Source organism: Bidens hawaiensis, unplaced genomic scaffold, assembly GCF_021521415.1.
Source record: "Bidens hawaiensis isolate Kalapana, Puna unplaced genomic scaffold, B.hawaiensis_p1.1 tig00017043_1, whole genome shotgun sequence".
In the NCBI taxonomy this organism is placed as follows: Eukaryota; Viridiplantae; Streptophyta; class Magnoliopsida; order Asterales; family Asteraceae; genus Bidens; species Bidens hawaiensis.
This window is the reverse complement of record NW_027492580.1, coordinates 266,763-338,851: the sequence shown is the minus strand read 5'-3', so window position 1 is coordinate 338,851 and position 72,089 is coordinate 266,763. Positions and strand designations below refer to the sequence as shown.

The 72,089-nt window shown below is 33.2% G+C and overlaps 6 protein-coding genes across 6 annotated transcripts in view; 3 read left to right on the top strand and 3 right to left on the bottom strand.

Moving 5' to 3' along the window:
- The first annotated feature begins 15,741 nt into the window (after positions 1-15,741).
- On the top strand, positions 15,742-20,181 carry LOC143552873 (WAT1-related protein At1g43650-like). The gene is made up of 7 exons (XM_077042987.1): positions 15,742-15,992; positions 16,070-16,132; positions 16,251-16,367; positions 16,576-16,822; positions 16,896-17,054; positions 18,703-18,854; positions 19,966-20,181. Exons 1-7 carry the CDS (start codon positions 15,793-15,795, stop codon positions 20,105-20,107), a joined length of 1,080 nt encoding a protein of 359 aa, XP_076899102.1. The 5' UTR covers positions 15,742-15,792; the 3' UTR covers positions 20,108-20,181.
- Positions 20,182-32,822: 12,641 nt separating this feature from the next.
- On the bottom strand, positions 32,823-34,502 carry LOC143552872 (pentatricopeptide repeat-containing protein At5g56310-like). The gene has a single exon (XM_077042986.1). It carries the CDS (start codon positions 34,461-34,463, stop codon positions 32,823-32,825), a length of 1,641 nt encoding a protein of 546 aa, XP_076899101.1. The 5' UTR covers positions 34,464-34,502.
- A 1,006-nt stretch (positions 34,503-35,508) lies between these two features.
- Positions 35,509-37,049, top strand: LOC143552871 (uncharacterized). Its single transcript, XM_077042985.1, has 2 exons — positions 35,509-35,801; positions 36,439-37,049. The coding sequence occupies exons 1-2, from the start codon at positions 35,657-35,659 to the stop codon at positions 36,993-36,995; spliced, it is 702 nt and encodes a 233-aa protein (XP_076899100.1). The 5' UTR covers positions 35,509-35,656; the 3' UTR covers positions 36,996-37,049.
- A 69-nt stretch (positions 37,050-37,118) lies between these two features.
- Positions 37,119-41,157, bottom strand: LOC143552870 (uncharacterized). Its single transcript, XM_077042983.1, has 4 exons — positions 40,938-41,157; positions 40,125-40,237; positions 38,220-38,660; positions 37,119-37,424 (listed from the first exon to the last, which is right to left on the bottom strand). The coding sequence occupies exons 1-4, from the start codon at positions 41,092-41,094 to the stop codon at positions 37,359-37,361; spliced, it is 777 nt and encodes a 258-aa protein (XP_076899098.1). The 5' UTR covers positions 41,095-41,157; the 3' UTR covers positions 37,119-37,358.
- A 7,863-nt stretch (positions 41,158-49,020) lies between these two features.
- Positions 49,021-50,308, bottom strand: LOC143552869 (citrate-binding protein-like). The gene is made up of 2 exons (XM_077042982.1): positions 49,880-50,308; positions 49,021-49,507 (listed from the first exon to the last, which is right to left on the bottom strand). Exons 1-2 carry the CDS (start codon positions 50,147-50,149, stop codon positions 49,127-49,129), a joined length of 651 nt encoding a protein of 216 aa, XP_076899097.1. The 5' UTR covers positions 50,150-50,308; the 3' UTR covers positions 49,021-49,126.
- Positions 50,309-64,826: 14,518 nt separating this feature from the next.
- The window catches only part of LOC143552891 (cellulose synthase A catalytic subunit 5 [UDP-forming]-like), an 8,665-nt gene continuing 1,402 nt past the window's right edge, over positions 64,827-72,089 (top strand). The window contains exons 1-13 of the mRNA XM_077043006.1: positions 64,827-65,133; positions 66,647-66,842; positions 66,922-67,127; positions 67,301-67,409; positions 67,503-67,680; positions 68,609-68,875; positions 69,369-69,714; positions 70,216-70,353; positions 70,459-70,584; positions 70,683-70,895; positions 70,982-71,267; positions 71,362-71,558; positions 71,905-72,089. The exon at positions 71,905-72,089 is cut by the window's right edge and continues 166 nt beyond it. Of these exons, the coding sequence (XP_076899121.1) occupies positions 65,053-65,133; positions 66,647-66,842; positions 66,922-67,127; positions 67,301-67,409; positions 67,503-67,680; positions 68,609-68,875; positions 69,369-69,714; positions 70,216-70,353; positions 70,459-70,584; positions 70,683-70,895; positions 70,982-71,267; positions 71,362-71,558; positions 71,905-72,089 (2,528 nt within the window). The 5' untranslated portion in view covers positions 64,827-65,052. The remainder of the gene's footprint in view (positions 65,134-66,646; positions 66,843-66,921; positions 67,128-67,300; positions 67,410-67,502; positions 67,681-68,608; positions 68,876-69,368; positions 69,715-70,215; positions 70,354-70,458; positions 70,585-70,682; positions 70,896-70,981; positions 71,268-71,361; positions 71,559-71,904) is intronic.

Sequence of the window (72,089 nt, the reverse complement as noted above, 5' to 3'; positions counted from 1 at the left end):
TCATAATCTTATTTGGACAAAGTTCAAAATTTGACTTCCTTTGTGCTTTACTATGTTGATATTGAAGGGGTTTGAAATATACTAGCTTCCTCCCATTTGAATATATCAGATATATCTATACAATGTCATGAGTTATTTAAACTTCTTAAATGATAATATATGGAGTATTTGTTAACAAGTTCAAGGATTGTAGGTTTCCGAGTGGATTTAACAGCTTGTATCGGTTCAATCCGTGTTAATGGTGAGCAGAAATCACCACTAACACTCGGATCTCAAATCGAGTGTAGCAAAACCGAAGCGAAATAGACGAAAAGATGAAGTAGGTGAAATGTGTAAAAGCTGTCTATGGGCTATAAATAAATAGTGTACATATATGGCACTCTACGCCCCTTTAAGGTTTTCATTAAAAGGCTCACCAAAATGATATCAGGCCCGTACATAGATTAAAGGAAAGTTATATCGAACAAAACATTACATAGACGAACTATTTAATGCATGAGTTTTATTGAATATAGCCTTACAAGGATAACTCTTTCGATTACAATGGTAGCTCCCGCGCTCCCTAGTTCTACAAGTTAGGGTTTTATACTCAACGAGTTATTTCGGACCAATAAGTGCATAAAGCAAACTATCTTCATGACATGAATTAGGAATAAGCAAAAGATACCAAAACAAGAAAGAAAATGAAAACCAATCAACTGAACTGAACTATAGAGTGGAAAAAGAATACACTTATTGATAAATCTCGTTGCATAGTGTCATCAAAATTAGTCTATAGAATAAACAAATCGACTCAAAAGTGAAAAAAGGCACCCTTAACCATAGATCTAGTTGCATGGTGTAACATCCTGGGCAAATTCCACATCGACCGTGGATAGAAGAGATTCTTTGTTCATAAGTAAATGTCTCACCTCTTAAAATCAATGTGTTTTGAGCTTAATGCTAGTGGATGAGATCAGAGCTCCACAGTTAAGTGTGCTCGGATGGAAGTAGTACTAGGATGGTGACTTCCAAGGAAGTCTTGATCACCTGGGCAATCAAAAACAAATCAGTGAACTCTTCGTGGGCAAAGCGGACAATATTGATAGTACAAGGGAGCGGATGATGCACATTATCAATGACAAATGATTAACGAAGGTTGCAGTAAAATGACTACGTTGTTCAATGTTCATTATACTGCATATATGTTCGTGAGAAGGTGTCATACATGCTAGACTGGATGATACTTGTGATCACAGTTCTTTTTTTTTCTTCACATAATTGGCAGTTTTCATATTGTTCATCCTCACATGACTCAACCACCTTAGTGGTATGCTTGTATAGTATAGCTAACGACTAAGAAGTAAGACATGAGCTTTACCTTGAGATGAATTCATTGGCATATCTGAAATAGTTTTATTCGACTGAAATTCAAATGTAGATTCCGTTCGAATCATGTTGCTTTGATATAGATCAAGATTGATAAACGATAACTAACGAACAATATATGGATATCGACTTGAATTATAACCAGAAACTAACTCAAAACTTATCACAATAACATTTTGTTGATACACAAAGTGCCACTAAAATAATAAATTAGTGGCACTAAAACTAAGTGACACTAAAAATGTGTTATAAGCAAATATGGCATACACCAATTGCCATTAAAAACCTAAATTAGTGGCATAAAAGCCAAATGTCATTAAAAATGTGTGCCAATAAACGACATTTTATTTGTAGTGCCTTGGTGGATCTATTTGGTTGTGATAACTACATTTATTTATGTCCAACTATATGACATAAACATCCAACCACATTAGTTATGGCCAACTACCATATAGCCTTTTAATCTTATACACCATAATGAGATACTTAGGCTCGGACTCGACAGATCCAACTCAGTTAATTACCAACAATAGAAGGGCTTGAAGTATAATAGACTTCCTCTTTCTTTAAATATTTAAGAAATATTTTATGAAATATGTAATTCAGCTAGTATTTAACAAGCATGATACATGTAATTCAACTTTACAAACTTTTTTATACTTTTATATTTACTATCTTACTGAAGTCAATTCTCAGCATCATGGCATAAAATAGTGTGGCACAACCATGAAGATGAGTTGAGATTACGATGTTTCGATGTAGGCCAACGAACAATCTACTACATTACCGCTTAGTTACCTTATCAAGTAGTTACGCTTGATTGGCATTTTCGGTAATAAATTTACTAAATTAGTTGCTAAATTTGCTATCATTTTTTTATAGCAAATTTTAGTTACAATTGCTTAATTTTCTAGTAGTGTAAAGAGTGCTAGAGATATGATAAAACAACATTAACTTTAGAACTTATTATTCATATCAATCTCCTAGTTTAACTAATTTATATCTTGTTGGGCTAAGACCATGGGTTGGGCCACATTGGTTTAATATATATTTAACACACTTTATTATATATTAAGTAACAATCAAAGTATCAAACGCAAACTATGCTTTGTGCAAAGAGAAAATTTTCTTCTTTTTTTTTTTGCTAAAGCCCCAATTACTTTGTGCAAAGAGAAAATTTTAACTTGTAATAGTCATAAACAACTCATATAAATATTAGTATATATATATATAGTTACGTTTCTTTAAATGTTAAAAGTGTACGTATTGTTACGGTTAAAACTTTAATCATAGTATTTATTCTAAACAGTTTAAGATTAAGAGGATCGTCAGTGTCACTATATATAACCAAGTCTGATGAGATAAATACAAAAATCACATAAGTACACGCGTTTATTGTTTTAATGTGATATATACAATGATTATGTAAGTTTATATTAGAAAAAAAATGTTAAAGTTAATATTTGTAAAACCAAAAAAAAAGGACAGAAGTAATTGCAATTTTGCTTTTAGTTATCATATTGACACCTTTGTCGTTAAAGTTTTGGAACCATAAATTATTTAAACTGGAACGAACGTGGTTAAAGTTAGCAAGAAAGGGATATTTTGATGCACATGCAACACGTGGCTTTTTTCCCCATGATAGTGGGGATCAAACATCGGTATCACCTTATATACATATACATGGTTTCTTTTTTTCAAACGACAACTTTTAATAAACGGCACCTACCAAGACGTTATAGCCAAACAATCACATGCAAACAAGATTAGAAATAAAAATCACACCAATCGGTCCATTTCAAAATTAAAAAAAAATCTAATTTTTTATCGAAAGGAAGCCTAATGACTTGAAGTCTTCTACCATTTCCGACCTCGTTACTCTTTTGTCTTCAAAGATCGTCTCATTTTGTGCCTTCCACACACACCAACAAACCGTTATTATGATCTGGTGTAATATATTCTTCTTATTTATGCTTAATGGGCTCGATTTATCTAGCTCTAGGAGATTTGTACCATAAACGCATAAATGGGTGGTATCTTGCACCATGAGCTTAGGATTCTCCAAATATGGTTAACATTTTGACAATAAAAATATGATATGTGGTTCCTGTGACTTTCAGTTGGCCTAGCTAGAACAAGATTCCGATGTTGCAAGCCAACTGATGTAGTGATCCGATTTATCTCCGCTTTCCACACAAACACGTTAACTTTCTTCGGTATCCAATTATTCCATACCATTACAAACAGGGTTGTTGGTCTACTAGCATTATACATAGCCCTAAATCCAACTCCAATCATCTTTTCTATCCGACAGGGTCACGTTTTAAAGTAAATTCGAAAGATTCAACATTTCGCCCTATCGATTCAATTACATTCAAAGGTCTTCATCTACATTTCCATGTCCATGATTGAAGGTTAACAAAACAATCAAACACTAGACAATTCTTTTTGCAAATGTTAGCAGATAAATTAGGAAACATATCTTTGAGTGGAACTAGGCCTAGCCATACATCAAGTTTCCAATGCTAAGATTAGAAACCGGAAGCTTGTTCTCCAATTTTGCTATTGCATTCCATACACTTGTGATATTTTTGAATGCGTTAATATCAGCCACGTTCTCATTCATTCATGTATAGATAAAATAACTTTTCTCCATAGCGCATGTAACTTAGTTCTAAAATACCATCACCATTTAGATAGAAGGGCTATATTCAATGGCAAAGCTTGGACTAAGACACCGCTGGGGGACTCAAAATGTATACATAATTTCACAAACAAAGGGGGGCGAGCTTAAATTTTCGGCCGAAAACGGCTAAATTTACACTAAATATAAAAAATTTCAGCCGAAAATGGCTACATTTTACACCACGTATAAAAAATCTCGGGCGAAAACGGCTAAATTTACACTACGTATAAAAATTTTCGGGCGAAACCGGCTAAACTTACACTACATATAAAAAATTTCCGACAAAAATGAGTAAATTTACACTACTGCGTAAAAAACAGGGGTAAATTAAAAATCCCGAGTTATGTCTCTTAGATTTCTAAGACATAGAGGGAATCTTAAATAATAGAAGATCATACTCGTTATTTTCTGTTAAAATTGTCATGATCAAAGATTTGAAGTACCACCAAAATAGCTAATTAATCTGAAACTATTGAATACAACATTCCGAACTATAAAACCTACAGTTCCAAGTGTATTGATTGTTTTGTATTTTGCTTTGGCTTTTTCGGTCGTATTGATAACTTTGAATTCTAGATCTATATTATATTTGAGAAACGTAACTTGATACTAAACCGACCACTTTGATCGCTCTTAAGGTCGATAATATTTTAGAAAACATTGTTCCTAACTTTTAAAAAGTTCTCTTGTAATTTGCATGCGCTTAAACTGATTTCCTCGTGTTTATGTGTTGCTCATTTGTAATGACATATATGAATAAAGGTTAAATAATATTCTTTTCCAACGCGTCACTTTGTTTAATTTCGGTTTTATTTTAGGAAAAGAAGAATGAACGATCATTTTCTAGTCCCGACTTAATAAAAATAGGAAAAGGATTATTCAATACACTGTGTCTAAATGTAGTCAAAGTTGAAAAAGAAAAAAAAGAAGAAAAAAGCCATGGCTTGCTATATTATGCACATGCTACTAGTAGTAACCACCATAACTATGTATATATTGTTTTTTCTTTTATAATTTGTCATATAAATAAACGTGGCAAATGTTAAGCTTAAGCTTAGATTCAAGAGATTGTCAAATTTGGTTATCTAAAGCATGCATATACAAATCGACGTACTTTACTTGGAATGAGGCTGCCCCAACTTTTTTGAAATTAAGCCTAAAATGAAATGAGGACGTTTTTTTTCAATTTTTATTGTTACAAATCAAAACAATTAACTACGAAAATGTTTATCTTTTCAAAAAACTTAAAGGTCATTTTCATCATTTAAGGCCGTGGGTAGTGGCTCGCGAAGGACGGGGCGCGGTCCAGGTGGCCGGTGATGTGGCTCGCGAACACCGCTACACCGGTCAGGTGAGCCGGGGCGCGGTTGGGCGGCGTGGATGTGGTCGCGGGACAGAAAAGAGCCGTTGGGCTTTGGGGTTAAAAAAAACTAGCCGTTGGCTAGTTTAAATTGTTTTTTTTTTACTAAATAACACATTATAAATAACTACCCCATTTTATAACAATAACACACCATTCTCACTTTATTTCTCTCTAATAATTTAAGAATTTATCAAGTTACAAACCATGTCGGGTTGGGGCAACATCAACGACACTCAATTTCCCGAGGAATGTAACTACATGGACGATGATTCGTTTCAAAAGTTCATTGGGATGCCACAACCTGATTTTCGGTCCCGGAAACACAACCGGAGTCGGCAAAACGATCCCACAAAAAGAAGGGGAAGAAGACCGGCGAAGCGGATGGTCCCTCGGCACCGGAGAAGCGGAAGACTACTCCGTGGTCTAAAGACGAGAAGATTGCGTTGGCGAAAGCTTGGATTGAAATATCCCAAGATCGGAACGCGGGTAAATTATTTCGTGAATTTTATTGTTTGATATTTCTTTTAAGTTTTATGTGTACTTATTACATTTTTTGTTATTTATTTTGTAGCCAACTTTCAAAAAGCTCGAGTTTTTTGGGCCAAGGTTCGGGAATGTTTTTATGAACAAGTGGGGAGTAGGGCTCATACCGATAATATGATATCGGGTCGGTGGATCGATACTCGTAAATATGTAGGATTGTTTACCAACATACGTAACTGCAATGCTAACTGAATGCGGCCGAGTGGGTCCGATGATCTCGCGGTTTACCAATTCACTTGTGATGAATGGAAACAAGAGGTGTTGCGGAGGTATGGGGTGGTGAAGACATTTGACGAGGGCTACTTGTGGGAGGTGTTAAGAAAGTGCTCGAAATGGATTGAACTATGTGCGGAGGACATGGGCGATGGGGCAAAACGTACAAAAACTAGTGCGTCCGGCACATACGTCTCTTCGAGCGGGTCGGAGAATCATATTGACTTCGACCTAAACTTGTCCGAAGGTCATTTGAAAGACCAAGGTTGTAGCCGCCCTCCAGGTAGGGATCGTGGGAAAAAAACGGTTGTTGATGGCGACTATAAAAAAGAAATTAAGGAATTGTCAAGTGGCATCCACTCGATTGGTGAAGCTCGACACAAAAGAAACCGTTTCAAGAGTTTGGCTTTTCTAGCCAAAGACTTTAGCCACCTACCGCCATACGACCAAGCGCTAATGAAGGAAGAAAAATAACGTATTCGAAAGGAATTGACAACACAAAAATAAAAGCGCTATTTATATGTATTTTTTTATTTTCCTTTTTATTTTTCTTTTTATTTTCCTTTTTATTTTCATTTTTATTTATGTTTTAATGAAGTATTTTAATTTATATTTGTGTATATAACAAAAAAAATCAATCAAGCCCCTGGCCAAGCCCCTGATCACCTGGACCACTACACCCTCTGGGGCTTGATCATGTGCCACATCAACGCCTACGTGTCAAATTTTGCTTGGCTCACTTGGGGCTCAACCAAGCCCCATTACCCTTAGCCTAATATGTTGTTTTTGTCCAGCTTTAGTTTAAATTGGAAGCCCTATATAGGTGAGAGTCTAAAATTTTAGCTTGAGTTTACTCCCCTAAAGCTAAAGCCGACCCTACTTTGAATTTTTAACATGAAAAGATGATTTCCTAAAGTCATATATGATATACGGGCTAATTTGATAACAAGATAAAATGGTTCACATTCATTTGAACACATTTATTTGAAGGCCTTCAAACCTTTCACCCAAAATGTCCACTTCTGTTTGTAATGAAATTCTAAGTTTGCCATATTTTAATGTACATACCCTAAAACTAATTTGTTCTGGAGGAGAAAGATAAAAAATTATCATAAATATCGTCATTTTTACATGTAAAAGAAATCATCTTTGCTTATATTTTACGAACTTCTGCATATAAATACATATAAAAGGTGTTTAAGATTCTTCGCATTAACAATTAGGTCTTATCACGAGCGACCCCTTGAAGTTGCTCGGTGTTATGATGTTGGCTAGCTATGGCTTTCAACCAAATTTTCTCATTTCGACCATTTCATAGATAGCGGTGTTGGAAATTTTGGACTAATAATAATTATTAATTTATTAGCATGTGTTACTAATAAACTAATTATTAATGAGCCCAAACAGTAGAGTTAAATGTGATATATATCGATACTTTAAAATGTGAGATTGGGAATTCGAACATTGGTGAAATGAGAAATTGGGTTTTGTCCCACATTTGATAAAATAATAAACTTATGAGCTCCTTATAAGGAGGAATGCTCACAAGTTGTATTCTTATATTCAATGGCATTAGCAGGTGTGTGGAGCGTCTGATGGGCTTGCTCAGGCGAGTGCAAGGGTGAAGAGCTAGCTAGATGCATAATGTGGACTTTTAATGATGCACTTTGTTTTTCCTTGGGAGACAGACAGGTTCATCTAGGTGGCACTAAATTTGTTTAAAAATGACCCCTATTAAACATAAATCCTCAGCCAACACACGCTTTAGTTTGTGTTCATTTATTTATGTATTTCTGTTTTCCTAGTTCATTTCATGTAATTTGCTTTTATGTAAAGTACTTTCGTTTCCTTTGTATTTGTATAGTAATAATTAGTTTAATGAAAATTTAATATTTATTGTTGTACTTTTATTTCGTAAACAATGGTTCTACAAGTGATGCAAAAGTTTTATAGCTTAGTCATAGTTTTCTCCAATCTTTCAACATGGGAGATGCCGTTGTAACTTGTTTTCCTTTGTTTCTCCCAATCAGACATCTTGGTTAGAGTGCTTCATCAGTATAATTCGCATTAAAATTCACAAAATAACATACATCCGAACGATAGTCATATTGCTAGTGTCTCTAATGTCCTCCATTTCAAATCGCTCAATTGTTGAACCACGTCATGCACAGCAGCCCATGCTTAGCTATGTCGAAAAATCCCAAGCTGATTAAAAATTAAAGCTACATGATATCGTCACAATATTTTTCAAACGAAGCATTCACACGTTGCCACTACATAGTCTCACAGCGTGAGCAATTCCAAATTATAAAACCTACAACTTTAAGTGTATTGATTGTTTTGTTATATTACTTGGCTTTATTGGTCGTATTGCCACCAAATTTGCATCTTTTTGTTGCGAGTTATGAATCTTGATAACAACTTTGAATTCTAGATCTATATCATAACTGAGAAACGTCAGTTGATACTGAACCGACCACCTTGATCGCTTTTGAGGTCGATAATATTTTAGAAAAATTATTCCCAACTTTAAAAAAGTGGTCTCTTTTAATTTCCATGGACTAAGTTGGTTTCCTCGTGTTTATGTTTTGCTCATGACATATATGCAAAAAAGGTTAAATAATATTCTATTACAACGCGTCTCTTTGTTTAATATCAGTTTTATTTTTGTAAAGGATAATGAACAATCATTTTCAAGCCCCAACTTAAAAGAATTAGTCAATATAAACTAAGTCTAAATGTAGTAAAAGTTGGAAATAAAAAAAGAAAGCCATGACATGCTATTTTGTGCACATGCTACAAGTAGTAACCACCATAACTAAGTATTTTAATATGTCATATAAATAAACGTGGGAGATAATAAACTTTTGATTCAAGAAGTTGTCAAATTTGGTTGTCTAAACTCTAAAGCATGCATATACACCATCAACGTTATTATATTCATATGTGGGCTAATTGGATAAAGACAAAAGGGTTTAAGGTTAAATTAAATCAGATTTTAGCATGTCATAAACTAAGGGGCACATAAAATATGGAGGAAAGTGTGTTAAAATGTTGGACACTTGCACACCGAAATACATTCATTTGAAACCCTAAATTTGGCTTCAAAATTTTCCCACAAAATGTTCACTTTTGTTTCTAATGAAATCCTAAATTTGCCTTATTTTAATATATATACACACCCTAAACTAATGTCTGTTTAGAAAAAGACGATAAAAGGTCATGAAAAACTCATTTTTACATGTAAAAAATCTTGTTTAATTTTTTGAAATTTTTGCATCAAAACACATTAGAAGACGTTTATGATTCTTCGGGGCCTTTTCATGAGCCGCCCCTTGAAAGTGCTCGGTGTTAAGACAACGTTTAAAATCTTCTTGGCTAATGAAGATGGCTTTTAACCAAACTTTTCATTTCGACCACTTCAAAAGTGATGCAAAATTTTTATAGCATTGTTATTGTTTTATCTAATATGCATTTCATCGGTTGGAGATTATGTTGTAGTTCGCTTTGCTTTGTCTCTTCTGATTATCTTTGTTCAATTGATGCTTCATCAGTATAATTCGCATTAATATTCATGAAATAACATTTATCTGAACCACTAGTCATGTTGTCGGTGTCTCTTATATCCTCCATTTCGAACCCCTGGACGTTGAATCATTTCAGCGCCATCGCCCATTTTGAGCTATGTTGAAAATCATCCTAAATTGATACAAGATTAAAGCCATGTATTGTCCTCAAGATGTTTTTCAAACGAGACATTCACACGTACGTTGACCACAAAATGGCTTGACGTAACATTTTCATAGAATATACTACCCTAAACCTATTATCAAATTTGTTATTTTAGATAGAGGAAAAATCGAACTTTTAAAAAATTTGTTTGCATTCACTTCTTTACAAATAATTAACGACAAGTTTGTTGATTTGTTAAGCCCCCTTTACAACCCTCTTGATTTCGATTGAAAGTCAAGTCATTGTCATTTGATAAATATATGTGAACTAAAACTTTCAAATAAAGTATACATTAAAAAGATATGGACTTAATTAGCTCGTAAGAAATGAAAGTGATCATGACACAATGATATGATCTATAATTTGTTTTTTTTATAATAAAAATATTTTATAATTAGAAGATATGTTATATATATGAGACAAAATATAAGATGTAATTGCAAAACATAAGGATACCAATATGGAAATATCAATTTAGAACACGATTATATTTTTATTAGGTTATAGGAAAATTTCATAATAACGTGCTATACTTTATTATTATTATTATTATTATTATTATTATTATTATTATTATTATTATTTTCTTAGTTTTTATTATTTATTTATTATTAGTATATATAACTGTCATTGTATATAAATTACTCTATATTTCTTTTATAGAATACTAATGCTATACATCTTATAAAATCCTTTAACCTTATAATTACATGTATTTGAACCCATCACTTCATTTTTTAAAGTGCAAACATTAGACTACTAGGTTATGGATACTGTTACTCTATAGCAATTTAGCAAAATGTACTTGAATTTCGAAAGCGTTATATGACAAGTAAAAGTGGGCACCTTAAAATAATTTTTTTACATATAATTTTTTGCTTCATACACATGTACTTAGAGCCGAGGGTCTCTCTGGAAGCCACCTCTTCATTTCTTTGGAGGAGGTACGGTGTGCCTACATCCCACCCTCCCCAGACCCTACTTATAGCTTTGCTGTCGGTGGGATTTTACTGGGCATGATTGATTGATTGATTGATATATAAATAAAATTATTAGTTTATAACTAAAAACCAAACAAAATTATTATAACAAATTAACTTAACTTATATAGTTAAATAAATCTTGAGCCTCTACTTGAATTTTGAAAATAAAGCTGTTAATCGACTCTTCATGATTCGTATTCTCTAATATGTCGTTTCAATAACTATTTGTGATCATGTGACATTGTGAATCAAGGTGTCGTCAATCTTAACTCTAGCTTCTTCAACTCCAAATTGTCGCTAATAATTAATTATTAATTAAGTTACTATTTGTTTAAACATAAAAGGGCATTGAGTACTTGTTGGCAATTTTGAATCATGCCTTGACGAGCAAGGCACAATTTAGGATAATTTTATTTAAAATTTAAATCTTATTATTTAGAAGTCTTGATTGTAGTCAAAACTGTCTTAGGTTAGTCTACATAAATTGTATACGGTCATATTATTGTAATTAAGTTTTGAAATAATTTCTTAATACAGTAAGCGTTTGGGTGTTCATCAACAATTCTGATATACCAATTCAGTTCTCAAGTATTTGGATTAAATAATTAGTTGATTAATGGACTAATGATATATTAATGATTACTGACCTAAACGAAAGGAAAACAAGGTACACTCCCTCAAAAGCTTAGGCAAACATATAAATATAATAATATAATATTATATGGATATTGGATGATGAGTATTAGGAGGAACGTGTGCAGTACACAGTGCGCTAACCATTTCTTGTGAACCATGGCCAAATAAAATGGAAGGACCATTTGGCTACCCATTAACTTTTGATCTTTTTAGCTTTAAATCCTTGAAAACAGTAATTTATTTGTGGTATTTGATGTGTCTATGATTTTGTTTTAATGAGTTTGCTTTATGATTTCGGCGCCCGGTTTAATAAAAAAGAATCAGAAAATTGGTCGTCTTAAAGTTTTTCAAACCATAACAATTATGTTTGTTTTGGCTTACATTTGTGGTATTTGATGTGTCTATGATTCTGTTTAAATGAGTTTTCTTTATGGTTTCGTCGTCTGGTTTAATTAGAAAAGTAAAGAAAGTGGCCGTCTTAAAGTTTTTCAAACCATAACAATGATAAGTGAGCTCTGTCGGGAAAAACTGGGCATTAGTCTCTTACACCAAAGAGAAAAGGGCCAAAGTTACGAAAAAGAAATAAGAGAAAATGTATACCCATTTAAGCTAAGGAGATATCGCTAAGTCCAGATTGGACGGGAAACTCCTATATAAGATGATTTAGCCATCCTAGGAAATTCATTCCGATCTAATCCCTCGCACATTATGCACTCATTTAATATATATCGATCCTTACAGTCTTCTATATTTATCACCCCAAAGAATATTTAACTTATTCTCATGTTGTAGGTTGATCATAGTATACACCCCCATCTGGTGATACTAATGATTGCTTTGTTATTTGCATAACCATTCAAGCCATCAAGAACACGAGTTGTTGATACTCTTCAGTGACCATGATTTGTTGCAACAAATTCTTATATATTAATGTCTAATTTTCATAATTTGGTTGCGCGTTCAAAACACTTTCATTCTATTTAACTTGACCATCAATCTCATATGTAAAACGACCTTCAATCATTCAAACACACGGTGGTAATGTATGATAGGTTCAGCCACTCAATAAATAATTGATATCTTTCTAATCACAAGATGACCATCGACGTTTGTGGTTGATTTATAACGTCGATCGAGATCAACAGCTGAGTGATGGCATGTACGATATTACAAACCATCCAATCTTTAAGAGACAAGTTACACTTATCTATGGTCATTAGAGTGGCTGGTTTGAAGAAAAGGGGACCATTTAAAAAAATTATTAAGACAACCATCACACTTATTATACAAATACAGATATGGGCTAAATGTTTTTTATTAATAATTTTATGTTATTGTTTTCTTCATAAACACATGCTGACTTAGATTAGTGCTTGAACTGCTCCTGTAGGATTACAGACCCTAGCTAAGATGGTAGGTATTCTCAACTTTTATACAAAATATAATAAGATATATGGTGTCATAATCACCTTCAAACAATACCAACACGTGAGTAAAATGGATAGACACTTGTCAATGGTCATAATCTTGTTAAGAGAAAATAAAAAAGAATAAGCATTTTGATGCTTACAAGCAAGCACTTAGGCTAAAAATGATAAATTATATTTTTAACCTCAGTTATTAAATTATTAAGACTTAAGAGATAACTAGAGATTCTCAACTTAGGAAAAGAAGCAAATGTGCATGTACAACGTATAGTTGATAAGGTACAACCCATTATAAACGTATTGTGGCACTACTAGAAAATAGAGGCTTCGTTGACAGAAGGATCTGTTGGAAACGTGTCGGTGAAAGTCATCATCGATGAGAAACTGTCAGTGAGTTTCTATTGGTATATTGACTGTGGGTGATGCTCTTTTATATCGATCATACGCAAAATAATACACACACATACATACACACAAATTAAGTTTAACATAATCATATATACATTAGTGAAGCCTGGATGAAAACTCGGGATAGGGGGGGGGGGGGCAATAAACTTTGTCACTGTATATGTATCATGTATATGTGTGTTTATGTATGTGTATGTGATATTATGTATATTATATGTGCTTATGTGTGTGTGATGCATATGATATGCGTATCCGCATGTTTATCACTACTACATAAACATGTTTTTGCTACCAAATTTTTGCTACGAACGAAACCGGTTGCAACTGTTGCTACGAATTAACTATGAATTAGCTTCGAACATATTTAGCTATGATTTAGCTACGGATTTTCCATTGCAAATGAAATCCATAGCAAAATATGTAGCAAAATTGATAAAATAAGTATCTAAAATTTCTTTTAACATATTCGTAGCAAAATCGAGAAAATAGTATTTTGTAAATAACTTAGAACAAATTCATAGCAAAATCCGTAGCAAAAATAAAGAAAATAAATATTTAAATATAAACTTACAACAAATTAACAACAAAATCAAGAAATTAAGTATTTAAAAAAACTTAAACAAATTCGTAGCAAAAACCTTAGCAGAATTCAAGTGTTCTTAGCAACCACGTGATATTGAACCAAAGTCATACCAATTTTGGTTCAAGATTAGATAACCTCATTCTCATAGTCTACTTTCGAAACAGTAGTCAAGATGTGGATTTTTTTTTGTGTGGAGCAGTAGTCTACTTTCGATAAGTCTATTATTATGATTTTAAGCACTATGAACTTGCAAGGATTCAAAGAGGCGAAACTCCTAGACCATAGTGAGGTTCCAAGGGGGCACGCACACGATGGAGGCCATGTGTATGCATGTGTATATGTGTATGTACATGTGACATAAGTTCAGATTAGATGAAGTACACTAATATCCTTTGACATCATGCATATATAACAACTATGTGTGTCAAACTACATTGCAATTTTAATGTAGAGTTTTGTGTAAGAAGCTGAGATTTTTTTGTTGCTAATTCATTCGCAAGTGTAGGATTCTATTGTGGACCGATGCAACATCGCACTTTGTTAAGATAAATAATGACTCACGAGGTGTCAATAGAGTCAACTTAGACAAATAACTATTACTCGTATTTCCTATTACTACTGTTTAGTGAATTTATATTATTATATTATTTAAGATACTTTTTTAAGAAACATAATTCACAAGTCGACATTTTTGTGTCATTAGCTTCCATTTAAAAGTTTTATTAAATGGTAATAATATTTATCTAACAGTATAAGCATTGTGATTATGATTTATTTTTTTAAGTAAGGTTACCAGCAAATGTAAGAGTATATAATCGTGTTTATAGGGTTTGAGAGAAAACAAGTGTTTTTATATAACTAGTTAAGCAGTTAATGCAGAAAAATATCGGATATCGGTCAAGAACCGATATCTCATCGCAGTGAAATATCGGTGGGATATCGATAGTTTAATATCATGTAAAATTCATATATTTAGAAATTTTAACATTAATATAACTCAGTATAGTTTTCTACCGTTAACAAATTAACTTTTGCAAATTGCAAATCACTAACAATCGTAGCAAGTAAGAATTGGTTAAGACTTAAAACACTAACATTGAACACTAAAAGTTGATAATTAAGATCTTAAAATACTGATATTGGGAATTATATGAGTGATATATCGGTCAAATATTAGTCTTATATCAGTCAATATCGTTGATATTATCGGTACCGATATTCTGAACCGATATTCTGAATTATATATCGTCAAGAACCGATAACCAATTTATCACTGATATCGGTGATATATCGGCAATATCGATTGCATAGATAATTAGTAGATATCTTATGTGATAACTATAGGTTGATGGTGTAATGTAAGTGTGGATATTTTTTTATAAGTGTCACAATTTCATGTAAACAATTTCTATACAACATATTATACATAAGTTTAACTTTTAAGTGATTTTAAACGTCTTTCCGTCATTTTTATTATATTGTTGCTTTAAGTGATTTTAAACATCTTTCTGTCAATTTTTATTGTAGTCTTGATTAAGAAATAATAAGAATTTGAAGCGTGTTATATTAATTAATTAATTAGTTTTTCAAAAACATCTATTACCAAAATAAAAGATAGAAAAAGATCTCCACTAGCTACTACTATACACATAAAAATATCATAAAGCATTCAATCTACACGTAAGAATTATAATTAGCTTCAATATCTTATATGCTATATATCTTAAAAGTAACAAAAGCATATATGGTTTGTGTGCTTTGATTTCTCTATAAATAATACACCTACCAAAGTCCAGAAGACATCAATCTTTGGTGATAAAACAACCCACAAAAATTCAAGCAAAAACAGTATGAATTCATCAAAACTTATAATGGCTTATGAGAACAACAAACCATACATAGCTATGTTTATTGTCCAAGCAATTTATGCTGGCATGGCTTTGTTGTCCAAAGCATCCATTTCTTCAGGAATGAATTCTTTCATTTTCGTTGTTTATCGTCAAGCTTTCGCAGCTCTCATGCTAGCTCCATTCGCATACTTCTTTGAAAGGTCCAAAATTTCATCCATTGACTGATTCGATAAGTAATTTGAATAAAAAAACTTATGGGTTTTTTTACTTTGTGTAGGAAGAATGCAGCTCAGTTATCATATACTTTGATATGGAAGATATTCTTCAGTTCTTTGATAGGGTACTAATATAAAAAATAAAAAAACAAAACAAAAAAACCCTAGTTAATTTGGCTAATTTTGTTTAATATTTTGCATATGATTGTTTGGCTAATTATCACTCAAATTTGTTTATTTCAGGATAACTATATGTTTAAATATGTACTATAAAGCTCTGAATCATACATCCGCGACGTTTGCTGCTGCTTCGACTAACCTGATCCCGGCTATAACCTTCGTGATTGCTCTTGTACTGAGGTATCTATAATCAGCATTAGTTAAATATAATCAGCATTAATTAAATAGAACACCTAATGAAAGTTGAGTGATTAAAAAAAATTGAGTGACTTTGATGGGACACGCGAAAATTTTGGTTACTATTATAAGTTTATGAATCTGATTCCATAGTTTGAATAAAAAATACTGTTTATGAATCTGATTCCATAGTTTGAATAAATAATTTCAGGATTGAGAGAATGTACATAAGAGAAATGCATGGTTGGGCTAAATTGATTGGGTCCCTAGTTTCAGTTTCTGGGGCTCTTGTGTTTGCTTTTGTAAAAGGACCAACTTTGAACTTCATGCCTTGGTACGCATCCGACGGTGAAATTGGGTCAACGACGAATCAATTTAGCTCGAAAGGCGAGTTCATAAAAGGGCCGTTTATGATTCTTTGTGCGAATATTCTTTGGTCTTGTTGGGGCATTATTCAGGTTAGTTTTCAGTTAACAAGTTCAAGTTTTTTTTTTTAATTAGTTAATTTAAGTCTTTTTTGTGTTTTTGTAGGCACCTATTATGAAGGAATATCCAGCAAAACTATCACTAGTTACTCTTCAATGTTTTTTTAGCTTAATGCAAGCAATAGTTGCAGCCATAGCTATGGAAAGAAACATATCTGCATGGAAGCTTGGGTGGGATTTTAATCTCATGTCTGTGGCTTATTGTGTAAGCAATATTCTCTTAGATATTCATGCATAATATTTGATATGATGATTTCTTAGGTTTAAATTCAATTAAAAAAAAATTTTGGGATGGCATACAAAGATGAAAAGATACTAATTTTATTTAAAAAACTATCCAATCATATTGTCAACATGCACTAGATCATCATTTTTCACTTTTTAACTTTTAGGGTTACTATGTATAGAATATTTCTCAATCTAACTTTAATATATTAGCTAAAGTTATTGAGCCTGTTTAAAATGAAAATTAATACTTTAAATTCAATTATATATATATATATATATATTCAAAAACTTTAGTATGACCTAAATTTTAATTAAATAAATAGTTTTTTATTTATTTAAATGTATAACTTCCACTATATGAAGTTGATCACTATCTATCTTTAGTCTCAATGACTAATGATGAGAAGCATGTATTAGACATCAGTTACTTTTTATTGCTAGTGTTAAAGACGTCACTATGCTTAATCACAAATTTGGGAAAATCTTTATTTTGTCTTAAATAAATCCCGATCCTAACCGATAGAAATCCAAGAAAAGTCTCATACACTAATTATAGTCGTTTTAAAATCAATATGAACGGTTACATATCGTCTCAGAAAGGCTCACTCGTAAGTATTGAGGGTAACGTCGTTATAAAATAAAAAGGATAACCTAATTGTGCCTAGATTGATAATCACAATTTTTATAACAATAAAAAAGCCATCCGTTTTCTTTACATTTTTCTAAATACGGGAAAAAGGTATTAGGTTTTCTGTAACATTATCGTTCACAACATGTAGGACATTTGCCAACGTGTATACAGATGTTCAAAAACTTTAATATATATATAGAGTCATTCAAATAGTCATTCATGTCATATGATCATTTATTAGGTTATACAGATGTTCAAAAACTTTAATATATATATATGATTCACTAAAACTTAATTAGATAACTTTTCCGTACAAGTTAATGATGGTTTTTGATATTTAAACATATGACTTCACTATCCTTAAGTCTCAATTACTAATAATGTGAAGCATAAACTAATATCCTTTTCTTTAAACTTTCTTAACACATGTATAAAAGGTAATAATTTCGGCAATATCATTTTTATCGGTTGTAAAGATGTAAAACTTTTGCCAACGGGTATACCTTTAATAGTCATCGATGTTACATGATTATTTGATTTAGTTATAGAGAAGTTCTTTATGTTTAGAGTACGGAATATCTTTTGGATCTTATGTGAAGAGGATTTATCGCACTTTAACGTATGTTATGCCCATGAGGCCACGATAAACGTAAACTGATTACGCATAAAACATGTTCACTTGAATTGACGAATAAAAAGATTTCCCACTAGATACATGATAGATCTACACATGATAGACCGGACCAGGCCAGGCACATAGTCCATACCTTTAAGCTTTGAAGGTCTAAAAAAAGCTAAATAAAGGGGGCATATACAATCACAAGTCACGAAAGTTTGTGTGTCATGCATGCAGATTGGCACCAATCTATTTGTGCAAAAATTAAAGTGTTACTTGCTTTTTTAAGCTTACACCTATAAACAAAAGCTTTATATTTATATTTTGGACTACTATTTATTTTATGTTACATTTATATTGATCTCTTGTTTATGACAGGGTGTAATAGTGACAGCATTGACATATTGGTTGCAACTATGGTCGATAGAGAAGAGAGGACCGGTATTCACCTCCATGTTCACTCCTTTGGCCCTCATCATCACTGCTATCGTCTCAACGTTTGTGTGGAAGGAAACACTTTACGTAGGAAGGTACTTTCGTAAACATTAACACGTCGCTCTAAATATCTAGTTGACGTTGATGAACCCTAACATTTGGTACATTAAGTAACATCACTATATAAAATTCGGAAGTCAAGCATAAAAATTGCAATTTACTCTACGTCGCATTTTGATCCGTACTTTCCAGTAACGGAACAAGAACTTTTCAACTGATTATTACTATATGAAGTTAGGATACCCTTATTATATGTACGGACAAATATGGTCCGCCCATGTTTAAAATGGTACTTTTGTGAAACCATGTTGTACTTTTTGCGTGTCATTAAAGGGTATGGATCCTCATGTTTTCTTAAAATCCTAAAAGACCTTTTTTTCTTCCTTAATATATGGTAGTAATTGGGTACCATCTAGTTCGTAGGTTTCATGCAAAACATCTTTTAATGTGCACTAAACATATTTTAGTCTTATCAAACAATGACATATGAGTATATGACCCTCAAGTTACGGAAATGCAAAACACTACTCAATTTGAGTTAGGGTGTGCATCAAACCAAAAAAAATCCGATTCGAAAATGAAAAAAATCGACCTGAAGCAAAAACTGGTGATTTTGGTTTTATTATTATCTTTTTTTGTAAAATTCGAACTTATGGTTCCGTTTTGGTTTTGCATGTAAAGAAAAACCAACAGAATTTATACATTAAATTATTTATTTTTTAATTTGTAACTCAAGTAAGCAATTAGTTATTAATTAGCAAAATGATTTAGGTCTAAATTCATTAATTTGGCCAACAACTTTTTTCAGCCCAAAATTTACAAGCTCAAAAGCAAACTGAAAAAAAACCGAACTGATAACTGAAAATCCAAAACTAAACGGTCTTTGAAATTTCAAAAACCGAAGTTTCAGTTTTTGGTTCAGTTTTAGCCTAACCGACCTAATTTGGTTGGCCGGTACTCATATCAAAGGTGGCCCTAGAACAGTTTAAAAACTCTAATGCCTCTTTTATCAAACCCTAAACATTTATAAACCATAACAAACATTTTACAAAACTAGTATTTGAAGAAAAGAATTTAAGCTATCAAATCATCAAATCGAGCGAGTAACATGAACTAACAAAGTGGTCGTGTGTCGTGTTGTCGCAGTGTTTGTGGGGCGGTTTTACTAGCAGGAGGATTGTATTGTGTTCTATGGGGAAAGAGCAAAGAAATGACTACTGGTAACATAACTGAAGAAAAACATGAAGTGCAAGTAACGTTGGAATCCATTAAAACACAAGAGTTATAAGCTTGTCAAATCAGATAGATCAAGTGTCAGCCAGAATATTAATGTATCATAGGCATGATAGTGGTCATCATCGGCCATAAGGCTTCATTCTCTATTAATGGTGCTCAACAATGTCAATAATTTGTTATATATAGATATATATTTAATGTAAGTTTTGTAACCACATTATTGTTAAAGATAAATAAATTAAAGATATCAATTAAGGCTTATAGTATCTTAAATGAGCTGAACAATACTAAGAATTGGAGCCTATTTCGACGAACCCTATAGCAACGACATATTGTCGTTGGAATAGCTCTGAGTATAGCAACGACGTTTCATCTAGAAAATAATAGTTTTAAAATTTGGAACTTCTAGTTTCTATGCGACGACAAGTCATGTGAATATAATTTAGGAGGGATTCGCAAGAAAACAATACCCGCCACGTTGTTGTTGCGATGATAAGTCATCAAGATAAGCTCATTTATAGCGACGACAACTATTGCATCGACCTTTTTCAATTTATAGCCAGGCCTATATATAAGATTTCGAATGCCCAAGTTCAGTATGAAATGAGCCTTATATAGGACAAAGTGTTAGAATTTAGTCCCAATTTATCGATTAAACAAATTGTTAAGCTCATATTATCACCAATCTATTAAAACTTTGAAGGGCCCATGGTTCATTATCTTGTTTATATTTGAACTTTTGGTTAATTTTTAAGCCCTTTATATAAACCCGGATCCTTATACAAAACATAAAAAATAACTTTATATATATATAAAGAGAGTGAGAGGAAATTTTGTGTCCCCTTCGGAAACGGGCTTGTCACGGTTGTCGAGCCCTGTATGGGGTGAGAGTCAGGCCTGTCTATAGTGACAACAACTGGGGTCTGTAGCGATGACATCTTTCATCTAGCATCCAACTGTTGTGGTGTAACTGCATAATTTTTGTTCTTTGTTTTTGTTTTTTTATCCGCAGAGAATTTCATGTGCAAATCTACCATTTCGAGGCCATGTCCAATATCGACTCCTCGATTGCCGTGAGACCGTACCCCCTGCTACGCGAGAACCAGATGGAATGCGTAAACCCCCATGCCGGGTTCGAAGCCGGGATTAAAGCTTTAATTCATCTATTCACCCAGATATCCTTCAAACCCAAATGGAACTCGAACCTACATCTCCACCTAAAGAGGCCAAACCTCTTTTGTTAACCGGGGTGATTAAAGCCTACACTAAATCAATTATTACCATGGACAAAATGACTTTATTTGATAAACAAAACATTAATTGGAAGCATGTAGGGTTGTAATTTGTAAAGAAAAAGTTATCGCTAAAATCGAAGATTTGAAATGACCTAAGTGAATAATTGATCATTAATGATGCCTACAAGGTGAATGGCTTGCTACTTCAATAATAACTAGTCTAATTATTCGAGATAGTTAACATACTTTTTTTTGAACTGTTTGTCTCGTTGGCAAAGCGCACCCCCCTACACCCAAAGGACCCGGGTTCGAATCTCCCAGAGAGGGGGACCTTTCAACCCAAAATGGTATTAGTTTTGCTTCCGCAGAGATTCGAACCAAGGCCAACATCCGGGCGGGAACCTCGCAAGCGAGTAAACCCTCCCACCTCCGACCAGCTGGGCTGGACATCATTGGCGTTAACATACTTTTGATAATATGAATTATTTATCATATAACTTTGGACACCTTTTTTTTTTAATCTCATATATATCTATAGATCGAAAAATCAGTGATATGTTATTTATTGATGGTTGTGATCCAAGTATAATGAAGCTCTTTACAAACTGCAAGATCAATCATGTGAAAGGTATTGTGCAATGCTATCAAACCATAGAAAGATTAAACCATGACTAATGCTAGTTCATAGCTCATCTTCTTGTCCGTTTGATAAGGGTTCCGTCTTCTTGCCCGTTTTAAAGAATTTAGGGTTGCATCTTCAAGGTTTATAGGCATCTTAATGTCTTTACCATTGCGATAAATTAAGATAGCGTATTAGCTAGGGGAATGCTGGCTAGGGAATGGTGGCTAAACGTACGCTTAAGTTAGCTAACAACTCATTTGAATTGGCATTCAGATAAAATGTTCATATCGTCTACATAAAATATCATTCAAAAAAAAGACGTGTAGTTATCAGGGCCGACTCATGGATCAGCAAAACCAAGCAAGGGCTTTAGGCCCACACTTAATTAAAGTCTTCAAATCCAAAAAAAAACTCATTATATGGATATATTATAATGGGTAAATTAAACCCAAAATTATGCATCGGTACGTGGTAAACTTGGTTGTTACTATGTTGTAGTTTATAGTTATATGTCACGAGTTCAAGACCTGTTACAGGGGGTTCATAATTGTTATGAAAGAATCACAAAATTTTATTTCGGTCTAGGCTTTCAAAATTGTTGAGCCACACTATGGTTGTTACAACAAACGTAATTTGTAAGGGTGTAGTCAATCAATATGGCCTACTTAGAAAGTTAATCTAGGAGTAGCCAATAATTGCCTACGTAGAAAGAAAACTTGGTCGTCATATCTGTCAAAGGTGAAAGTTAAAAACACCTACTAAAGTGATTACCTACACTACAAAATGAACGACCTTCACTGTCGGTGATACTATGTCGAAAATCAGGGGTTGGGGGGTATCCAGTATGGTTCCCCGGGGTTACTGGAACCCATTGATTTTAAAGTTTTACGCCAAAGCGATATATAAAAAGTTTCAGTAAACTCATAAGATTTCTAGAAAGTGAATCCATAACAAAAAGTTTAAGATGGTGTAGAAACTATTTGTCCCTAAAACCCTTAAAATTTTATTTTATTAAGACATGTCTCAAGTTTAAGTCTTTCTAAAGCTGATTTTATCAACTTTTTTTTCTTGACCATGACTTTGTTATTAGCTGGGATTTTAAATAACTAAACAATGAACGTTTTCGCTTCCCATTACTTCCAGACCTATACACACATCACGGCCCAAAAAATATAGCGTTTGGTTGTACAAAACTTGAACATGCAGAAAAGGTGAACCCATAGAGAAAGAATCCCAGATCCGACAGTACTGGTACTTGGGTCGATATATTTTTTAACATATTAATGATTAGTTATTGATGAAATATATAACTAGCGATAAATTATTGACAACTCCTCCAATGTCGTTTTTTATATATAGATACCGACATGGATTTTGTCGACAATGTTTATGAAAGATATTGACGGTTGTTCGATTGTAATCCGTTGGTAATTTTATTTTTCATAAGAAAATTTCTATTTAAACTTCTTTAAAACAAAAATTGATTATTAATTTTGAAAGATTTATTTAGCTACAAACTACAATAGTCAAAATTAAATTCACTTGATGGATTTGCATTTGGCTCGTTTTAGCATATGTTTCGTGACATATTTACATTTAGCTCGCGTTTAGCCTAGTTGTAGTGGATATGGTTTCGAATAGCGATGGTCAGGCGGTGATGATGGATAATGGGTCGGTGAGGGGTGGAGAACATGGGTTTCCTCTTGAGCGAGTTGTTCTTCGGTTTTGACATAAAACACAACTACGAACTTTTCGTTGCAAAACACTTTGATAATATGTTAGTAATTAGCGACGAATTAGCAAGACTCGATGATATAATGATTTTTTCGGCCTTGTTTTGTGTTAGTTTAGTAAAACAAACGGATTATAATAAAATATGTTGGCCTTATAATATACGTGTATAAAACAGCTTTGTTAGGCCTTATCATCTATGAGTATAAAACAGTTTTTGTTGGGCCTAGTAGGTTAGTTTACATTACACAAAGCAACATTATTATGTTATAATAAGTTATTTTTGGCCTTATGATGCATGTGTATTATAACAAGTTTTTTTTGTTACCAGCGAACAGATTTTGTTCTTGATAAGCGATTAAGACAGATGCGGTGAAATCAAACTATCAAACGAAAATAAATAAATAAATAAAGATAATATAAACGAACGATCTCGTTATTGGTTGCAAACGATTAAATATATAATAAACGAACCGACCCCATCAAATATGAGCTCCCCTTGAGTGGGTGATTTACACCATAAGAACACACACATACAAAGACAACATATGATATATTTATAGCAAAAACAATGATATTCAAAAAGCTTTTTCCCGTTAAAGCTAAATGTCTTGTTTATCTTCAAAATCTTGATTTTAGAAAGAAATAGCAGAAAAAACATAATGATCACTTATCACACTATGTAACTAAATGCCTTGTTCCCCCCCCCCCCCCCCCCTATGACGACTTAGGACAAATTTATATTCTAGAACACCATCAATGCTTAACATATGTGGTCTACCATACAACAATGGAGTCACCATATACTTAGACAAGGATTCCAAGACCACTATTGCCACATTTCAATCCTAAGAATACCAATCCTATTATTTAGTTACCAAACAAACATAGGAAAAAAATATCTTGTTGATGTGGATAAGACTCTGTGATCCTTAAGGTCACAAGTTCGAATACCACTTTCAACATAAAAAAAATCTAGTTGTCATTAGTAAGGATGTCATTGAGCTCTCAGTCATAGGCAAGTCAGGAGGTTTTACAAGTTATTGGTTTCCTCCAAGAACGGGTTGGCCTCAATATCCTCAAGCGTCAAACTGATGATGGACGGTTGAAATTCCTTATGAGGTATGGACACACTTGGGAAATGAAGTGGCATGCCACTGAGTCCGAATTACCGTCAATGTTCAAAAAACTTTACCAAACAAACAAAGAAGTTATAAAATGATAGGTTTGGTAGGGGGGGGGGTAAGGAAAGTGGTTGTAGTTATTAGTATCGAACAAAAACGAATGACCTTTACTATTTTCGGTTTTGTTGGCGTTGGGCTGGCAATTTTGGTAAGCTTTTTGTTGCTATTTATAGACATTATTACCCACGGAAATCCCTTCGCAACAAGACCCCTCACCAACAAACGAATGAAAAGCCTTGACAGTAATCTTATCCAAAAAAATAACTTATGCTCAAATTACTGACAGCTCTCCCGTCAATAAGAAAATTGTCCCACAGAGAAAACGATGAACTCCGGTCTTACCGGTATGGGGTGTCACTCGATCATTGTTCGTATTCACAAGTTAGGGTGTGCACTTGTAATATATTGGTAATCAGCGGCATTGCTAACTTTACTTTAAATTTACATTTTCCTTTCCTTTTTATTTTTTTACTGGACCTCATTGGTGATTACTAGCGGATATCATCAATCAATTATCAATCATTGACTATGCTCATTTGTGTAGCAATTTCTAACCTTTTTTTCGCAGCACGCGCATTTCTCAGTCAATAAAAAAAAGCATTACTATAATGTGTTGAATTATGTTGTTAACGTCGAACTAGATTATTAAGATAGCAAAATGAGAAATGGCAAGACGCCATCGATAACATTAGACGAGGTTTGGCCATCCTTACCGCCTAATTTGTTATCCTAGTACAATGTAGTTGTCAAAGGAAGTCATGTAAACCTCGGAGATTCGGATATGGATTCATTAATAAGGAAAATAAAAAACTTTAACCCCTTCTAAATGAGCAACAAGCCAACAATTTAGACATGCCACACCAGTTTTCATAGTATGTCATGAAAATCTATGAATATGAGTATAAGGTTGCATAAAAACATTGTAATAACTAATAACTTAATTTAATAATATTTTTTTATAAAGTAAAGCAGTATAGTTCTATGATAGAATTAAGATGTACCACAAAACACTAAATCTAAATGATATTTTTAGGAGAGGCAAACTACAAGACAAGCAATCACTTCCATCAATCTTTACCTCCATGAAATGGTAAGTGGATGCGTGAAAGAAATCCATTTTAAGAATTCATTAACCACTTAACATTTAATTATAAATATCTTCTTAAATATCTTTAGAGCATCACCAATAGCGCTGATCTTTTTTTCGTTTTTGAAAGCCACATGGTACATGACCCGCTAAAATACATTCTCTTTTCTATGTTCTTTCTCTTCTTTCCTTCATTTCCTCTCACATACACGTTTATGAAGGTTGTTCACTAAAAAATTTACTCTTTTTTCTTTCCTTCACCTCATCTTCTCTCTCTTTTAAAAATCTCCTATTATAGATGGTCTTATGTAAAAGTAATTTCATTATGGGGGTGAGATCGTCTCATACCCAAATTGTATGCACCAAAATATACTGATACTAAGATAAGAGAAAGTATATACAAGCCTGGCCCTTAAGGAGGGCAAGGTGATCGAACGACACCTCGTTTGGCTCGAAATTTTTTTAAAAATATTATATATATATATATATATATACTAGTAGGAGTACCCGCGCGTTGCGGCGGGCGGAAACGATGATTCGGTCGTTACGAGTTTGGTTTGTTATGGTACCAACATTTGCTATAGAAAAATTTACTTGTGGTATAAAAAGATGTTATTTATAGTTGTCCAAAGCACTATTCGATAATTCCAAAATATGGACCACTATACCCACAAAACAAGTCGAATCGTAATTAGTAAAAAAAAATCAATAGTGATGCGGAAGAAACCCATACTATCCAAGTCGAACAAGTTTCAAGCACCTCGAGACAAAACATGATCATGGCAGTGCAAAGATTAGAAGCATGTATTAACATCCCACATAGATCGACTAAGCAACTAATTTCTGTCATCTCTGGCTCGCTAAAATAACATAACATATCATATAAAACACAAATAATGATCCATAATTTATTCGTTTTGAGCACCAAAACAGAGGACAATTGTGAAGAAATTTAACACAAAAATTCAGAATTTTTTTCCTCTTGTGGATGCAATACCTGTTTTGTATCATCAACAAATTGTTCATATAATAACGCATTAACACCTTCCAGCCATCAAGAAGCATACCTTGAATAATCTTGTTACCAAATATGAAACGGAAGACCAAAAGAAAGAAGAAACAATGAAATTTTATATATAGAGTTTTCAAAATTTTACAATTTTAGTTTGCTTTCATAATTCATGTGCCCATGGAATGAAGTAATCTTCTTCATTCATTCAATCTGTAACCACAACATACTTTTATTGTCTAATAACTAATTAGTAGTAGTAACTTTCTTGTGTTGTTACATCATAAATGATAAAATAAACCAGATTCTCTAAAACCTTGCCTCCATTGATGCTATCTTGCTCCTGAACTTGAACGACATTTTCGTCACTGATAAAAATAACCACAGATTAGGTATTACAAGTTGGGGTTCTTTAACAGATAATTATAATTGTATTTCTAATAAATAATGTTGAGAAATATTATTGTTAAGAACCATTATAAACTGTTTTATTCACTATATAGACACCAGTAAATGCTCATACATGCTAATTAACACATGTATATGACCTAATACATGTTGCATAAGTAGTTGAAGGAGTTAAATGCTCATACATGCTAATTAACACATGTATATGACCTAATACATGTTTTATAAAAACTGTTCTTTGTTTGTGATTTAATTTATCAACTACTCACTATATGCATCTCCATATTGTGAAGATCCACTTCCCATTTCATAGTCAAACGGAGATATGATTGACAACATCAGCATACCGAGGCAGAATGTGACCCTTAAGTTTAGCAACAAATATCAACTGTCATATTTTAATTTAAAATAGTGCTACCCAAAATAGAGATAAAGGCAAAGTGTAGGATAGATATATGCCATAGTGATGGGCCAATAAAAGGATAAGCGAACCGACCCGAAAATTGATTCGAAACCGGTCCGGGTTGAAACCGATTATGTAGAGACCGGTTTGTAGCCGATTGTAAGCGTCGGTTTGGAACCGGTTTGTAATTTTTCTCCATTCCAATCCAGTTAACCAATCCGAAACCGGTCAAAACCGGGCGAACCGATCAATACCCGGACCGAAGGTGATAAGAAACCGAACCGTAGCCGAAAGTCACTGTTCATGAAACCCGTTTTAAACCCGAACCGAAACCAATCATAAACCGGTCTTGACTCCTATTGACTCACTTGGACCGGTTTCTAGCCAAACCGGGTTTAAGTTTGAAACTGGTTTGTGAACCTCTAATATGCAATGCCACATGATAATTTAACCAGATACTTGTCGGAATAGAAAACTGTCTCAGCCCCAAAAAAATAAAATAACAGAAATACAAAGGCCCCACATACAATTGTTTGGTGCTGCAATTGCAGTTAACAAATATGGCATGAAAGCAAGTTAATGAAAATAAAAGGCTGCATAAATTGTGACAAAAAAAAAAGTCTTTGTAAGTTTGTAACGTATGTTTAAAAAAGTCAACGCAAGCTCCAGTACAAACAAAATCAATTAAGCTTACACAAAACATGTGTCATATATAAAATGCAAATGCAAATGCAAAGGTTGACACAAACAAGGCAACTAAATTGTCATGCATGTTCACAGTAAACGAATTGTACTTGAGAGTTAAGAGCAGTGTATTTAAAAGCATGATACATGGATGATTATTCAAGATGTCATTGTTGAAATTTTGTCCAGCAAAAACTTAGATTCAGCCGCATAATCAACCGAGTTAATGACTGATAATTTCTGCAAACCCTGAACGGTAGCAGTTCGGTTCGTGATGGCACCGGCATTACACGAACAAAAATATGCTTTTTTTTACAAATAGAACTCGAAACGAGCCGAGCTTCGACTCTTATAGGTTAAACGAACCGACCCAACTAAAAATGTAAGGAATAATAGCATGAAAAAAGTATCTCATCATGTAATTGAATTTCCAAAGATCCATTATGCATCAATTCATAAATAAGAGCCTTGCTTCATTATGAACAAAGTATCTCAACAAAGTGATTGCATTGAATTTTATTCAACAGTCAGTCTGCAAAAACCACCGTATTAGTACTTTATATTATCAAATTCATCATTACAAACTATTAATCACAAATCAACTATCACCTAAAACTCTTTAATGACATCTCGACTACCACCATCCAATCTTTTAACCATGACAAGGCTACAACAATGGTAAACTAAAAAGAGTTTATCATCAAGTCAAAGAATTACCACACCAACATTAAAACCAAAGATCCTCACTGTTATTTTGTATAGAGAAAACTACATTATAGGTTGTTAAATGAAAAAAAAAAATGCAGTGGTAAAGGAAATTAAACAAAACCCACAAAATTGTTGTTTCTGAATGAATCTAGGCATGCAAAAATTGTAAACAGAGACACTGAAAACAATGTAATATATATATATACTAGCTGAGTGTCCGCGCAATGCAGCAGGGTGTGCACGCAACTCGACATTGAACGTATAGTATGTGTCAGTACATATGTCATCTGATGACAGTGTGCACGTAGCCCGAAATTTGACACGTAACTCGTGCAAAGCCAGTTGCGTGTAATCGAAGATTGAACACGTTACTGACATTAAAATATGCTTAACCAACACCACGCGTGTAATTCATAACAATTACCGGTGCAGGGCGCTATGTTGAGCACTTACCAAGATTTGGTTATGTGCGTTACGTGCTGTGACGGATCCAGAAAATTTAGCCAGTGGGTGCAAAAAAAAGTTCAACCTAGAACTCATCAATTCAAATTAAAATGGGTCGGGTCAAACCGAAACGGGTCGAGTAAAAAATTACATTAAACAAACTACGTATAGAAATGTAAACAAAATTTCATTAAAGATAAACAAAATACATATTACAATTGACATCTACGTGATTTCATTTTATGAAAAACGATCAATTACAGCTTCATTCGTAATACTTAAAAGTGTTTCTTTTTCAACACTACAAATTACACTATACTCTAACCAATTACCGTATTTATCATACCAACCCGTGCTGAAATGTCGTTCTGTAGACCCTATCTTTCTATATGGAAAGACATGACCATGTCCACCTGGTTGGCAAGGTCTATTAAGCCAATACTTTCAAATACGAAAGAAATAAATTAACAAGTGATGAACCATGAATCATGAATGTTTGTTTTATATTAGAATAAAATCAAGAATTTGGAATCACAATTTATAAAATAAATCTAACCTGAGATGTCACATGTGAAGCCGTCATCAACCTAATTTGTTCGTCTCCCACTAATTCCAAATTTTCAATTAAAGTGATTGAGTAATTAAACTAACATGAGCTTAATTCTTATTATTCATAACAAAATTACATTTGGGCTTAAAATTTAAAAAGTTAAGTTTGGGGGACTGAAAAAATTATGAATGGGTCACTAAATATTTTTTGGATGGGTCACTAAATTTTTTTTGGATGTATCACTTGGGTCTTTGGACCTAATATATTACAAATTTATAAAGAAAACTATAGATTTCAGTGGGTGCAAACGCTCCCCCTGGCCAACACTGGATCCACCCTGGTTATGTGGTGCTGAACATGCGTTTATCGGACCCGGTACATGTAAACAACGACATCTGCGTAACCGGTGACGAAAATCAAGAAGCAAACCCGAAATATACAGTAATTTCAAATAAATCACTTTTGTAAACCAACTCGTTTTAGCTCTAAACCCGTTCCGACTCGACATCGGTCTGACCTGGCCCCTATCTACTCGGACCCGAACCAAATTAACCATTTTTCTTGTATTGACTTGTTCTGACCCTAATCCACTTTTACAAATGACCCAAGCTAACCCGACTCACGGTAATCGCGTAACATGTTAACTTTTTAAAACTAAAAAACTATAGCAATACCATACTCAAATTAAAGAGAATAAAATACTCGTTTTTATGATGCAGTTATTTTAAGAAAAGTATTAACGTGTGAAAAGATATGGCCGTTAAAAAGTCGAGGGGTAATTGGTTTTGAATTAAGGGGCATATGTGTAAGTATTATCTAAATTTACAAAAAAAGTAGTGAAGTTGAGGGACCAAAGTTATACGTATATTTTAAATGAATGAAAAGACTTAATTACCCTTAATTTTTATATTTTTGATGCATTGTGTGTTGTATATAAAACATTGAGTTTGGTACGTCTTAAAATTTAAGAGGTCCCTCACTCATGCTTTATATATAGTATATATATATATATATATATATATATATATATATATATGTATATGTATATATATATGTATATATGTTTTTTAAGAATAAATTTATAAGTTATTAGTTATAACATCAGCCCAACCCAGCCCATTCATAATTAATAATTCCTGATTTCATAACTAGCCCGGTGCAATTCAAATTGAGTCCATATGAATTAATCTAATATGTCCATAAGTTCATAATTAAAAATTGCTAATCAAAATTGTTCTTTAATATTATAGAAAGATGAATTATGTTCTAACTTTTTAAGTCAAAATCGGCTCAAGTCCACCGACTAGATGTGATTCTGGCTAAGGTTAATCACCTTTGATCGATTCATAGTAAATAGACGGAGTTAAAGAAACTCGCATCAGCAGAATACCTTGTAGTGAGTGCTCGGGCTTGCAAACACACTTTTACAACATTGGTACCAATTATAGTTAAAACAATTTGGTCCATCTTTCCTTCACATGTCACCTGGGCCAGTTCTTGGGCTGATTGTTAAAAAAAATAATTGGGCTGATTGGTTAAAAAAAATAAAAGATGCAACTGGGGTCTGGGCCTAACATACTTTTAAAATTTAATCATACAATATTTTTTTTTGTATAGAAAAGGAAGATGTTGGTATTCTAGCCGCTGTTCACGAGTCAAGCCAGAGTTGGTTCGAGCTCGAGCTTGAAATTAAACGAGGCAACTTAGCTAGGCTTGAGCTCAATTTTGGAGTTAAATGAGCCTAAGATCGATCCAACGAACAGAGCCATGACCCGAGCCGAGTTTGGGTCGAGTTCAGCTTGGTTACAAAAATGAGTCAACTCAAGTCAGGTTGTTTCAAATCAAGTTTTTCTAGCTAGTTTCATTCGAGCTTTTATCAGACTAAGCATATAAACAAATAGAAAGAACATGCACACGCTTAGATATTTGTAATGCGATTATACTATTAACAAGAACAGATCCATTAAACTTAACAACCACCTCCTGTTTACGATAAAAATCGAGATGAATCCCGTGTTAATGTTCAAATTCATTGTTTTAGTCCTTTATTTTCGACACAACATTATCAAGCCCAATTAAAGACCAAAAAAAGTACAACCCAAAAAAAAAACAGACTCTGTTTACAGAACCCAAAACCGAATTTTCTGCTTTATGGTTCTATTTGAGCCAAAAACTGACCCGTGCACACCTCTACGAAAAAAGCAAAAACAGATACCCTTTGACACATATCACAAAAACCGCTACAGCAATATTAAAATGTCTTAAAACTTCACTTGAGAACTCAAAACTCGCAAAAATCCCGTTTTCCAAATAAAAAAAATATAATAATAATAATAACAACAACAATAACCAAGATCTAAAATACCTTGGTGTGATTCTGGATGTTGAATTTAATAATTTGTTCAGCATTAAAACAACTGCACTGGCAAAGGGGGTCAGGTCACAGGTCAGAACAGGTCGATTCAAAAAAGATTTAATTTGGTTCTGGTCGGGGCAGGTTTCGGGTCAAAAGGGGTTGGTTTAAAAACTGTTTTTTTTAACTACTATATACATTCCAACTTTGCTTCTGGTTTTCAGCACCACTTACGCGTGTTCAAGCGTCCGTTACGTGTGTTTAAATGGTCGAAACGATGATCATGAAACGGTTTAGATGATAATAAAGCGAAAAGGACAATTTTACCCCTTCTTGACATTTTTACCTTTTACTGTTCTTTCAGTATGATCAATGTATCTTGATCTACCTTAATCTCTTTACTTAACTGATACAATAAACCCTTAATCTCCTCCATTATATTATCACATGAACCCTTTATTGAAAACTCATACACAACACCATCAACTTCAATCATACTATTACCCGGTACATCTTTCTTAATCCGTCTTTCGTTCATAATAATCCTTGTCTTCTCCAAATCATCAAATTTACCGCCTTTAGCGTATATATCACATAACGCAACATAAAACGCATGATTTTCCGGCTCTAAACGAATCAAACGTTTAGCAACTTTTTCCCCAAGTTCCACATTCCCATGCATCTGACACGCGCCTAATAACGCTCCCCAAACATAAACATCCGGGTCCATGGGCATTTTAGTAATTAGCCTCTCGGCTTCATCAAATAGTCCCGCTCGACCTAAAATATCAACCATGCATGCATAATGTTGAACCGTTGGTTCTTCGATCATGCTGAAATATAAACGACCCTTGTCTACTAGTCCTAAGTGACTACACGCAGTCAATAACGCACCATAAGTGACAAGATTCGGCCTCACGCCACACGCAACCATTCGGTCAAAAAGGTCAAACGCTTCGTTTCCATACCCGTGAAGAGCGTAAACCGAAACCATCGACGTCCAAGCCAAAACATCCTTTTTATTAATATCATCGAAAACCCTTTTCGCCATACTCACATTCCCACATTTCCCATACATGTCCAAAACCGTCGTTCTCAAAACCGTGTCGCTCTCAATCCCGTTCCTTATAACATAACCGTGCACACCCTTCCCATAATTAAGCCATCCTAACGACGCACAAGCAGAAACCACACTAGCCAACGTAACCTTATCCGGATAAACCTTTAACTCACTCTCATTCACCAAAACCATCTCACGAAACACCTCAACCGCCTCCTTCGACCGACCCCCTTGCACCATCCCACTAATCATCGAATTCCAACTAATAACATTCTTACAATCACAACCCATGTTACGAAACAATGCCCGCGCCACGTCAACCTCCCCGAATCTCAAACACGCGCCAACGACCAAATTCCACGACACAACGTCTCGTTGAGGCATTTCATCGAACACTTGGCGCGCACGCCCCAAATCCCCAAAACCCCCCCAAAACCCGATAAGCGAATTCGACACGTATACATTACCAATCAACCCGAACTTAACCGAATGCGCATGAACACATTGACCTAATAAAAACCCACCACTACTCACACACTCTTTTACCACAAATGGGATAGTAATATTATCCGGGCTAATGGTATCAACCAGCATTTGCTTATACAACAATACGGCTTCTTGTCGTTCGCAACGTTCGCAATGCCGGTTAAATTTAAATTTCGACAATTGTGAAGAGTTTGCTCGGATCAATGAGTTGTAAATGTAAAGATTGGGGAATTTAAGGGTTTTGGATACGCGTGTGGCGTAAGCGAGGGACCCGAAAGCAGGGTGGGTGAGGGCGAAGATGAGACGGGAAATGAGGTGGAGGCGATCGGGTTCAGATAAGTGTGGGGATGTGATGAGTCGGGTGTGGATTTGTTTTAGGGTTTGCATGGTGGTGCATGTTTGTAGTAAGTGTGAGATTGATTTGAAAAAAGTGTGGGAGTCCATTGAATTGAAGTTGGTTTGAAAAACACAAATAATTTGCTAGATATACAAAAAATTTGTGTTCGTTAAGGCTCGAGCTCGGCTTGTTTTAAGTCAGAGAAATTGAGCTTGTGCTTAGCTCGTTTAGAGCTCTATTATTTAAAGCTTGAGCTCAGTATAGGCTAAGCTTATTTATTATTTACTAATAATTGTTTAGTTGTTTTATTTATACATTTCTATAAATATTCACATATACGATTATACTTATGAATTTTAAAATATATAATATGTATTTACTTTTAATTATTTTTATTATACTTTTATACATAGTATTAGTTACTATATAAATATATTAAATAAAAGTTATATAGATAAAAAGCTTGTTTGTTCACGCGAACTGGTTTAAGCTCGATATGTGAAGCTCAGGCTCGAGCTTATTTTTTAAATGAGCCTGAATAAAATATCGGGCTTGGGACCGTCTAAGCTTGAATTGATTCGGATTTTAGCCGATCTCGAGTAGCTCATGAGTGGCTCGTCTTCTCTGCACCCCTGAAAGCTCATTATGGTTTCGGGCTCGTTTTATGAAGACTGTTAATGGAGATCAAAGAGAAGGGAGACTTTTAGGTGGGCCCTTATTCGGTATTCTTGTTATCTAAACTAAAAGCCCTGATGTATCTTGGTTATTGTACTTGTACTTACAATTTTTTATGAGAGTAAGAGGTAGTGCAATAAAATATATGCTGGTTACAGCCTGTGACCGTAAGTCAATTTATACCAAACCACTTGAGTCCTTGTGTTATCTCTTTTATTTGTATGTTTGTGTTTGTAACCCGATCCTATGATGTACATAACACAAAATTGCTAGACAAATATATCGTTAATACAATACTTTGGATTCTTACCTTTAACAAATTCCAATATGAAAGGATGTTGGGATCGTATTTTAAAAAGTTTACCTATCTATTACATTCTTGAAAATAAGAGGTGTTACATGAGTAAAATATTTTTATATTAAAAACATAGATTAAAGTTTCTTATGTTGAAAGAATAATCAAAACTTATTCCCTAATATCATATGAGAAGCAATGCATCTATTCCTTACTCTTTACCATTTCCATATCTTCAAATCTAAAGCAATGTACTATACACATGAATTATAATCAACAATTTCACAAATCTCACTTTCTGTGAATAACAAACAACATATTCTTGAAAAAATGACACATCAATTCAATGCAAAACTCGGGAAAGTTGCTGATGAATTTGCGGATTTCGACCTCTTTAAGCCCAAACCCGAACCCGGTCCACACCTTCATACTCAAGAAACTGAATCTATGTTTATCATCACAGTCCAACTCAAAGGTTTGTTGGTTTGTGTGAATCTAACATACATGGATACATATATATGAATTACCATGTTTGATTGTTTATGTAATGACTATAGCTATGTGTAAAGTTGTATTTTATTAATATAGCTCGTGTTCGTAGGTTGGTGGGTCTAACCCAACACAAACCTGAAAATTTGACCTTAACCCATGCTCAACTCGCCCGATAATCGTGTCAGACATATGAACCTGAACACAACACAAATATATGCGAGTACATGAACACGAATTATTTAACCAGATTCGTTTGTAAAACAATTTCACAGCCAATTAAGTTATGACACAGTTACTTTATATAAGCCATAGCCAAAATACAAATTTATATAAACCAATTACTTTTTTATTATAATTTTTTTTATCCATCTCTGTTTTAAGTTTCAAAATTTGTTATGAAATACCCACCCAATTAACTTATGATACTAAACACAACTTTAAAAAATTAAATAAAATAATGTGTAAAATGGGTAAACCCGTGAACCAGCCAGGTTGACATGAACACAACCCCGTTTAGCTAATCGTGTTCGCTGGATCAGCTCAGAGCCCAGATCTGACCCAAATCGATCATACAAAACCCAAGCCTGCAAATTTGTTTGCTATATAATGAATTTATGTAGGGTATACACGAACAAATATAAATGTTGAGAGCAACGAAGACGGGAGTATAATCAAAATAAGCGGACAAAAGCCGTTTCAAGATATGTTAATGGTCGGAGGAAAGGTTGTGAAGAAAGATATCGAGATGAGGGGATTTCAAAAGTGGTTTAAAGTCCCGCAAGGGGTGAACTTCAACCGAGCCAAAGCTAGTTTTGACGAAGATGACTCAGAGCTCATGATACAAATGCCAAAAGTTACAAAAGGCTTCGTTGGAGCCACGATTGAGGAGTTGAAAACCGAAGAAATTCGAGCAGAACCGACAATATCATTACAAATTTATACCAATGAAGAGTTATTAAATGAAGAGATATTAGAACAAGATACACTTAACGCTGGATGTGACAATGATGAAGATAAAGTTATTGCTGATAATAGTAAAGAGGATGGTGAAAAACCAAAACCGCGTACAAGGAAGTTCAAGATATGTAACCCGCTCATATTTGGATCAGCATTCGTTATGTCTCTCATTGTTTTGGTTTTCCACTTGGTGGAATCCAAAAAACAAGAAAACCCGTGAAAGAAAAAGAACGAAGATTATTTTTTATTTTGTTGTAAATAATAATAATAATAATAATAATAATAATAATAATAAGTTATCTCATCTTTTATAGTTGGTTGATCAAAATCATGATAATTCATTAATTCTATTGTAATGTTTATGTTAGCTAGAAAATGCACAAAAGGAATAATAATGTAGCAAAAGAAAGAAGCTTTTAGTTCAAATGCAACACAACTCACAAAATTGAAACATTGGTACAATAATCATAATAATCAAAACCCATCTTTTTAATTCAAATTTAACATGCCCCACCCTACCCTATCCTACGCTACCCCCACCCCACCCCTCTCTTTACACACATTAATTAGCTGCCACCCATCTTCATATCAACACCACTAGCAAAACCATACAACCAAACACTTTAACACCACCACCAAACCCCACATCCTACAAAAAGAAAAACACAAATTTCCAATCATAATCATCATCTCCATGTTCATGATCTAATGGCTAAATGATTGTTAATAGTTAAATGATTGTTGATAGAAAAATTATGAAGACATATTCTAAGATCCTTTAAAAATATTTTATCACTCAACTTTCAATAATGTTTCAGTTTTCCAAATCACCTTGCAACAAATATTATTGTCTAGTTACATTTGGTCTAGTTACATATACAAATATTATTGTCTAGTTACATTTGGTCTAGTTACATATGTGTAATATAAATCATATGATCGTATTTCAATCGTATAAAATAACGTGTGTGATCGTTAGGTCCTTGTTTTTGTAAGTGGGACATCAATCATCACATTAACTATTTATACGACTGACGTCATATAATATAGGGGTTCGCTAAATGCATACATATATGGTAAATGTAACCCCTATTTAAGACGAAACAAAAATATTACATAAAATATTTAAATGTGCCTCTTGTTCTTTAAAAAACTTAAATACTAAATACAATAAATAATATTATAAATTCTCTAGTTTATAAATTTTTACATACGTTCAAAAATTATTTTCTTGTCATTAATGTAATATTATAACAAGCCGGCTCAACTCTTTAACTTGTTTAAACAAAAGAATCGAGTTGAGCTGGCTCTACGAGTCACAAGCCTTTTAAAAGTCAAGCTCGAGCTTGAATTTTCACTTTGTTAAAATAAACAAGCCGAGCAGAGTCACCAGACTTGGCTCGGCTCATTTACAGCCCTAAATAAAAGTGATAAGCAAGTTTACCTGTAGTCTATGGACACTAGAAGTAGAGGCAGGCCTTATAGAAGCGGAGTCGACTTCACCCGTCGGTAATGGCACCGCAGGATTGCTGTTGATGAACGGTAACGATCCACCACTTCTAGAACCGCCACTCAATGGACCGTTCGAAGGAAAAATCGCATTCATTGGAGACGGGCTCGGGGAAATTAGTTCTAGTGGGCGGTTAGGCCACGGGTAAGATGGAGATGATGATACTATACCTCCACCACCGCTACCTCCACCAACGGGGATGCTAGGTAGTGGCGATGGTGCAGCCACCGAAGGTGGAGGTAGTGGTGGAGAAGCGGATGTTTCGGGTGTTGTAGATGAGGAGACTTGGATGGCAAGCTTCTTGTCGTCGTCACAAGCTTTTGTCGAGTCGTTTTTGAAGGCGAAATAGAACGAGCCTAGCCTTGACGGGTGCCACTTCAATACAAGATACTACGGTGTTAGTATCAAATACAAACAACTCTTAATGTGAGAACTGAGAAACTTACAAATAACTAGACTAATTATGCTAACAATTCTACGATTTTTGAACAAGAGTAAAGTAATTATGATTACCCTGCTTCATTTTTCGTAGTGTAATTACTCTAAATCAAAACTATAAGATAATAATAATAATTACTCTGGTTATTTATACATTTAGTAACTTAATTTTATTTGTACCAGATTTCACAGATATAATATGTTTACGGAAAAGTTAATAAACTTAGGATGCCATTTGCCTTTGAATATTGTAATATTGTATCCATTTTAAAGTTTTCTCAAAATATTTAGACTTCTATTTATACAGTTTTTATTACAAGAAAATTGTAAAAACAATTATATATATCTTTATGATAAAACTTGTTGTAAAGCATTTTTTTAATTAGGGGTTTAGGTTTCATACACCATATAAGCTTTTACTATGCAATTTTCTTTTTATCTTTTTTTTTCGGCTGGTGTATGAAAACCAGATCCCTTTTATTATCCACGAGCGTAAAGTGGTTAGGAAAAAAATTATTTATGAAAATAGAGATAAAATCTAGTAGGACAATGACACAGAAGCTGTCTAAATATGGACAAAAATATATCAATCTCGTGAATTTACTTTCTATTGAACTATCAAAGTCTAATATTGGATTTTTGTAAAGGATGAAGTACAAATACAACAATTAGTAAAATTAATATTTTTTCAACACTACAATTTCAATTAAAGAAACATAACCCTCTAAAATAACCTAAAGTTAAAATAACACACACTTAAGTAGATGACTTTTTAAAGATAATATTTAATTATTTTTTATTTATATGTAAACGAACATAAATGAACATAAACAAATTTTCACGAATATAAATGAACAAACAAAACATGTGATCATGTTCGTTCGTTTAATTAAGCAAACGTAGTCTGTTTGTTTATTAAATAAACGGACATAAACGAACTTCCTGTCGAACAGTTCACCGACCGTTCGGTGCATTTAGATGCCTTCTCATATTAGTAGTATTAACTTCATAACAAATTCAAAAACACATAGTTAAAAAAAAGCATAAAAATCCATGGTCAAAAGTTAGAGGTGGAAAAAGTCCTACTTTTTTCTTAAAAGTGTACTGTACAACCAAATAAAGCAGACAATACAATGATTTAAAGCACCCTATGTTATTGTTAAGCCCCATGAAAAAAACTCCTTTGTAATTCTTGAAACAAATAAATTAATGTCACACAACAAGGTTCCAAAGCATTCAATGTGTCAACAAAGAAACCATTTTTCAGTTAACACATTAACTTCCTAAGTTTAACCAACATGAACTAGAATTTAATGAAGTCACACATGAAGTGTGTCAACACAAAAAAAAATATAATAATAATAATAACACAAGAGTGTGTGTGAGTTAGAGAGAGAGTACAGTGAATGTTGGGGTTGATGGAGTGAGAAGTGTGGACTCAGTAAAGTTGCACAAGTTGAAAGCTCTTCTGTTCTTGAAAATGTACAAGTTGTAGTTAAATTTGTGCCTGAAAACTAACAAATTCAAACAAACAAATTATTAGTTTACTAAACACAATCTTGGAAAAAGAAAAAAATATTTAAATAAATAAATAAAAATGGGGTTCTTGAAACTCTTGAAAATTAAGGGGTTTTTCTTAAAAATCTTGAAACAAGATTCTTGCAAAAATTAGAGGCTATTTTTACAAATTCTTGATACTATATTCTTGAAAATTAGAATTTTTTTACAAATTCTTGAAACAAGATAATTAAAAAATATGGGTCATTTTTTTTACAAATTCTTAAAGAAAAAATAAGGTTTATTTTGTCACAAATTCTTAACAAGATTCTTGAATAATTAAGGGTTTTTTTTTTTACAATTCTTGAAACAAGATTCTTGGAAATTAGGGATTTTTTTCTACTAATTCTTTAAACAAGATTCTTAAAAAATAAGGTTTTTTTTTATTTATTTTTTTACAAATACTTGAAAAATAAGGATTATTTTTAACAAATTCTTAACAAGATTCTTGAAAAAATAAGGGTTTTTTTTTTACAAATTCTTGAATCAAGATTCTTGAACTCTAAGGGGGTTTTTTTCTTTTTTTTTCCACAAATTCTTGACACTAATTTCTTGAAAATTAATTAAAGATGGGGGGGGGGGTGTTGTACACAAATTCTTGAAACAAGATTCTTGAATATTAGTGTAAAGAACAGAGCAAATGTAAATGTAACTTACTAACAGAGTCACCAACTTGAACAGTAGGACTCTTCCATTCAGTAACTCCATCAACAACAACAGTTGCAGAGTGAGCAAACTGCTGCAAAACCATAGTGATGAAAGTGAATATTATTATCATTATCACACTCTTATTAACCTCCATTGAAGTAGTCATTCTTGCTTTCTGTTTCTGTGTTCACTCTCACTCAAGAACTTGCAGGTTTTACAGAGGTTTATGTGAGAAGTGTGTGAGCTAATTTGGAAGTCAAAAAGCTTTGTGCTTTGGTATTTAAAGAAACAATTTGGGGCTTTATTTTTTAAGTTAAAAATAAAGATGAGGGTAATGTAGTAATTTTCTAATAAGTTTAATTTACAAATTGAGTAAATTGATATTTTGGTTATTTGGTATAGGGGTGTGCATAGTTCGATTAATAGCAGGGCCGGCCTTGAGGTGAGGCAAGGTGGTCGACGGCCACAGGCCCGACACCCGCTAGGCCCGGAATTTTTTTAAATTTTTAATTATATATTGTATTTTTATGAAATACAATATGTATACTTAATGTTTAAAACTAATTATATAACCAATAGCTTGGTCTAATGGCAAAGAGTATTACTCCCAACCAAAAGGTTATGGGTTCAAGTCTCATTTGACACATGTTTAATTCTTTTTTTATACAAAAGCTTTTACACAACCCAAATTATAACAAAGTAAACCCATATAAAATTTAAATTGTTTAAACCCAACAAAATACTTCTTTTACTTAAGGCCTAAAAAAATTTTCGCCTTCGGCCCAAATTTGTTTTTGCTTTGTCGGAGCCGGCCCTGATTAATAGGCATAATCAAATTGAACGATTGTTGTTTGGTTAATCGGATCAGTTTATTCAGTTAACTTTTTAATTTTTGGTTCGGTTTATTTAATTTAAGCTAATAATCAAAATCAAATTTGGCTAAAGTTTTCACCTAGACATACATAAATAGAATGTATTAATGATAAATACATAAAATGAATGTATAAATACATAAAATTGAGATATGAATACATGAAATTGTGACATAAATACATGAAATGGTGATATAAAACATGAAATACAAGCAATGAAGATATATATAAAAGCTAGAAGTATATGAAAATATAAATAGTTCGGCTATTTCTAGGTTAATTCGGTTATCAGTTAATTTCGGTTCGATTTTGTCGGTTCTCGATTCAAGATTATCACCCTTATTTGGTCTATGTGGATTTCTTTTTGACATTTCAATCTCTAACGTTTGAATTTTGTAACTATTCTAGTCCTTGGTACTAGCTTTGTAAATTTTCAGTTAAGTTTAGAAGCATTTAAGTCATTTTACATATAAGAACTATTTATGTAACTTAGTAACATCATTTAATAGTTTGTGGGCCATGTGTGTCGTTTACATAAGATATTATAAAAAATAATAATGATATAATTTTTTACGTCATAATGAACACCGGCTCAATTTACAACAAAAATGTATACCGAAACATAGATAAAAAGCTTGCTCGTACATTCTTAGAAGTATGTTCGAGATCATAAAGATGGCTAGGGTGTTGACCATTGTTGAATTTGCGGGTAAGTTAAGCATGTTACAATCGAAGTACAAGTGCCAATTAAAGATACCCACGACAAACTATTGTTTGCTTGTGATGATGAACATGGTTCGAGAGGTAATGAAGGCCATGAATGGAACAAGGTGAAGGACGTGATCACATCAAACTTCATATTTAGATTTTTAATGTAATGTTTAGATAAATAAAAAAGTATGCAAGCCACTGTAAGATCTTTGGTTTAGTGGTATCAAGGTGGCTCAAGGCTCAACAAACCAAATATTCTTAAGATCGAACATAAAGGTGTGTTAGTTTTCATATTGAAACACAAACTAAAATAAAATGAAGAAAAATGTGACCATCTCCAACACGATGTCCGTGTATTAAGGTGGAGAGGTTAGTGTAAGGGCAATGGCTGGACTACGAAGAAAGAGCCAGCATGCAAGGACAGGGGCAAACGTGGTATGTGAGAGGGGAGGAGAGATAGCAGTGCCCTGGGAAGAACCTTACCGTTGTGGATGGTCATGCATTAAATATTAAATGATTTAGATGTATATCTAGACAAATTGATTTTGTAATTCCTCTTATTGTGTTTAAATAACTAAACTTAATTTTAATTTAGTATTTTTATGCATGTTGTACTAGTCACAACTAACAAAAGAATTTAAATTAATTTGTGTGAAATAATGGGGTGGTCCAAATAAAGTTTTACAAACAAAACGTACAAGTTGATACATATATTACGAGTCATTGATACATCACCTTGAAAACTGAGTTAGCCAAAAGTTGAAGTTTCTGCTTAACATATCCTAAGGGTATAAAAGTCATAAAGAAATTAGTAATTAAGTTACAAAGTTGGGTATAGTTTTTACTTATTAAATTTTTTCTAAAAAAGATAAAGGAAAAGGAGAGGAAAAAGATGATGTTCATGATGGGGATTATTATTCTTAAATCATTAGTCTTGTGATCAACACCCCTTTTATGTTTTCTTCTTTTTATAACTATTATATGTATATTACACATCTATGCACATATGTACATACATATGCATGCTTGAATATGTGTGTAGTATATGCATGTAATTGTATATGTGTCTTTACATATGTATAAATTTGTATGGATGTGTAACCATGTTTGGTATTATATATATATGTGACCATGGGTTGGTATTACATGTAACCATGTTTGTGTTGTGAGTGAAATCTAGAGCAGTGTGTTTGGAATCTGAGTTGATTTGTTTGAGGTAATTAGAGATGTATAATATTTAATAATAATAATAATATAGGGGTTGAATTAAGAGAATAAAATCTTGAAAGAAACCATCTTTTTGAATTTTGAGAAAACAATAAAGAGACAAAGTTAGATACAAACAAACAACCTTACTCAAAGAGCAAATTAAAAAGACTAAACCCTTTGTCTTGTCTTCCTTAACAATCCTTGCTCATTAAGATATGGGATAACTTCTATGCATGAAGTTCAAACTAGGTGTTTTGACAAACTTATAAAAGAATAAACAATACAACACTTTAAAGTTTAAAGTTACCATTATAGATATGTTTAAGGGTTATTATATAAAATGAAACCATCAATTTTATGATACTTCTTATCTTAGTCATATGTTTGTGGTAATTATAGAAATATTTAAGGGTTAATTGAAAAATATTAAAGAACGTCAAGTGAAATGTAAAATAATCAAACTGAATCTCTTACAGACTCGCATAGACATGTCCTCTTGACCAACAAGGTCAAGCTCGGAGACAATAGGGTCGATTGAGTCACTAAAGTAAGGTTATAGATTAAAAAAAACATAATTTACTATTTACATAATGAAAGTAGTTAAGGGAAGAACCTTGTAGACACAATAAAGTTACTAACATGTGACATGCAAGTCACGTCTTTAAGTCGTAAAAGTAATCACTTGCACAAATACATAAGGTAAAGATTCATGCATCGTATAACACAAGTTGGTCCGACAACTCCCAGACTCCACGCATGTGGGAGTCTCGTGCACCAAGTTTGCCCAACCGTTCATTCTAAACGTAATAGTGTAATTCTAAGCATAAAAACTTGTATATTCACTTGTATGCATGTAATGATTTAATTATATATATTTTAACTTAATGATTTATATAAAGTAGTAACAATAGTAATATCATTATTAGATACTCATAATTACTTAGGGAATGATTTACAAAGTCAAAAGAATTTATTATTGAAATAGTGTCAAATGACTCTGAAGAGGTAGGTCACAGCAGAGCCCAGTTGGATCCGCAAGACTCACTTTGAAGAGGGACGTCTGCGCAAAGACCAACGGGTTCCGCAGGACCCACCATGCTCAGAGAGATGAAGACCTTACGCGCAGTACGCCAGCTGTTCCCGCAGGAAAAGCCTCCCAATGGTGAAGTACCCCGCCTGTTCCCGCAGCTGCGGATACAAGCCATCAGGGAAGGCTACCCACACTAATAGTAAGGCTACACGCACAAGGCACTAACTCTCAATAATTCAGTAATATCACCTGAAGAAGGAATGAGCAAGGCGGGAATACTCCCGCCCAAATGAGCCAGTCCGTACGCTTCTGGAGGATCTTTTGTACTATACCTGCCAAGATATGGACAAAATAGACAAGATCTGACCAAAGCAGCCCATCACAGGGTGACAGCTCACTGACAACAGTACGAGGAGGAGCACGCTCTAGTACAAAATGTCACTATCAGCAGCTGCCTACTCACCAACCCTCATCGTGGCACGTACATAGCCTGCAGTTGGTGGAAAAGGAATAGTACACAGCCGGCCATGTCACTATCAGCCGCTGCCTACCCACCAACCACCAGCACGGCACGTGCGTAGCCCACAGTTGGTAGAAAAGGAATATTATACAGCTGGCTGTACCTGCTTGGAAACCTACCTTCGGCTATAAATACTCCAACACCCTGGAACGGTATAAAAACACATCTTATACCATCATTATCACATATCTTATCTGCTCTAGCTATTTCTCTTAATATACACTTATATTCAGAGCAATCTAGTCTGATTCTCATGCCGGAGGGTGGTCACAAGGAGGCACCCCCCCCCCTTCTCAGTGACGAGCTCACGGTGTCTGTTTTGCAGGTCCTCAGAAGAATAACCATCTTTGCCGGACCTAACCCTCGTGGGAAACATCTACTTAACCCTAAGATTATCCGTAATCTGCCGAGGTCACGTAGTGTTTCTTCAGACTCAAATGGATGTAATGTACCACACCAAACCCATACTAGAAAGCCATTGAAACAAGACCCAATGTGGGTCTGGTGCTTCCAGAGTCTGAGCCATGGCATGAGGACTGAGCCACAAGTCACAGGTGGGTTCGGACCACCAAGTTTTGTCCTTTTTAATAGTATGGAAAAACCCAAAAGCACTGCACTCACCCATGACAACCAACTAAAAGACAACTTCACTTTCTTTTACCTTTTGCTTTTCACTTCCACTTTAAACCTAAAAAAACTTACCTTGTGTTTGCTTTTAAATGGAATTGATTTTACATATACAATTATACATTATCTGAAAAGGAAACATTTTTTTTCTGAATGGCATGAAACAAAAATTATGTGTTGAAAAAATTAGCATCTACTAATTACTAAACCCATATAATAAATAAGTTGTTTTTTGATTGACATGCTTGTTTCTTTTAATAAAATTAAACATGTTAATCGTTAGAACATTTAAAAATAAAACACAAAAATATATATTAGGCCATAAAGGAAGTCCCGCCTAAATTATCACCATGTGTTCTGAGTTAACGTAGTAGAGTGGGAGTAATCTACCGATTAGTAATTCTCGTGAGAAATTTCCACCCAGGTAATCAAAAACGAATTCATGAGCTCGTATTGTATGAATAGAACAATACTAGTTGAAAAATAGAGGTCGAAGATTATAAATGGTATAAGAAACAACTCATGTGTCTTTGGAGTCTGGAGATGTCGGGTTGAGTTGGTATGCTACTATTTAGCATATTAGATATCATGTATAAATTTAGAAAATAATATACGTTTTTTTAAATAATGCTATATAAGGTAATGCCAAATTTTATTAGGGTGGACGGGGTACCCTCGGATACCCATGTCTAGTAGGACAACCCGAGCGATGACACCGCCACCACCCTTTTGGGTAGGTTGTGCAGGTTCCAACCACGAGTTTCACTTATAAAGAAAGATTAGGAGACTTGTGTGTGTTTGTGAATGAACATTGATGATTGGATGTGAGTAGTGACGGAACACCACCACTACCAGTGATGAGGGTTTCGCGGGGTTCCGAAGGGTTAATATGATGTATTGATAGGTACACAAATGATTTGATTTTGGGTTCCGAAGTGTCCTTGTAGTAAATGCGTGAAGCTTATCAAATACTGAAGCATGAACACATAAGATGTCAAAGATGTTTTAGGATATGTTATTTTTACGTGCTTATTTCTATCAACGTATCAACATGAATTTTTACTGTGTGGGTAAATAATAGCGTACATGTCATCAAATCAAGCCTTATAAATTCTAACATCCCGTCATAATGCGCTTATTCCACCCACTAGTTTCTATACATTTATAAACTTTTCAGAGGGTGTTCGGGATTCCTTATTTTTATCTTAACTTATTGACTTTTGTAAGTTAAAAAATCATTTGAATAATGTGACTTTTTTTAAGTTTTTAAAGAAGGAAAAATGAGTTTTGATAAATTAGGATATTGTAACTTATCAAAAACTCTTTAAATAAGTCAAAAGAAAGTGTAAATAAGGAATCCCAAACATGGCCTCAATATTAACTTTTAGGCCATGCAGCTTATGTTATTACTTTTATTTTATGTATAACGTGATAAGACTTTATATAAATTATGTTTCAAGTTCAAATACTAAAGATTGTTTCAATGTTTGATAGTAGTATTACATAACGGTCGAAAAGTGAAGGAAACAAACATAAACCAACTACTAAAATAGTCCAAAACAACACAAAAACCAAAGTAGAATATTCGTATCTAGGCTTCATATTGACAAATATTACATTTCTATTGAAAGTTCTTAATTCGACAAACGTAGTCATGATCTTTGTCGTTTGTTGGTTTGGATTTTGGAATGATCTCAATAAAACCAACAAGATAAGATTTTAATTTTAACGTTTGACATCATTAAATATTGGATTCAAAATAAAATTCAAATTTGAGTATCATTTGTAGACAAAAAGGCAAATAGTAAAATCATATACATGCCGTTTTTTTTAAACACAGCATCTACAATAGCAAATCTCAACAAACCATCACATAAGCGTTTTAACATTATATTGCAAACCTTTTAAAAATCTTATTTTTTCTACAACAATAAACTTTCACAAACCCTATTAAAAAATATTATAATTATATATGTATATATATGCATGTGAGAAAGAAAGAGATTTCAAACCTTCCACTTTGCAAGCTTGTTGCAGGTTTGTATTCACAAACCCCAACTTCACAAACTTGCTCCACAACAAGAAAAGTTTGTCACCCCAAGTTCATTCATTTGCCACATCATCCGGACCTCAGGTTGCGTAGCATGTTGTAGATGCTCTTATAGGAGAAAGACATACCATAACTTGATTCACGTGTTGTTTATAACGGTAGACGAATGGACATATGTTTAAATACAAAGTTCGAATCAAATTCACGTACATTTTGTTTTCATGTATAGGTTTTTGTACTACCAGGAGAAGGTTGATAGAACGAAAATGCGTACGTCATGGTCACAAATGTGAAATTATTCTTACATTTTTTTAGAAAGACTAACTCACATATTTACTTATTATATATACTCTTAAATTTACAGATTTCGTCCAACATGAAAATTGAACGTTCAACATCATAAAAAGATGTATTATTTTTTGCATCACACATTGGTACCATTAGACTACATACCCCTTTGAAGTGAAATTATTGTTACATAGTCGGATAACATGATGTATACCATATACTTAGAGAAAAAACAACTTTCGTATTTTCTCTAAGATCAAAGTAAATACAACGAAACATGTATATCTTATATGCTAAATTTAAAATTAAACAAGTCTAGTTTTAACTTCATATGTTATACTCCTAATCACTTTCACAAGATTAAATGCAAAGAAAGTTTTATAGACTTACATAAGTTTTTAAAATCTTTTATATATTTCACCCAACCAACTATAATGTAAATTTTGTGTTTCATCATCTATGTGATGTCTCCTTATTACATATCATCTCTTTTATAATGTAAATTGTAAGTTAAATTATTGACTTGTTAAAAAACGAACCGAACCAGTTACATAGGTCAGGGATTTTCCACTAAAAACCAGTTAAGAACCATAACCGATACATTTTCACATTCGTGTATTTTTTTTATATATATAGTGCTAGATAGGCTAGTTGTTAAGTGTTTGGCCATTTGGGTATTCATCATCTAGCCCACATTAAGAGGCAGTCTTATACTCTTATTTGGTAACCATACAAACAAGCTGTTATTTGATTGATTTCATGATACAATTAATTATGACTTGTAAGTTGTAATAAACAAGTTGCTATATAACACAAACACACGTATTTTATAACAAAACAATAATACGATACATCATCTAAGTATTTATACACGTTTCATACATTTAACAATTACTTTTTATATATTTTAATATCTCTCCACCTCGACTCCATATATCGACTTGTATCACTTGGGGCACCATAAACACCGCATTTAAAATACAAGTCTCCCGGGCCTTGATCATGAGATTCAAACTTTTTAACGTTGTTAATGTAAACCATAAGTCTTCCTTCATCCACGTTGTGAATTATATTAACTTTGAACCATTTATCATACAAGTCAGTAGCGATTACTTGCCCATCATAGTACCTCATATCTCCGTTGTAAATCCTTAGTAGTAGTGTCATGTTACCTTGGGCCGCACCAAGAATTTGCACTATTGTAGCACCTGATGTTACGCGAGGTACAAAAGCATAACCTTCAAACTGCCAAATCCCCGATGTGTAGTCTGGCTGTATAGAAAAACGTAAAATAAAAGTATTAACATTTTATACGCTTGAAGATTATGTTAATTCTTTTTAGAACTAATTGCACGAATGGTTTATGTGTCGTATTAAGGTTTTGACATTTTCTTGAACATGTCAGTCTCACTGTTCACTAATTACAAAAAATACGTGTTGCAAGGTCCATTTGTGTAGTTAACATTTTTTGTTGCGTTTAAAAACATGCATCGCTAACTTGTATAATACAACTAGCTAATGCACTTGTTAAACTAAGATATGTTGATCATAATCTCTAATGTTATGCATGTTAGAATATGATGCTAAGATACTTTAGGGATTATGATAAGACTTTGGTTATGACACTTAATAAAAAAAACTTACTTTTATTTGAGCTTCCGTTCGTGGTTGTGTATTACTTCCACGTTCAAATGGTTTATCGTTTGCGTAGACCCAAAATCGATGAACTCCATTCACAAAACTATATCGGTCACCGAGTGGTACGTTGTATGGTTTTTGGTATATGAAGCTACTTGACGTTAATGGGACATTAGTAAATCCTTGTGTGGGATCAACTGCAAACACCATATGAGGTTCGGTAAGTAGACTCAAATGTACAACCAAGAGAAGCATACTACAACAAATTCTCTTCATTTTCTCTCTAGGGTTTGTTTAATGTATGAGTGATTGATGCATAAGGCAAAGAGTTAGTATTGTTTATATAAGTGTATGATTAGAAATGTAAATTGTTTGCATGGATGTACACAAAATTAGGGTTTGAGGATTTGCATCTTGTTTGGACATGTTATTTGTACATATTAAATCCATAAAATAATATTTGTGGGTGTCAAATTAAAAACTAAAAAAATATCATTGACATGAAACCCTAGCACTTAAGGGTACAATAAGATATAACATTTAAAATGTGAAAATTTTTAAAAGAAATAAAATAATGGCATTCTTTTGGTTATGTCACTTTTTTTTAATGGCAGCATATTATAAAAAAACAGTCATAGCAAGGGGCTAGAACATAAAAAATAACATTATCTATGCAACTCTTAAGCCATTGTTCGATCCTAGAGATATCATGTCTTCTGGATTCCTACTACTAAACCACAAATATGAAAACTGAATAACAGTATCAAATAACGTATTTTTATTATAACGAATTGACGATGCTTCTGGAGAACCAAGTCGTTTCTGAATTTTCAACCAACCTACCAAATGACAAAAATGACCGGCACGATCAAATCTTTCTTATGACATTCTCTATGTCAGTGCTTATGTCGTATTCTTAGAAGAATTGCAAACCAAAACAAAAATGAAAACATTATTCTCTAATATAACAAATATATTCTATTCCAAAATGAGTAGAAAAAAACAACTTTAAAAGGATAAATTTTCAAAAAATTTAACTGTGGCTGTATTTAAACGATAAGTCCCGATGGGCGATGTCGCCCCCAAGAAAATAATTCCTGGGTCCGCCACTGACTATCGTCATTGTAAACGACTCACCACCACCGCACTAGGCATGTCAAACTACCTAGTCTCGTTCCATGATTGAGTTCCGTTCGATCAAGTCAAAATTTGGTAACGGAGAATATGTTGATACGAAAATTGGCTAATCATTGTCATGAAGAATCCGTTGATGCCAAAATCGGCTAAAATATGTCATAATTTGGTATTTGTTTAAAACATCCAAATATGTCATTGTGTAAGCTCTTGGAAATAACACAATATATTATGTGCATAATACATTCACAACATTACATGATATATTATATTATATGATACGATCTATAAATATAATATAATAATTGCTTCAGTCAATGACTCAATGAGTCAATGCCCATAGGCCCGGCCCATGTGCTTGTGTTAACTCCAAAAAGATATACTGATATTATCATATGTGTATTTATTTTTTAATAAAAAAATCTATATCATCATCATACACCGTATATCCCACCAATAGCAAAGTTATTATAGGGTCTGAGGAGGGTAAGATGTAGACAGCCTTTACCTCTATCCCGTAGGAATAGAGAGGCTGCTTCCGGTGAGACCTCCGGCTCGATAACAAAAAAAAATAAAAAATTATATACATATTGACATATCGTTCGATTTTTGATTTTTTTCTAATATAACGGACCATTTTTCAGTGCCACTTTAGGGCATCCGAAACCTTGAAGACAGATCTAGTTTTTCGATCATCTCCGTAAAACAAAAACACATGAAATGCTTTTTGGAAATTTGAAAGGTATGCAAAGCATCAATGAAGGAAAGAAATAGTAGAAACAATGTTTTTTTATTATTTATTATTTATTATTTATTTTTCTGTTTTGTGTGGGCCTGGAACACAAAGAAACATATACTGGGCTGTGGGAGATTATAAGCATGGGCCAAGTAGCAGAAGCCCACATTTGTACTTGGTTAGTTGGTTACTTCTATTCTATTGTTCGCATGTTGTCGAAGTTGGGCCGGAAACAGATATGGTCAGCCCGGACAGTGGGCCCGAATGAAGCAGCCGACAGGCCCGACACTATTGTCTCCTCTGAACAAAATTTTGTACCTCAATTCTAACATTTAAAAATAAAATTTTATTATTTATTAGAAAACACACATTTTTCATAAATTTATAGATGACTTGTGGCAGCATAGAGTAGAGGCCGACGGTATGGTTTTTTGAGGAACGCTCAAGCCAAACTCTCCAAATTGAAAAATGCGGTGGCCTAAACACATAAAGAAAGTCATTGTTCTAGAAAAAGGATGATTGTCTATTTATATACAAGTTATTTTTGCCCTAACATCCCACACCTAACCGGGACATTGTAACAAGTTCAATTCTCATTCATATCTCAAGACTCTCTTTTAGCGCTCTGTCCCCCCCCCCCCCCCCCCCCTTCACGTATATATGTGGCCTACACATCTAAGACAACTCTCCGTCCACATGGTTTGCCCGTTGTAAAAATAGGTATGAAGTTCGAGAGCAACATGAGGGAGCCTGGGAGGAGTGGGATTGCGCATCCACAATATGATTTATGTGATAATGTTACAACAAATAGGCATGCTTGTAATTCGTAATGTTTAGCGTTCGCTATTTTTAAATAAACCAATTGTTCTAACAATGGGTTTAAGACTCACTTTTAATGTCATTAAGACCACAAGTAGTGGGCTTCAGCCCCTCGTTTTGGCCCATCTCGTTGTGTAGACAACGTTCATTTTGCACTGGGGTAGGGCCAAAACTTTGAAGGCTAATGGAGAAGAAGGTGGGGGCGTTTTCTCCACCACTACGCAATAACACATACGTCCTGATACTACTACTACATAAGTGATCATTTTTTATTGCTTTATGAATTTGATTTCAGTATAAAATTCTTCTGATTAAAATTCTAGTAAATTGAAGTTAAATTGTTTCAAAACAAATAAAAAGGCTTAACACAGAAAATACTAAAATTAATATTAGGTACACATATAAGATACAAGAGGTCAAGAATATAAATTTAAATGCATTGTGTAACCAATCTCTAACTCATCATTAGAACTTTGTGACCCAAAATACCTTGTTATAGTTTCATATAACCTAAATATATGTTCTATTCATCTTTCTCTATTAATAAAAGGTGTTATGAACCTCTAAGATGCGGGAATACACGTTACAACGATTTATACGACATGACAAATCTAACTGCAGATAGTTTTCTTTATTATAATCCAAAATCACTAATAAGGATCCACATTTGACCTTAAGTCCTTAATAATTATTCAAGTTTGTCCCTTTCTGTTTAATTTAAATTTTTAAATCACATGGTATTCAGAATTTTCCTAAAACAATTTAATTACACTAATTATTTTTCGGTTTTTAATTTCTAAATTTTCTACTTACATTCAAAATTTAGATCCTTTTTTTTGTGTGTTATCATCTATGACTGTGTGAAGCATATAAGGTGTGGTTATTGACCCATTGTATAAATTGTACAAAAGTTTTCTTAGGGTAAAAGGGATAGAAGCAATAAATGGACTAATAATTATGAAAGTTATATGTAAAAGATTATAAAGGTAATAAAGATAGGAAGCAACAAGATACATAAATTTATAATTTATAAACTCACACATGGGCCTACCAGTTTCCAATCTATACACCTTCAAACTTACTCATTTGTTGCCAACTCTAATAATATTGAATAACCTTTCTTAAATCATACAACAATAGATGGTTAACCTCCATTGGTTGTGCTCCAAACATAGACCACAACACTCCCTTATTGTAATTGGTAAACCATGATGTATGAAATTATGATTGCTTAAAGTGCATAGCATTGCCACTGATTTAAATGGATTAATAAAACTTTGTGAATGAATACTTATAAGTCATTCGGTGGTTGATATAAAGAAAGAGAAAAATAGCGTCTAAACCCACACTTGATTACCTTGAGTCAGAGTCGTACCTGATAATGAGATAATCGCTAAAATTGTTTGGACCGAATGCCAAAAAAAAAATGAGTCTTATGTAAAAAGGTTTTTTTTAGTTTAAACAACTAAATTTTTAAATATGTTTACTTGGTTATGATTCGGGTTTTGCGAAACAATTTTATTTATAAAAGTAGGTTTAAATATGTTGAGTAATTGGATTTAAACATTAAAAAAATATAAATTTTCATAAAAGGATAAAAAAAATTTAATTTTCAGGTTGAACGGGGTTATCGGACCGGGGCCGTCCTATCCAAGCTGGCCATATCAAGGAGGTAAGTCCCACATTAAAGTACTCATTTAATCGTCATGGTTTACATTTGTTCGTTTAGGCTTTCATTCGTTCGTTTGAAAAGTGTCGCTTCTGTTTTCACTAAACTGGGCTAGTTGCGACTTGTGGACTTTTGTTTTCATTGAATGGGGATATTAAGGACTCGCCAGATGATTAAGGAGGTGAGTTCCTCATTCTAGTCTTGTTTTATTCGTTATGGGTTTGATTTGTTCGTTTGAAAAGTGTCGCTTATTTTTTCACCTAACGGGGCTAGCATTGATTGGTGGGGTTTTGTTTTCACTGAACAGGCCTATCAAAGACTCATGGGTGATTAAGGAGGTAAGTTAAAACAGGCCTATCAAAGACTCATGGGATGATTACGGAACGGGGCTGGCAGTGATTGGTGGACTATTGTTTTCATTGAACAGGGCTATTAGTGACTCATGAAATGATTAAGGAGGTGAATCCATCATTCTAGTCTTCTTTTACTCGTTAGGTTTCAATTTTTTTAATCGGCTCTAGTGGGGTGATCGGGCCAAAAGGCATCGACCACCCTGCCTTCATATTCATGCCGGCCAAGCCTCGTGTAATGTAATTTGTTTGAGTGGTTAAAATGTAACTCTTATAATATTTGGCTAAACCTGTATTTTTTTTCAATTATCTTGTATATTTAATAACTAGTTACACAAAATTTGAGAGGGTCGCTACCCTTGAATATATTTTATCTATGCTTCATCTAAATTATAAGATTATATCCTATACACAAATAAAAGAGATACAAAATTAAAAAAAAAAAGTAATATCATCATCTAAAGTCATATATATTTAAACACATAAAATCGTATTTCTATATATCTTAAAGATTAAGTGTAGCTAGGGCTTTGCATATTTTCTATGACTTAGGCCATATGTTGTGGTTCAAGCCACCATCAAGATTCATCTTAACATATTACACCACCTGACACCGACTAGGCACTGGATAAAGCCCTTGCTGAAGTCACCTGACATGTGGTGGGTGAGCCAACAACGCCAGTCAAAGCATTTACTCCATTCCCACAATTGCCCATTAGCACCTGTGACCCGACTCACACCTCATCGATAACGCCCCCGCTAAATTGAACTTTTTGTGTTGTGCGCGAGTGACGTGGCAACGAGGTGGGCGATAGCTACAATCTTAGGCCATGAGGTATACTCTAACTCCACATAAGCTCCACATCACTCATTTTTTCTCTTTCACTCCATGTCATCCAAAGGAAATGGTTTAACTCATTTAAATCCACCTCTCTCCTATTAATACTCCCTCCGTCCTATTATAAGTGTCTTAGTTTGACTTTTCAAGTCTTTCTTTTGCAACCTTGACCGTAAATATTTTTGTTCGTGTCATATCATACTTTATGAGAATTATATTAATGTAAAGTACATTTAAAACTCAATCCATTCATATATTTTACATCAAGTATTATATAACACAACAAAAATATCGTCGGTCAAAGTTAAACAATAAAGACTTGAAAAATCAAACTAGGACACTTATAATGGGACGAAGGGAGTATTTAATTTAAAATCAAACATTTAGTTTAATTACCAAAATAAATAATAACTAAACAATTAGTAATTAATACATATTTAATGCATATTGTTCATTTTAACCCGTTAGAAGCATAATCCATGGGCCATTTTAACACACTTAACACAAGTGGGGAGTGGTTAATCCATCTTTAAAGTGCCATGTCATGTTAACCCATGTAGAGGTTGGAGTATACCCCATGGCCTTAGTATAAGAGCTTTAAAGTTTTGTGTTTAATTACTCATTTGACTTCTTATTGTTGATCATGTCATACCAAACACAAACACTACACAAAAACGATATTGTTTTAATTATTGATCAACTATATAGGTTTTTGCGCAATGATTTAACGAAACATTTAACATATATCATTGCAAACTATCATCCATTCACCGCTTGATCGATTCATGAATGAGACAAGGTTTAGTATTTTATGATAGTATCATGTGTCAACCTTTGTTTCATCAAAATGACACATGACTAGCACATGTATTTTAGAAAGGCATACATGCTAGTGTTTTTTAGTATACTTCATTTAATAAAACTTTACTAGCATATGTATTTTCTAAAGGCATATATACTTGGCTCGTTGGAAGATTATTTAGGTATGGTGAGTTGTAGGTCTAATATTGTGATATTATCCGGATGTCTTTCAAACAAAATTAATATAGATCCATTCATTCATGACAATTAAGAATGTAACCGAGTTGAACTAAACCCGACTCATAATATAAAAGCCTAGCTCATTCACACTTTCAAGGCTCGAACTCAGCTCATTTTAACATACATTAATATTTCCAATAGGTTCGACCTTATATTTATTCTGCCTGAGAACGCCAATATGAACTTATATGAGGTACAACATGTTAGTTACACCGCACTGACGTGCCTTCAGACTAGTGTTTATGGGCGTTGATCTTATGTATGAGTTTTCCACGTATCAAATTAAAAGATAAGTATATCTCGATATGATAAATTTAGCTAGTTTCTCGGTTAGAAGATATGTGGGCCGTTCAAAAAATGTTACACACGCCTCTAGAATTATATTGAAAATATATAGAGGAATGTTTTAGCATTAAAGGTTGGTACAAAATTTAATGACGTGAGGCCAACTAAGCTATTGACAATAATCCATCTCCCCTTGTTTTTAATAATTGTTATTTATAAGAATAATTGCATTTTGTTTTGTTATCATCTTTCACTATAATAATAATAATAATAATAATAATAATAATAATAATAATAATAATAATAATAAATTATTATTATTATTATTATTTGAAGACATCTTCAAGACTCCATGACCCATGGCCATAACATGTGGTTTTACTTTCTTTTACATCACTCTAGTCTTCACATGCTATTTCCTGACTTACTGACTTGCTTTTGTTATGTTTCCTTTACCCATTCTCATGAGTTTCATCAATCCTTGTTATTCATGGAGAAATACATATAAGATTATAAGAGTATGTGTTGTGGAGACTCTATAGCGAGATTTTAAACTCATGCCACATCACCTTTTATCGTGAGCAGTGTCGTCTCCGAGGATCTCTAAACTATTGAGGACCCAGGGTAAGCATGAATGAACATCTAAAATATAAACTCAATAACTCTCATATATAAAGTAAATTATACGATGATAATTGTGAAACAATAAACAAAACGAAAGTATATTAGCAAAATCATTTTTAAATATTTAAACGAACCGTGAAGTTATCCTATCATATTTGGTTTTAAACTAAATGGTCTTTTTTCTTTAAATATGAAAAATAAAAAATATGACTATTAATATGGGTTAATAAGAATTAGACCTATGCCATAGTAGCTAATAATAAAAATGAAAACAAATGGATGTAAAAAAAATTAGAGAGTATAAAAATGAGTTATGCAAGATTTGAACTTGGGCAACCCAGTTTGACGGGGAAATGCTTACCAGTTGAGCCAAATAAAAGTTATTCAATTATAGGGTTTACATCATATATGCGTATATATAAACACGTTTTTATGGGCCTAAAAACCGGTGGACCTTTGGTCGTCGCCCTCTCTACCCACCGTTCTAGGTCGGGTTTGAATGTGAGCAACATTGTTATAAAAGCGCCAAAGAGGGGCGTAATAACTCATTTAGCCAATGCTTAAAAGGTGTGAAGAGTGTGAGAAGTTGACAACCAATCAGACATTTAAAAAAAATTATATATATATTTTGGTCACAACACTACGTCCTTGGGAAATTATGGTAAAGTTAAAATCGCATTACCTACGTGGCAGTGATGTGACATTTTACCACGCGTTGCCAATTAGAATCACAACACAATACACATAGCCTAATAATCATTAAACACAATTAATGATGAATTTATACAGCCAACTTTTACATCTAAAGGCTAAGGGTGTGTTTGGGATTCCTTATTTGAGTGAAAAATGACTTCTTGTTAAAAGACCTTATTAATTTATAGATTTTTTAAAAGAAGTTTTTAAAAAAATGTTTGGATTAGCTTATGTGTTGAAGAAAACCAAAATGACTAAAAAGACACTCTTTTTTAAAAGAAGTGTAATGGGTTTTGAGGGTTATAAGGGTGTAATAGGTAAATCAAACCATTAAGTTAATAAGTTAGGAAATCATAACTTTTCAAAACCCTCTTATTTTGCCTTGGCCGAAAGTTAAAAACCATAAGTCCTTAATGTTTGCCAAACACCTTTTACACATTATTAACTTTTTAAAAAGTTAATAAGTTATAAGTTGATAGAAATAAGGAATCCCAAACACCCCCTATAATGAAAATGTTTTAACATACATACTTTAGTCATTATCAGTTTAACAGTTTTTTTAAACTAACTAATGAATATTGTTATAGTTTTGATTTATGTATGACCTATTCAATATATTATTCAAATAATATAGGTCATAAACTATTTACCCAACGGCTATTGTTTAATTAATCAAAATAAATCCATTAAATAATTCAAGTGATGGTAGAACATATAATCAAGTGTTAGTTAAGACATGTATTCCAAGTGTTAGTTAAAACATATACTCGAAGTGTTACCTGCTAATTATAAATATGTAATTAGGTTCGTATGCTAGTAAGTTATTGAAAAAGTCAAATGATTAAAAGATAACACAATAGTTTTCCAATATTATTAAACATACAAATTTAAAACTATTATAGATGGTTTTTGTTTAAATTAGAAAAAGAAAATAAAGATTTAGTAAGGGGTTTGTTACACGAACAATGCTCATAACTCAAACAATAGCCTTTTGTTATCTATACGACTCATATAGCTTGTAGCAGATGAGAGATGCCCTCGATCTCAACCATGTATCAAAACAAATTGTCGTCCACCTTCGGTCTTGTTTGGTGTCAAGGCTTTTCCGGCCATCTTCTTAAAATTGAATTACGTATCAAACCAAATCCTGAAAATATGATGACTCCCAATCTTCCTCCATCTAAGGTGCAAGGGTGCATCGAGTAACAGTCCACCGAATATATTCATGTCCAGTACCAAAAAAATATGACTTTGGGCCAAAGCGCAAGATCATTTGTATAATTAACTCTCGTTTATATCTATGTTTTTTAAGTTAGCTTCAACAAATTATATTCGTGTCTAGAATTTAACCTTTTATTATTAATTCATATTTAAAAAAAACACGTCATCATCAACCAATAAACATGATTGGATGTAGGATTTTGACTCATTCCTCATTTAATTTCTATTTATAAGAAGTTACACAAATATATAAATAAAAAATATATAAACACAAATATTGTTGTTTTTTAGTTATTTATAAAGCTTTATAAATTATCTCATCATACTATTATGAAATAATATAATATAATATAATTTCATAAATTCTATATTTTTATTTTTGTTAATTAACCAAGATTCAACAAAGAAAAGGTCAACTGTTTGAACATATATTTATTTGTTTTTGTCCAAAGTATTATTGCTTTTATAGACATTGACAATTTTCTATTTCTATTTTCAGTTTTAAAATAACTGGCTTTATAATTATTTAATAAGACATGTGATTGCCAAAAATTATAGGATTCCTACTCATGCACCGACAAACAAACGACGTCGTTTTGTAACCATTTCCCATTATGTTTTCCCTCTTTTTTCTAATAATATTACTTAGCACTTTTATCACTAAAAACTAGTTATCGGAAAACAAAACTGCCTAAAAGTAGATGTAACCGAGCTTAGGGTATTTAGGGCACGCTTCGGGGTAGAGGTTTTGGCTTCATCCTTTTAGGTAACATTGTCACTGATGATCCAGGTAGTGGTTTTGGCTTGTTGCAATTCGGGTTCTACTACCCGAATATAAAACAGAGACGAATGATTGTTGTGTGTGTGTGTGTTCAGGCACTTTGGAACACCGGCATGATCAATTTGAGTACTTGTGGATTAAATTATTAATACGAGGTGCAATACACTGATAGGTGGTTGCATTTGAGGAGCTCGCCGAATACCCTTAGACACTTATAAGTATTGAATGAACTCAAGCCTAAACTGAATCTTAGACCAAGTAAGAATCACATGTGAAAATCGAGACCACTACATGTGGGGGAGAAGACGATTACATGGCCAAAGATGTGGTATGTTGCGTTCTAATTTGGTTTCTTGTTGATTCAAGTAACCGATGGTTAGAATAAGTGATGAGTTGTGCAAGTGATGATTAAGAAAAATGAGAAGGGTATGAAGCTATATTGATGAGAGAGGGTGTGGGAAATAACTTTATTTATTTTTTAAATATCAAGATATATTGGTTATTTTAAAAATTTTTAACCGTTAACAAATATAAATTCATTCTAGGGATCATTTGTGTAACACACGTGTCCATAACTATAAAAAGGAGGAATAAAATTAGAATTTAAACATAATTATGTGCTATTTATGTAATTATTTTAATGGGGGCTTTATATGGGGCGGTAAATACCGTGCCGAGGCTTTATAGATAAGGCTTTAAGTGAGGGGGCTTTATCCGGTTAAAGCCACTTCAAGAGGAAGAGGGTGGGGCCATGGTGCTTTTCACTCTCTTTCATATACACATATATACATATATATCTGGTTTATACAAAGAACTTTAAGCTATAACGGAATTTTATGAAAAGGGGCTTTAAAGTCTTCTACCTACGTGACGATAACGTGAACGGTTGATAAAGCCTCTCCACAACACCCGGTCTAATACAACAAAGTATGAGGGGGGGGCACACTGGTAGTGTGACAATCCACTCTATGCAACATCACATATTGTCTAGTTGCCTACCGAAATAGTGGCATATGATGTTGAGTACAAGTAAAACCAACAGAAATTATTAAAATACATCAAACTAATAATAAAGAAAGATAACAAGGGTACAAGTAAATACCAAGGCAGCTTGATAATTACAAGAATTTGAGTCTTGTACACTAATATTTATTTTCACTTTTCAATTGAAAAATACTTATCTACGATAATTACAACCTTTATGACTTTAAAACAACATACACATAGTCATGAGTTGTGACAAATGATGATGGCCGACATCTTAAAAGATCAAATTTAAGAAACAATACATACTACGGGGTGTGCAAGAAACCGAAAAACCGATCTGAAACCGAAAAACCGAAAAATTCAAATCGAAAAAACCGAACCAAATTCCTAAATTTTTATTTTTTTATATTTTATATTAAGTAATTTATAAGAATTTAATAAATATGTAACTCCAATATTTTTGATCAAATGTATAATAGTCTTTTATTTTACAATTAACAACATTATTTATACCTAAATTCATTATTTTTTACAAACTTTTTTCAGCCTAAAATTCTAAAGCTCAAATGGCAAAAACCGTAAAAACCGAAACCGAAACCGAAACCAGAAAAACCGAAAACGAACGGTTTCAAAATCTCCAAAACCGAAGTTTTGGTTTTCGATTTGGTTTTAGCCAAAAAACGCACCGAACCGTACCACGCACCCCTAATACATACAAGTAGTATGATTTGTAAACTTTAATGATAAATGACTTGTAAGATTGATCAAACTTTAGGGAATTACATACTCAACAAGTAAGTTATCTGTAATTTGTAAATTATAATAAACTAGTTCTTCTACCCAGCGTGTTACGCCGGGGCAGCCGACAAAACTTTAGCATTGAAACTCTGACGTTGGTAAAACATGAGCGTTACGATGATGAGTTGACGCGAATTCAGTCAATATCGGTTACGCTCGTTAAGGTATAGACATCGTTGGTAAAGTTTGAGCGTTAAAGCCCAAAAAATATATTCGTCAAATTAACATATAACAAAACAAAATATTTAAAACGATATTTATTTGGTCAGCAAACCTAGGCGGTGGAAAATACAAGGGGGGGGGGTGTCGGACGATAAGCTTGCTCGTTGGTAAAACCCGAGCGTTGTCAATCATATGCGTTGAAGCTACGAGTCTACTCGAATTTGGTTTGTTTCCGTTAGTTCTGTTATGGTACCGGAACTAAAACAATTTTTTTTTGACATTTGATAGGTTTACCTTACGTTCGTTATGGTAATCAAACTAAATAAAAAAAACAAATTCAAGGATTAATACAGTGTCACCAAATGACCCAATTGGGCATTTACGGCACAAAATTTTAATTTATATAGCAGTAATAGTAATGACATGCAAGAGTAACTTTTGGAACAACATTCATAAATACTAAGATTAAATACTAAGATTTATATCAAAAGATATGTGGATAATACATATACCACACAATATATGCATCTCCATTTTAAATAACTTTTGAATCATAATAAGTCATTTTATGACATTAAAGTTTCATTTAATAACATAGACTTGTCCCGAAAATAAAATATGATTATAATATACGTATTAGAGGTGGATAAATAACTTGGTTAATCGAATCAGTTTGAAACTGATTATATAGAAAATGGTTTAGAACTGATTGAAACCGTAGGTTTGAAACCAGTTGGTAATTTGTTCCACCAAAGCCAGCCGGTCAAAACCCGAATCGAAACCAATCAGAACTTGAACCGAAACCGATAGTAACCTGGTAAAAAAACAGGTTTCAACCCGAACAAAACCAATCATAAATAAGTTTTAACTTTTGTTGACCAAACCGAACCGGTTTGTGCACCTCTAACACATATTATGCAATCCCAATTTCATACATGAACATCAACTTTTAGAAACAACATCCAATTTCTTGAAATATCAATTAAATTACATACTCAACCAGTAACATATTCCTAAATTATTATAATGATATTAAATGGTATTCAACATCAACTTGTAGGAACAACGTTCATAAATACTATGATTTATATCAAAATAGACATGTGAATGATCCATATACCACACAACACACGTACAATATATATGAACGTCCGTATCAAATAACTTTTAAAGCGTAATAAATCATTTTATGATGTTAAAGTTTTGTAGTTGGTAGGTGACCGATTATTTATTTTTAATCTCCAATTAATAGCATAGATTTGTATCCTAAATAAACTTATATTATATACGTATTTTATAATCCAAAACTTATCTTTAAGTATGATCTGTTTTACTATTCAAGATAAGGCTCACGATACAGCTTGTTGTATGTTTACTTATTACTGTATTGTAATCGTTTGAAAATACTCTAATTCAAGATCATACAAGGAAAAAATAATGTTTGATTGTAGCTCAACGAATCTTTGAACTTGATTTGGTGTTAACACAAAATCAATATTATCAATTTATTTAGAGTAGCAATAATGTGAAATAAATTATTTTTAAATAATACAAAATTTGTCACCATGGTAGGTGCATATGATAACTGCACTGTGTCACTGTACATGCATTTATGATGCATTATTGTGTGCATAAATAAAATAAAAAAAACTTGAGTCTTATAAGCTCTAGACACATGGATCGCAAAAATAATGTGGTCTAGGTTCAATTCTGCTTCTATTATTTAATTTTGAGTGATAATGTAAGACTAGGTAATTAGGTAGCGTTTACTTGTTAAATTTTTGAACTGAACGAGTTTTACCTTATCGCAATCCCGTGTCTTTGGTCAAATGTTTATGAGCGTTGGACTTAGACAATGTTGCAAAAATTCCGACTAGACATCGATTTATCCTCGATTAATCACTAGTCCCTAACCCACCGATTTGTAGCCAATTAATCTCCGTTTTTCCTAAACGGTCAACTTTATATACAAAATTCGGAATATATATGTATTTTTAAAAATTTACATACAAATTCTAATTCGATTAATCGTTAATTCACCCGACTAGCGCCTAACAGTTATTACAACATTGGCCTTAAGTGAGGGTATATTCCAGATAAAAAAGCGAGTATATCCTAATCTGGTAAATTTAACAGTAGCCTATTTGAAGGAGTCGCCAACACACATTAAAATAAAAATAAACCACATGGAATGCACGTGACCCAATTGTGTCTTAAGCTCCAACTCTTATGTGTAATGTCTATTTAACCTATACATACATCATTTATGTATATATCTATGTATATAAATAATAAATAAATTAATTAAATAAATAAATCTTTATGTTATGTGTGTGTAAATTATAACCTACCCCACCACCCCACCACTCAGCCGCCGTGCCGCCGCCGTGCTGCCGCCGTCGCCGGCGCCGGAGAACCACCGTACACCACTTAAAGATCCAATCTTTATCATATTTTTTAGTTCTTTTTAATATTTTTTTAATACCCACCGACACTTAAATCTCGAAGGGTGTTCATAACTTCATATTTATAAAAAACCCATATCAAAATTACCATTTTGCCCCTCGTCGGACCCTCCAAGAACCACCGTACACGGTGGGTCCCACTTTCATCTCATATTACAACTCATACTCTTTAACTCTTTTTTACTTTCTCTCTCTACTATCATCTTCTTTATTACACTTTCTCTCTCTACAAATTATTCAACACAAACCCCATTTTAAAGCCTTGATTTTTAACATTTTTTAAACATTTTTTCAATATTTTTTTAATTTATTTAATTATTTTTTAATAAAATAATTAATTTCCCAACTGGGTTCTTAATATCTCAATCAAGAAAGGAATCAAACCTACCAATTGATTATTATTTTATTAAAATCTTTTGTGGGTTATTTATATATTTATATATATAAACGTGGTTTGTTTTAGTTTTAGAGAGAGAAAGCCCTCTACTTTCTTGATGGGTATCTCTCAAGTGTGTGTTGCTTGAAGGTGTTTTATGTGTTAAGTTAGTGTGTGTGTGTGTGTGGATTTGAGGTTTAATGGATACCAAAGGCAGGCTTGTGGCAGGTTCGCATAATAGGAATGAGTTTGTTTTAATCAATGCTGATGAAGTTGGAAGAGTAAGTTTGATTCCATGATATTAGTCTTTGGTTATCTGAAGTGGGATTTGAATCTTGATTCATTTTGTTGGTTAATTTGCAAAATCTTGAGTTTAAGCTGAAATTTGTGTATTTGGGATGTTGACTTGTTTTAAATCTTGAATTTAAGCTGAAATTTGTGCAATTGGGATTCAAATCTTGATTAAATTTTACTCCTTGATTTGGAAAATCTTGAATTTAAGCCGAAATTTGTGTATTTGGGATGTTGACTTGTTCTAAATCTTGATTCAATTTTGTTAAATCTTGAATTTAAGCTGAAATTTGTGCATTGGGTATGACTGGTTTTGAATCTTGATTCAGTTTTGTTGGTTAATTTGCAAAATCTTGGACTTTTTAGCTGAAATTTGTGCAATTGGGATTCAAATCTTGATTAAAGTTTGCTGCTTGATTTTGCATAAGCTTGAATTTAAGCTGGAATTTGTGCATTTGGGATTCGAATCTTGATTAAAGTTTGCTGCTTGATTTGCAAAATCTTGAATTTAAGCTGAAATTTGTGCATTTGGGATTGCTGGTTTTGAATCTTGATTCAGTTTTGTTGATTAATTCGGAAAATCTTGGATTTTTAAGGTGAAATTAGTGCATTTGGATGTTGACTAGTTTCAAATCTTGATTAAATTTTGCTGCTTGATTTGCTAAATCTTGAATTTAAGCTAGTATTTGTGCATTTGGAATTGTAGGTTTTGAATCTTGATTCAGTTTTGTTGGTTAATTTGCAAAATCTTGGATTTTTAAGCTGAAATTTGTGCAATTAGGATTCAAATCTTTATTAAAGTTTGCTGCTTGATTTGCAAAATCTTGAATTTAAGCTGAAATTTGTGCAACTGGGATTCAAATCTTGATTAAATTTTGCTGTTTTATTTGCAAAATCTTGAATTTGAGCTGAAATTTGTGCAATTGGGATTCAAATCTTGATTAAATTTTGCTGCTTTATTTGCAAAATCTTGAATTTGAGCTGAAATTTGTGCATTTGGGATTGCTGGTTTTGGAATCTTGATTCAATTTTTTGTTGCTTGATTTGGAAAATCTTGAATTGTTAAGCTGTGCATTTGGGATGTTGACTTGTTTTAAATCTTGATTCATTTTTGTTAAATCTTGAATTGTTGAGCTTAAATTTGTGCATTGGGTAGGACTGATTTTGAAATCTTGATTCAATTTTGTTGCTTGACTTGCAAAATCTTGAATTTAACTTAAATTTGTGCATTTGAGATTCTTGGTTTCAAGTTTTTGCAGTCACTTACACCTTATTTTTGTATTTATTCCTGTCGGCGGGTTGAACTATGTTCAAGAAATTACCCTTTTGGATAAGAAACATTGCACATATGTTAGATTTGATGTGTATTTTAATAAAGGTTGTCACTTTGCTTGCTTGAAGCTCCATTTATATTAGATCTATGGCCTTAGTTGACTTTAGATGAAAACTTATTAATGGTATATGATATCTTGATCCGAAATTGACTTTAATTTCTTTAAACAGGTGACATCTGTAAAAGAATTAAGCGGGCAGATCTGTCAGATTTGTGGTGACGAAATCGAAATAACAGTTGACGGTGAGCCATTTGTTGCTTGCAACGAATGTGCTTTTCCAATATGTAGACCTTGCTATGAATACGAAAGACGAGAGGGTAATCAATCTTGCCCTCAATGCAAAACTCGGTTTAAACGGATCAAAGGTAGGAAAAATCGTCTCTTTATCGTCAAATTTTAGTCAAATTTCAAGATTGTGTAATTAATAAGTTGGATCGTGGTTAGGGAGTCCAAGAGTTGATGGTGATGAAGATGAAGAAGGATTTGATGATTTGGACCATGAGTTTGATCTTGCAAACGGTGTTCCCGAGTCGGTTCTTTCTTCACACCATAATATGGGGCGGGGCCCATATAGTGCCGGTTTTGCCGGTTCTGAGGTGGATGGCGCCACTCTAAAGCCCGAGATCCCTCTTCTTACTTATGGTCAAGAGGTATTGAACTATTACTATAATGGCATTATTTTCTTTGTAATACAAAAACCGTTAAAGGGTCGGGTCATTGGTCAAATCAAAGATTTATGATTTTTATGTATATGGTTAAAGTCAAATTTTTTTGAGTTTTTTGTTGGTTAATAGCTTAATATGACCATGTTTGTTTATTATAGGATGATGGGATATCGGCTGACAAGCATGCTTTAATCGTCCCACCATTTATGAATCGAGCAAAGCGTGTTCATCCCATGCCGTTTTCTGACACTGCTTCCACGGTTTCTTGTAAGTATTTGACTTATGCTAGTATAAAGTTTCAATTTTTTTTAACTTGTAGATTAATTTCTATATGTTTATCGTTGGATTTGTACGTTTTAGTGCCACCTCGACCCATGGATCCTAAGAAAGATTTGGCGGTTTACGGGTACGGAACCGTTGCATGGAAAGATAGAATGGAGGAATGGAGAAGAAGGCAAAATGATAAACTACAAATGGTTAAACATCAAGGTGATGGTGGTCATAATGATGGAGATGTTGACGATCCCGATATACCAAAGTAAGTGCATTTTTTCAGTATGATTTTGTTATAACTAGTGCTCGTTAATTTAATCCTCTAACGTTTTGATAGAGTCGTTTAAAAAACAAGTTGCTTTAGCTGAAAGCGACTTCATGATCATTGCGTTTAATAATTTGTTAGATTCCTCTTATCTCACGACAATTGCAACTTTTGTGACACGTGTGTTGATTGATATGATTACAAATTATTATGTTATTGCTTTTGTTCTTTATGATTGTGGTATTTTATATATGCTAGCAACTTAAAGTAAACTATGTCCCGAGTCAAATGTTTGACTAAAGTTTAGGGGCCCACAATACATATGCATATGTATATACGGGCTTACGATCAAGTTACAAACATGTGAAGCAAATTGATTCACTAATTTTGTAACTTTGATTCACATCATTACATATTTTAGCAAATTTGTAAATTGTAAAGTTATGAATAATGTTACAAGATTGATGAGTTGGTTTGCTTTTGATGAATGTTTGCTTTCTCATTTAATCCTCACTCCATATATATGTGCGTCTATATGTGTGTGTGTGTATATATATATGTATATATGCATGTATATGTATGTGTGTGTATTAGTTTTGCTTCTCACGAATGTTTACTGTCTCATTTAACCCTCACTCCATATATATGTGCATCTATACGTGTATATATATATACATGTATGTATGTATATGTATGTGTGTATATTAGATTGCTTCTCATGAATGTCTACTGTCTCATTTAATCCCCACTCCGTATATATGTGCGTCTATATGTGTGTGTATATCTGTATACATACATATATGTATGTATATGTGTATGTATGTATGTATATGTTTGTGTGTGTATATATGTATTAAAGTTGCAAGCTTTTAGTAGGATGCCATTTATTTAAATCTATAGAAACTTATTATATGTTATATATGCATAGGATGGATGAGGGAAGGCAACCACTTTCAAGAAAGTTACCGATTCCTTCAAGCAAGATAAATCCATACCGAATGGTGATATTGATTCGTATGGTGATCCTTGGTCTCTTTTTCCACTATAGAATCCTACACCCCGTTAACGATGCATACGCCTTGTGGCTCATATCGGTTATTTGTGAGATTTGGTTCGCGGTATCATGGATATTTGACCAATTCCCAAAATGGTTCCCGATTGAACGTGAAACATACTTAGACCGATTGTCACTAAGGTATGTGGGTCTACCTCCTAATGGTCAAATAGCTAAGATTGAAATATTACTAATGGAAATGAGATTAGGAAAGGCTTAAAACCTTGCAAAGCATTTGTATTTAATTTTTTAGTGATCATTGAAATAATATGGTTTTTTGTTTATAATCTTATTTAAAAGTTAAAACATTAGATATTATTTAACAGTTCAAATGAACAATGTTTAAAAAATAAGTTCAATGAATTGAGCAGATTAAAAGTTTAAAACTCTTCTAAAATGTCTAAAAGAACACTTAAAATCTACTAAATCATTTTATATCGAAAAATTGGATTGCCATTGTAAAAAAATATAGATTTTACAGTTTTTAACCAGACTTAAAACCGTAACTATTTTTTAATATCAACAAAAGAAAAGACCTAAATAATTTGTGGTCCGGTCCAACCCGACCCGCCCTTTTCCACTTTTACTTATTTATCTGTTTTATAGATTAAATTTATTTGAAAATTTGTATCAGGTATGAAAAAGAGGGAAAACCATCTGAATTAGCTCCGGTAGACGTTTTTGTGAGTACGGTGGACCCAATGAAAGAACCGCCACTAATTACCGCCAACACGGTGCTATCTATCCTGGCGGTGGATTATCCGGTGGACAAGGTGGCTTGTTACGTCTCTGATGATGGTGCTGCCATGCTTACATTTGAAGCGCTCTCAGAAACATCTGAATTCGCACGAAAGTGGGTCCCGTTTTGCAAGAAGTTTAACATAGAACCGCGAGCTCCCGAGTGGTATTTTGCTGAAAAAGTTGATTATCTTAAAGATAAAGTACACCCCTCGTTTGTCCGGGAACGCCGTGCCATGAAAGTAAGAATATATTTAACTTTTTTGGTCAAAGATATTGACTTTATATTGATTGACTTGCAAAAACAGAAATTAAAAACTACATTTTCTTGTATGCACATAAAAGACCATTTTTTGTCCAATTTGATCATTCTTTTGTATCTTTTTAACAGAAAGTCAAATACTTGGTCAAAAGGTTAACCATTTTTGCTATTTCTTTTTTATTTTATTTATTTTCTTTTATTTTTTTGCTATGGTGATGGACATGTACTAATTTAAGCCTATTGAAACACGGAGGGAATATAAAGATTTTAAAATAGGATTAAAAAAAACCATTTTTAAGGACGTTAAGGCAACACATGTATAAAAAAAGACCTTTTTTTTAGAATTTGATCATTCTTTTGCATCTTTGTAACAAAAAGTCAAATACTTGGTCAAAAGGTTGACCATTTAAGCTTCTTTTTTTCTTGCTTTGGTGATTGGTATGCATTTACTATAAACTCATTGAAACTTATTGAAATACAGAGAGAATATGAAGATTTTAAGGTAAGAATAAACGGGCTCGTAACAATGGCACAGAAGGTTCCAGAAGAAGGATGGACAATGCAAGACGGTACTCCATGGCCCGGGAATGATGTTAGGGATCATCCCGGAATGATTCAGGTAAAGACATAATTTGCCAACTTTTTGGAATGATTTTAATATAATTTAACATTAATATTGTTCTTTTGACTTATTATTATTATTGTTATTTTTTTATGAAAATAGGTTTTTCTTGGAAATAATGGTGTCCATGACATAGAAGGAAACGAGTTACCGCGTCTCGTTTATGTTTCTCGTGAAAAGAGGCCCGGATTTGATCACCACAAGAAAGCCGGTGCCATGAATGCTTTGGTATGAGTTTTTCTTGATTCTTGCTATTTATTTTGTGTTTTTACATTTTTAAAATTCATTTTCGCGTAAAGCTTCTAACTTTTGTGTTATTTTTGAAGATTCGAGTGTCGGCCGTCATTTCAAATGCACCTTATATGCTTAATGTCGATTGTGATCACTACATAAACAATAGTAAAGCACTAAGAGAATCTATGTGTTTCTTGATGGACCCCACATCGGGAAAGAAGATTTGTTACGTTCAGTTTCCTCAAAGATTCGACGGGATCGATCGTCACGATCGATACTCAAATCGCAATATTGTGTTCTTCGATGTAAGATTTGATGGGACCGAAGTATTTGACTTTTTTAAGTCAATCTTCATAATAAGTAATAATTTTTATTTTTGTTTTGTGTTTAGATTAATATGAAAGGTCTTGATGGGATTCAAGGGCCGATATACGTTGGAACGGGTTGCGTGTTTAGGAGACAAGCTTTGTACGGTTACGATGCCCCGCCTAAGAAAAAAGCACCCGGGAAAACGTGCAATTGCTTGCCTAAATGGTTGTTTTGTTGTTGTTCGTCAAGAAAGAAGAAAGCCAAAGGAAAGTCAAAGGATAAAAAGGAAAAGTCAACACGAGGCAAGAAGAACAAAGACCCTCCCAAACAAGTACACGCGCTAGAAAATATCGAAGAAGGAATTGAAGGTACGCTCAATGTTTTATAAAGGGTACCCAAATTTTGTATATTTTTATTTTTGTAGTGTAAAATAAAATAATAAACATATATTTTTTTTTGTAGGAATAGATAGTGAAAAGTCATCACTTATGCCTCAAATCAAGTTTGAGAAAAAATTCGGTCAATCTCCCGTGTTTATCGCTTCGACGCTTTTGGAAGATGGAGGCGTTCCTCCGGGTGCCACGTCAGCGTCACTGTTGAAAGAAGCCATTCATGTTATAAGTTGTGGTTATGAAGATAAAACCGAATGGGGTAAAGAGGTGTGCGAAATAAACAAGAATAAGTTAAATTTTTAAGTTGTTTAGTTCATTGGTCATTTTCGTATTGTGGGTCATATTTCTGTACTATAAGGAGAAAGAAACGGGACACACAAACCTAAACGAATTTAACTGAACGAACGTAAACGAATGAGACATGTGTTCATGTTCCCTTTGTTAAACTAAATAAACAAAAACATTTGTTCATGGTCCTTCATTTATTAAATAAACGTACATTTAGCCAAACAGTTCACTGAACCTTCGGTTTGTCTATAGATATAATATCAACTATGTTATTTATGATATAATTATGAAATTATGAATAACTATTTATTATTTGAAAAAATAGGTCGGATGGATTTATGGTTCGGTTACAGAGGATATCTTAACGGGCTTCAAGATGCATTGTCACGGGTGGAGATCGGTTTATTGCATTCCAAAGAGGCCTGCATTTAAGGGTTCGGCTCCTATTAATCTTTCGGACCGTCTTCACCAAGTTCTTCGGTGGGCCCTTGGGTCAGTTGAAATCTTGTT

Coding starts and splice junctions, on each gene's coding strand:
- LOC143552873 (XM_077042987.1), top strand. CDS start 15,793: ATGAATTCATCAAAACTTATAATGGCTTATGAGAACAACAAACCATAC. Junction 15,993..16,069: donor TTCGCATACTTCTTTGAAAG/GTCCAAAATTTC, acceptor TACTTTGTGTAG/GAAGAATGCAGCTCAGTTAT. Junction 16,823..16,895: donor CTTGTTGGGGCATTATTCAG/GTTAGTTTTCAG, acceptor GTGTTTTTGTAG/GCACCTATTATGAAGGAATA.
- LOC143552872 (XM_077042986.1), bottom strand. CDS start 34,463: ATGGACTCCCACACTTTTTTCAAATCAATCTCACACTTACTACAAACA.
- LOC143552871 (XM_077042985.1), top strand. CDS start 35,657: ATGACACATCAATTCAATGCAAAACTCGGGAAAGTTGCTGATGAATTT. Junction 35,802..36,438: donor CATCACAGTCCAACTCAAAG/GTTTGTTGGTTT, acceptor GAATTTATGTAG/GGTATACACGAACAAATATA.
- LOC143552870 (XM_077042983.1), bottom strand. CDS start 41,094: ATGACTACTTCAATGGAGGTTAATAAGAGTGTGATAATGATAATAATA. Junction 40,238..40,937: donor TCAAGTTGGTGACTCTGTTA/GTAAGTTACATT, acceptor TGAATTTGTTAG/TTTTCAGGCACAAATTTAAC. Junction 38,661..40,124: donor CATCAACCCCAACATTCACT/GTACTCTCTCTC, acceptor CTTGTATTGAAG/TGGCACCCGTCAAGGCTAGG.
- LOC143552869 (XM_077042982.1), bottom strand. CDS start 50,149: ATGAAGAGAATTTGTTGTAGTATGCTTCTCTTGGTTGTACATTTGAGT. Junction 49,508..49,879: donor GAACGGAAGCTCAAATAAAA/GTAAGTTTTTTT, acceptor TTTTCTATACAG/CCAGACTACACATCGGGGAT.